The sequence below is a fragment of the Mauremys reevesii genome, linkage group 5 (assembly GCF_016161935.1).
Source record: "Mauremys reevesii isolate NIE-2019 linkage group 5, ASM1616193v1, whole genome shotgun sequence".
Lineage (NCBI taxonomy): Eukaryota > Metazoa > Chordata > Testudines > Geoemydidae > Mauremys > Mauremys reevesii.
Window position 1 is genome coordinate 107812294 of NC_052627.1, and position 72089 is coordinate 107884382.

Genomic DNA, 72089 nt, shown 5'->3' on the forward strand with positions numbered 1-72089 from the left:
CATATTTTAAGTAACCTAAAGACTTAACTTCTTCTCAGAGTCTGTGAATTTTCAAGTCAACATACAACTGAAACCTTGTATAAAATATTTGTCTTTAGTGATCCTGGGGTCAAGATAAATCATATGTCAATGTGAACCTGAACGAGGATTCAGACATTAAAACCTGGATCAGGACCTAAAGACAACTCAATCAGCTCCTCTAGGATCAGAGAGTGGAAACTGCCCTGGATTCGGATAACAATTCTCTTGTTTGCTTTGAAAATGAAGATGGTGATGCTCAGTAATAGCGCTGAAGATAGAAATCATCTGTTTATCCACAAAATAACTTGTTGGGACTTCATTTAAGTTCTAAGTCCTAAGCCTGTTGACTGGGAGTGCTAATAACAGTGTCAACTGTTTCAAGTTATAGACCAATTCTTGTTCACTTTACTCACTTAAGCAATGCAATGGAAATACAGATTTTGCCCACTACAGTAGTTTGTGCTTGTCATGATCAGCAGCTAAGTTTTCCATTGCCACCAAGACAACTACTGGACTATCCTAGTTAATTGTAGAGTCAACTAATATAGCAAGACACACTCTTGATCATGATAATGCCAGGGCATTTGTATTAGGTTTGGGGATTAGGCATGTCACAGTTCTGGTCATACTCCCCCTTCTGGACACTCAGACTGCTGTGAGGGGACCCAAATGCTGAATCCCACATGCCTTTAGCTTCCTGGGGCTGGGCAGAGTTTAGACACTGTCCCTGGCTTTGCGCCTCTAGCCACTCATTCCAGGTCCAGACATTGTGTCCGACACTGCTCTTGGCAGTGGGGACCCAGCAATGCACTTGCATAGTCCCTGCCACTAGTGCTGGCTCTCCCAAGGTTCACCAGCGGTTCTGGAACAATCCACAGAATCCCATCAAAAGGGTGATTCTTCTGGTTTATAGTTACTCTCTTCAAATTATAGCAAAAGCAAATAGGCACAGTCTTAGCAAAAGTTTCCTAACTCAATTAGGTAAACCACAAGAAGGTACAAACACCCTGAATGCAACACCCTTCACTCTAGCTCACCTGTCCCTTGGGAATCCTGGAGAGGGTGAGTCTACTTGTGCTCTGGTATGTTCCAGCAACAGCCCCCCTCAGCTTGAGCTAGTGAAAATGGCTGAAGACCCAGAGCAGATCACCACAACATAAAGTACTGACACAGAGAGGGCTATTGCTGAGTAGGAACAGTTAATCTGAAAGACAGTTTATAAACTGATAGCCACTTGGTTTATCTACTATATCACCAGATAATGTCTTCTTTTTAAAAAAAAATACAGATAAACAGCACAGGAAGAAAACTTCTGCCTTTGTTCACATGTGGAAATAACCAAGAGATCTGTAGGGAGAGTGGGAACGTGGGAGGGGCTGGGTATGTGGGAAAATGAGATTGAATGAGGAACCCAGGGAAGGGACTGGGATTAAGCACCAGACTGGGACTGGGAGCCAGTGGGAAGAGAGACAAATTGCACAAGGAGCTGGGAGAGGGGAACAAAAAGTTGGGGCTGGAAGGAATTGGAACTGATTGGGCAAAGAGACTGGGATTGGGTGTGTGGGGGAGACTTAGACAGGGGGCTGGACTTTGACAGCGAGCCCCAATGAACAGACTAGGCTGGGCCAAGAGACCAGGAATGGGATTAAACACCTGAGCAGTGGAGACTTGAACTAGTTAGGCAAGAATAAATTGGAAAAAATAGTCACATGCTATTTAGTTAAAACCTGTCATAATGCATACTCACAAAGGGGTCAAGTTAGGGTTGCACAGGGAACATGCGCCTGACGAAGTGGGTATTCACTCACGAAAGCTTATGCTCCAATACGTCTGTTAGTCTATAAGGTGCCACAGGACTCTATTGCTTTTTACAGATCCAGACTAACATGGCTACGCCTCTGATACAGGGAACCATAATTCAAGCATTTGCTAAATTTATGAGGGCTTGACTTTGCAATGTGAATAATGTTTCTTTAACACATTTTTGGGGTTAATAAATTGATCGATCTTTAGTCTTTCCATGTAAGGCAGGTTTTATAGACCTTGAATCCTTCTTGTAGTTATTTTCTGAATTCTTCCAACTTTTAACATCCTTTTTGAAGTTTAGACACTAGAACTGGACACAGTATTCCAAAAATGCTCTCACTAAATGCTGTATAGAGACATAATACTATCTTCCTACTCTGTTACCCTTTTCTATTTCAGAAAGGAGAAAATATCTAGAAACCAAAGTCTAACTTCTTAAATCTGTGGTTCACCATTTAAACACATATGTGCTGTGATACCTGGTTCATTTTTAACCTTCCCTTTTCACTCCCCGGTGATGGCTGGTGCTAGAAATATAAAACCAATTAACAAAACAAAATTCACCAGAATTAAACATCTCTGTTAAAAGAGGCACTTAATTGATAAAAACAACAAGGAGTCCGGTGGCTCCTTAAAGACTAACAGATTTATTTGGACATAAGCTTTTGTGAGTAAAAAACCCACTTCTTCAGATGCATGGAGTGAAAATTACAGATGCAGGCATTGTTATACTGACACATGAAGAGAAGGGAGTTACCTCACAAGTGGAGAACAGTGTTGACAGGGCCAATACAATTAGGGTGGATGTAGTTTACTCCCAATAATTGATGAAGAGGTGTCAATTCCAGGAGAGGAATAAGCGACAAAGAGTCCTGTGGCACCTAATAAACTAACAGAAGTATTGGAGCATAAGCTTTCGTGGGTGAATACCCACTTCGTTAGACACACACATCTGACGAAGTAGGTATTCACCCATGAAAGCTCATGCTCCAATACTTCTGTTAGTCTATAAGGTGCCACAGGACTCTTTGTTGCTTTTCACAGATCCAGACTAACACGGCTACCCCTCTGATACAGGAGAGGAATAGTTGCTTCTGCAATGAGCCAGCCATTCCCAGTCCCTATTCAAGCCCAAATTAATGGTGTTAAATTTGCAAATGAATTTTAGTTCTGCAGTTTCTCTTTGAAGTCAGTTTCTGGAGTTTTTTTGTTCAAGTATGGCTACTTTTAAATCTAAATTTAAATCTTAATTGATAGAATCCCTCAAAGAAAGAAGCCTTTTGTTAATCATGTACATTGCTTTCTGGAACACAGTAGATTGATTTTTTACTTAAAATCAAAAAAAGCGTTAAAAGAATTCTAAGAATGCAAGAGCTTCAGGGCATCAAAAATAAAAATGGGCTTGTTCAAAAACAGTGGAGTAATTTTTGCTTAAAAGTTGGGGAAAGGGTGAGAAAAAAAGACATTGCGTTGAAGTGCCAAAAACACAGCATCCTTCAGTGGAAACCTAAAAAGATTCCAATATGAGTTCTTTTTCCCATACCCCCTTAAAAAATAAAGAAAACCTATGTTACCAGATTTGCCCATTACTTTGGAGTATGCTCATTTATTAGGGTTACTCTTCTGGGGGAGGGGGTTCTGTAATTCTATCAATGTACTGCTTGTGTCACTTGTGTTCTCATACAGAGCTCTACTTCTCCCTTCTGCAAGTTCCCTCCCAATGGAGCTATCCTGCAGGCTGTAGGTTCCCCAGGGATGGGTTCTTCCAGCCCCAGAATCAGACAAACACATACACACACATTAAAAGAGCTCGTCTGAGAGAACTGGATTAATCAGCACTCCCAAGCTCACCCTTTATATGTCCCTGCACTCAGTAGGCTGGGTTGAGCAGCATTTCCAAGCTGTCACCCTCATAGGCCCTTGGATTCAGCAGGCTGCGTTGAACAGCACCTCCAAGCTGTCACCGTCATATGCCATGGGAACTGCACTGGAATAGAGTACGCCTCAGCAGGTTGGGTCAAGCAACACTTCCAAGCTGCCACCCTCATATGTCCCAGGTTCAGCATGTACCTATCCCCACTTTCATGTTACAATTGTTCTGGTAGTAACCCACTTTATGAGCAAACCCCACAGGATTTTTGGGGACTGCAGGGATTTTTAGCTTAGGTACAAGGAGCGTTGCTGCAGAACGAATGAGGAAGCCAAAAAACACCCACGGAGGGGGCGGGGGGAGAAGCAACCAGCTTAACCATTAAAGTTATTTCTTGCCAGGTAATAACCATAGGGGAGCCAAACAAACAACACAGTTATAATATTAAATCTATCTTAAATTTGATTATAATAGTCAGGTTTAGAAAACTATAACTGATCACACAAGTCAGGGTCAGAAGGCTATAGTGAGAGAGAGAGCTGGGTTCTCACCAGTCCATGAAGCTTGAATCAATTGGGGGTCCCAGGTGGTGGTGGTAGCTGAGGGTCTGGAGTGCTGGAGTCAGGCAGAGCCCCCAGCACAATCAATCAGGAGAAGATGAAGTCCCAGTGGAACTGATGCAGATTTTGGATCCAGGCATCAGAACACTTACTTGAGCATGGGTAGGGGTTTTTGTAGGGAAACAACAATGGTTCAAGAGATAACACTAGATCTGTTTGTGGTTAAACTGATGGTTCAAGGGAGTATACCACAGCTGTTTTGTTCAAGGTAGACAATAGGAACTGATCATTCCTGGCTATGGGTGGTGTTCCTTGGAGGGAGCTCACAGTGCAATTAGGGAGCTTCAGTATTTTGGATACCAATAAAGGATTTATTACTAGAATTGGTCTGATAATTACTGAGCTGGGTGTGTGCAGGCATGGGATCATTAACATCTGGATCAGAGATTCCCCATCATGCAGTGCTTTCCTGGTCCCAGAGTTCCATGAGGTTCTTTCCTTGGAATCACTGTTCTCCATTCTGTATGCTAATGGAGATGCCTCCCTGTCCCATATCCGATGCAAATGAGGCTAGGGGAGTTTCCTTAATCTGTCACCCTTGTCCGAAGGGATTGAGATGTGTCTTCCACTATCTTTTAATTTCTTTTTGTAAGTCTTTCTTCTGATCAGCTTTGGTTCAAGCAGAGGCTGAAGACGGGGGGGAGGTCTTTCATGAGTCAGACAGGCTGGATACTGCACCCTGGTTCCCCAAGAACACAATGCTGACAGGTAACACCTCTTTAGCCTCCTCCCACTTCTCTTCCTATGATGCTGTCTTTGACTGGCTCCCATCCTATGCTGCAACTGTCTTCAGAGGGTGTGCTGATGAGTTTCCACCCTCACACTAAACTTAATCTCTCCTCTTTCCCTAGGCTTCCCTCCAAGTGACATCTTTCCAGACTCCCCTAGTTCCCACAAATTCCTCCAGTGGTCTACTTCTTCTCCCAAAATCCTCCACCCAAATCCCAGGCTTTCCTCTACCAGAACTCCAGTCACTCTCCTCTTCCTTCCCCAAATTTGCTGCATTCTCTCCTCACCCCAGAACTACTTCTTGTCTCTTCTCCATGTTGTCTCTTTCTCCTCCTCCTACAAATCCTGCAATCTTCTCTCCTATTCCCCAAATTTCCCACATAGCTGTCCTTTCTTTGTGTCTGCACACGTGCCTTCCTTGTACCTGTGGCTATTCCCGTCCTTGAGGCTGTCTTCCTTATAGTTGAGCCTTCCCATACTTGTGCTCCACTTCTGCCCGGATAAGGAAAGAAAAAGCTGCTGTCCCTATCAGGGTTACTTCTCCATATCCCATACAGGCCCTTCTTCCTCTAAAGACCTTCAGCGCCTGCAGGGAACATCCCCAAACAAAGGGTATGTCCACAATGCACACTCCTGATGGTGGTATGTTAAAAATAGAAGTGTAGAGAATGAGGCACTGTTTAGGTGAGGGAGAGTAAACAGGACAGATCCTTAGGGTATATACCCTACACGCCTCTCTGCTGCCTGAGCCTTTGCCAACCACAGTGAAAGACTCTGGCAACAGGGAAAGGCTCCAGGTCCTATAGTTTAAAAAGTTCACCAATCCCGTATGATTTTACACTGTTCCAACTTCTCATCTCTTTTTTCCCCTTTATATTTACTAACTAACTTGATCATTTACTGCTGTGGGTGAAATATAGCTAGCTAAACCACAATTCTCCCAAATCATTCCCCTGGGGGGGAAAGATTAGCTTCTCTTCAGTAAAGTTACATTGCAATACCAGTCTTGGTTTCAAAGATTTCATAGGGCCTGATCTATTAAAGTCAAAGGGAGTCTTTCCATTGACTTCAATAGGCTTTAGATCAGGCCCCTAGTGAACAAAGATATGCTAGAGTAAATTAAATATGTATGATCTTCCATATTTGACAGTGCAGCAAGGCAGTGAATGAAATAAATAATTAAAATACTAGAAACAGCAAAGACTGTAGGAAAAGATACATTGTTATACTTTTGACTAGGTTGACTGAAATATTTCATTTAAAGCCTCTCTTGACTAAGAAATGACTTTTTTCCCCCAAATGAAAAAAAAATAGTTTTGTTTTTCACCTTATTGATTTATTCATTCTCTCTCTCTCCCCTTTCTCTTCACCCCATCACCACCACCACCACCACCCTTTACAGTGGCGATTTTTTTTTTTTAAAGAGGGGGACAAGTGGAGAAAAGGGGAAAACAGAATAAGGTGAAAGAAACAAATTGTAAAAACAAAAAATCATTTTTTCAACTTTAATTTTGATCATAAAATCATAAAAAATCATTTTTGCAAACAGTTTGCAATAATTTTACTTGCCATTTTCCAACTAATTTTACTTTTACTCTATATTTATGACTATCACAATATCAACACTACAAAAGATGCTAACAAGGCTAGATAGAAATAATAATATTCCTGAAAATTGAGGCCAATGTTGTTTTCCCAATGTGACTCTTTTACAGCACTCTGGTTTAGTCTGGGTCTTTATTTACTAAATGTAGTTTTATAATTCAAAGCAGTAAATCTCTCAATTTGTGGTGAGTCATCACCATTCAACCATCAGCATTTTCCACTAATCACCACCCATAAGTGTCCAGGATACCAAAGTTTTCCCTTTTAGGTAGTAGTGATTACTGTGTGCAAATATATAATACTGGTCACCACAACTGACAAGAATGTTCAACTGCATCTGTTTATTCAAACCAAACTTCAAGATGACTATATATAAGGGTAAACTAAGTGATAACATAATTAAACATTGTCTCTCTATATGTTAAGATCTGAGTCACTTGGAAAATTGGCCAAACCTGAAGCGGTTTGTCTTTTGGAATTGTTCTGAGCTTTTACTTATTATGGCCCTGATCCAAAGAGCGTTGAAATCAATAGAAAGATTCCTAGTTACTATACAGGCCTTTGGCTCAATCCCCGTATACCTGTTTGTGCTCAAAGACTAATGGTCAATTTGTAAATTTCTAAAATGGGATGAGATACTGTTAAAATATATACTAAATCTATAAAATAAAAGTTTGTATATAAGCATGTTTTGGTCATTTTTTCTTTTCAAAAACATGTTTTTTAAACACTACTTTAAAAGCCCCAAATAAATATTTTTGATAGTTTGACTGGATCAAAGTATTATCATTCATCTCTTGATGGACATAAAATCAGAGGAAAGAGAGGATGCAAAAAAACTGATTTAGTCAGTCCATTCCACTGTAGAATTATAACAAGTTCTTAAGTGATTTCTGTATTCTAGTTTTAAATTATTCAAAAGATGGAGTTAATATTCAGTCTAAAATTTCCTTTTCTAAATTATATTGTGACACTCTCATTCATTTGTTAAGAACGAATAGTGTCAAACCAGCCTAAGAGCTTTCTTTGACCGGGTAAGCCTTGTGGATGGGGGAGAAGTGGTAGATGTGGTTTATCTTGAATTTAGTAAAGCTTTTGATACTGTCTCACATGATCTTCTCATAGACAAACTAGGGAAATGCAACCTAGATGGAGCTACTATAAGGTGGGTGAAAAACTGGTTGGAAAACCATTCCAGAGAGTAGTTATCAGTGGTTCACAGTCATGCAGGAAGGGCATAACGAGTGGGGTCCCGCAGAAACCAATTCTGTGTCCAGTTATGTTCAATATCTTCATCAATGATTTAGATAATGGTATAGAGAATAAAGTTATAAACTTGTGGATGATACCAAGCTGGGAGGGGTTACAAGTTCTTTGGAGGATAGGATTAAAATTCAAAATGATCTGGACAAACTGGACAAATGGTGTGTAGTAAATAGGATAAAATTCAATAAAGACAAATGCAGAGTACTCCATTTAGGAAGAAACAATCAGTTGCACACATACAAAAATAGGAAATAACCCTGGGAAGGAGTACTACAGAAAGGGATCTGGGGGTCATAGTGGACAACAAGCTAAATATGAGTCAGTGTAACACTGTTGCAAAAAAAAAAAAAAAGTGAATGTCTTTCTTCGATGTATTAGCAGGCATTTTGTAGGCAGGACACAAGAAGTCATTCTTCCGGTATACGCCACACTGATTAGACCGTAACTGGAGTATTGTGTCCAAAGATGTGGACAAATTGAAGAAAGTCCAGAGAAGAGCAATAAAAATTAAACGTCTAAACCTATGAGGGACAATTGAAAAAATTTAGGTTTGTTTAGTCTGGAAAAGAGAAATCTGAGAGGGGACATGATAACAGTTTTCAAGTACATAAAAGGTTGTCACAAGGAGGAAGGAGAAGAATTGTTCTTGTTAACCTCTGAGGATAGGACAAGAAGCAATGGGTTTAAATTACAGCAAGGGAGGAAATCAGGAAAAACTTCTTGTCAGGATAGTTAAGCTCTGGAATAAATTGCCTAGGGAGGCTGTGAATCTCCATCATTGGAGATTTTTAAGAGCGGGTTAGACAAACAGCCGTCAGGGATGGGTGCAGGGGACTGGACTAGATGACCTCTTGAGGTCCCTTCCAGTCCTATGAGTCTATGTCCCATTGTAATGCTTTAATACATCCTCTACATCTTTGATGTTTACACCCTTCAAATATGTTTAAGTGATCATATTGCCCCTTTAAATTGCTTAGTTAGCAAAAATAACACAGTGAGGTGGATTTGAAGGATTGTCTCCCACTATGAAAGGGTCTGTAGTGTAATAAGTCATTAATAATGTAGTTAAGGACACTTTTTCAATGATTTTTAACCTGATGATGTTGTTTTAATCAAGGGCTGAACAAATTCAAGCAAAACAATGTCAAATTCAGGTTTTCTAATATTTCAATATTTACCTCTAGGGTAAATTAGCAGGATAAGTGGGATTGAGTCTGCTTTGCACCATTCCTGTAACATGGCCTCTGGTATGAACAATCATGTGTTTCTCTGAAGAGGGCTCTCCATTAGGCCAAAAGTTTTCAGTCATATTTATAACTTTTGTGGGCATTCGGAGGACCCCAAAACTAGTACAGGTCTTTGAAGGCCCCCAGAATTTCAAACCAGTGAGGAAAATCCTTCCTCTAAAGGTCAGGGGAAAATTTATGGCTTCTGTGGTAAAAATTCTCTGTCCCCTGCCTCTATCAATTGTATCTCCTAATTTGTTCCAGAACCTCCAGTGGAAGGATTATGAAGATGGGGCAAAAGCCATCTCAGCCTCCAGCATATCCAAGGTCTCCTTGCCTGATTATCAGAGAAGCAGTCGGGTAGGGAGTCTGGGTCAAAGACAAAGGACCCACTAAGTCCAATTTCCTCCTACGTCTGCCCAGGGAAGCTGATTAAGTATGTCATGGTGGGTACCACATGAATCCTCTTTGCGTCCAGTTCACCAAAGTGAAGAAATCAAAGAAGACTGCAAGATAAACCCTATTTACATGAGTTCTTTTGTGCCCAACATTGGCCTCATACATCACACCTGATGGACTTAAAGGGTGAAGACATAAGTTAGTTATGAAAATATGGCTGAATTCCCCATGATGTGATATAAATGTTGTGTTACTCTAGCTAAGCAGGACAAGGACATGGTCAGATTTGGGGGGAAAATGTTTAGGGGATTACATTCTCTTCTCATGCTTAATACATATGTGGCAGATTTGTTGATGGGAATCTCTCACTCAAGAAGTCCATCCACCAAGATCACTTACTTAAACATTAAATTTTCAGGTAATACATGCAGCTAAATCAGCACAATAAGCATGTTAGTCCTAGTTATTGTCAAAAAGTCATATCTGTATTTCCTTAGTAGTTGAAATGACTGCTTGCTAGGTAGCATTAAGCATTTTATGTGAAGTTACTGTATGTCTACACAAATGTGAACAATTCCTATTTTTGGAGCACAAATTCCTGGTTATATGTTTTGCATATTAATCTAGTCTGTCTTGGTGTCTGATTAACTCTTTAAACATCAATAATCCCTAGAGAAAGAAATGACATTTTTAGTCTACAAAGCAATTTCTGTTCATTTGCTATTATATTTCTACTCAAAAGTGATGTTAGACATTTAATACCAATGATAAATGTGTCTAAGGAAAGATCTGTAGCTCTTTTTTATTATATAAAATATATCCCTTTACTGACAAAGCAAATAAGCAAAACATGATCAAATATATACCTATGGCACCTTATCTTTTAAAAAAAAATTCTCTACAAATGACTGCAAAAATAACCTAATACAGTTCCATGCTTCTTGTTACACAAAGATTTCTGAATCAAATCTGCTTAGTTTACAACTAAAAATGTTTTTTCTAACTGTCAGAAGCACAAACTCAATATAGATTATACAAGTCAAATTGTGTTTTCGCTCACTCAATCTGCCTTCAGTTGTACCTTTGCAATCACTTTGTCTTTGGACTCTGCAGAATATGGCTATGCAATTGGAACTGATATAATAATACTTTCTTGAGTACATGAACCGGAATAGAGCCCAGCTCACCCTCTATCAGGCTGGGCTCTGCAGTGGCAAAAACAGTACCAAAACCTCATTTTATCACTGTCATAAACAGATACAACTGTGAAAATCTGCAGAGAGCAGACCTGTAGAGGAAGGACATTCAGTCTCCAAGCATATGCAAATGTACGGGGTTCAACAGTACCTTGCCAGAGAACTTTTGTGATGGTGTTGGTTGGTTTCCAGAAGGCCTTGCCTGTCAAACACAGTAACTCAACTTACAGAAAGAAATATACAGAATAGTACACCTTTCATTACCCTGCACCAACACTTTACTTCCTCAGCTCACTAATAAACATGAATCAGACTAAGAATAGTCAGCACTGATTGATGGCTCACTTTAAAGCACTAAGCTGCTAATCAGTCCATCATGGTACCAAAAGAATGAATGACAGGAATGTGTGAGAATCCTTCCAAGTGCCATACTCAGCCTAACACTATAAAAATATTTCTTTAGGTATTGATCCTGCAAGGTGCTGAGCTTTCCTGTCAGGTGCTGAGTTCTTGGAACTCCAATTGACTCTAATGGGAGTTAAGGGTGCTTAGCATTTTGCAGAGCTGAGACCCTAGTCAAATCCTGTTCCAAAAAGAATACAGCTTATGAGATAATGAGTGCATTGGATTGATTGTTTCTGATTCTTTTGTGGATTTAAAGATAAATGCTTTAAACTTGGAACTGGCACCATCTGGTTATCCTTGACAAAAATACTAGTTACTGTGTTTATTTAATATTGATCACAACATGTATTCACTCAGGGAAAATGTTGATGTTGTTCTTTTTTAATCCTAAACTAATAATGTATTATTAAAGAGGAATATAAAATAAACACTTGTTTTATAGGGAAGTTTTCATATTTCTAACTCCCAAGTAAAGATTTATATGCCTAGATGGTGTGGTTATCCATTATGGAGGAATTGTACAGAGACTATGGGTTTTGTTTCACTTAGGATTTCACTTTGGACTTGAAACATATACATGTTAATGACCAATGCTCTCCCCATTAAGCCACCCAGTCCTCTTGACAGTGTCAAACTTATACAATGGGGCTCATTTATTAACAAATTATGATTTGCTGCCATAAATACTGTTGGGTTCAGTGCAAAAATGTTTGTTTGATTACTGGATTTCAATTTAATAACCAAGTTATAAAAGCTATTATAGAACATGACCTACCAGGCCAGACCCACATAAATATTTAATCGGGAGTTAAGAGCAACTGCAGGGAAGCCTCAACATAATATGAGGCATTTGTCTCTTAAAGAGATAGTACCAGAATATACGTAAAATAGACGTTTTAAAATACATTCAAATTGCAGTTCTTCTAGGGAACATTATATTCTGTGTTTAAGGTTTTTTCAAGCATACATACACCAAACTTCTGTAAATAAATAAGAACCAGTAGGATCTGATCTTGATCATTTCTTTTTAATTTATGGTGGGGCAAATGCAAATATGTCAATTGTCAACCTAAATTTCTGTTATAGGTCAGTATAGAAAATTTGACATGATCCAAAGATACTGTACTGTCTCATGTTATTTAGAACCTGCTGTTTTAGCAATATAAATACCAAAGCTCCTTTGGGATATGGAGCTATAAAACAGGAACTATTTTTACATTGGCATAGATTACATAAAAAGAATATTCTAATGTTACTCGAACTAAATGAGAATTGAAAAATTATAAGAAAAGGAAAAAGGAAATGAAACCTCAATAAAACATGTAGAATGGACATACACAATGTTTGAAGTTGAAACAACCTCTGATTTTGTTTGGTCACATTTGTTTTCTGTTCTCTACAGAAGTCTTACCCCAACTTGAGACGCTCTAGGCAGTGAGAAATAGCTTTGGTCTTTCAACACCCCTTCTTTTTATTATGAAATTTGAGTTAGAGTCATTAGGTAGTATAAACAAGTTCTAAATCTCATTAATCTCTCAATCCCTTCTGCTCCCAGCGGTGCAAGCTCAAATATAGAAAAGGCACTTTGCACTTAGCCACCATTCACCCAGAAAGAAGAATGCTATCTAATGTTAAGAACAACATAAATTGAAACAATAAAAAGCATAACATTGCCTTTGCCCCACGGATTCTCAAAATTAGCATCAATAGAGCAGTGCTCCTATTCATTTTCTTTCTGATTCTGGGTGAAAAGAAATGTTCTTCTTTATTACTGAACACAGTATGGTAACTTTCCAATGTCCAGAGTTCAAGTTTTCTTGAGCTCAGGATATTTCACAATAATGTTTGTTTGGCTAAATATTGCAAATAGAGAAGAGCCAAACTGAAATTCAGTTCCAAGTCCCTTCATATTTCAGAGGAAGAGTTGCTGGCGGACATGACCAGATACGAATCCATCATTAAGATTGCATCCAAATTGGGACTTGTATTTCCGTGCCAGTTTGACTATGGCTGCAATCTTGTGAAAAGTATCAAGCTAACAAGAGTTCAGCCCACATTGGCAGATATCTCACAAGAGACTGTAATTTCAGGAGATTCCCACCCTATAGGGTCAGGAAACAGCAAGCAAGGTTTGCAACAGTCCAGCCAATACCCAGAGTCTGAATCGGAACCATTGCCTGCATCTATATTTGATCTAAACATCACCCCTCTGGGCTATCTCTGATTGCACTGGTACATATACAGCCCATGACTGTAGAGTGGCATCAAGAAGAACAACAAGCAAAACACAGAGGAAAAAGCATGAGCAGAAGTGAAAGTAAAATTAATTCTTTTTACCCATTTCCTGGACACCAGGATACAGGGCCGCCCGGGGGGGGGGAGAAGTGGGGCAATTTGCCCCAGGCCCCTAAGGGCCCCCATGAGAATATAGTATTCTATAGTATTGCAATTTTTTTTAATGGAAGGGGCCCCCAAAATTGCTTTGCCCTAGGCCCCCTGAATCCTCTGGGCAGCCCTGCCAGGATATAAACTTTTAAAATGCCTATCTCTGTATATCTATAAGTATATATCAGTATTTACTGGAGTAAGGAAAAGAATCTTTTTAAAAATATGTTACAGAACATGAAACATGCACAGACCATAGCATACTTGGGCTGAAATAGTTTTATACATGGGGCATTTATTTGTTTAGTTTGTGTTTATCTTTAAATAAAGTTACATTACAATAGCTCTACTTAAAAATCAAAAGGGTTCTCAAGTAGGAATTACAACTTGTGCTGTAATTTGACACCCATCTATCAAGTAACACCTGCAATAATCCTCACAGCAGCTACTCTCAAAGTAACGGCTCACTTACAGAATTATTTTCATAAAACACCCTATCATGAAGGATTTGTTAGAGATGCGCAAAAAGGATTAAACAATAGCTTGTTATTTTGTAGTCATGGTCATAGTGTGACTTAAATCAACAAATATGAAAAAAAATCAAACCCCAAAGTTTTAATTTTATCCTCAAAAATGGATCATAAGTCTGGGGATGTTTTTTACCCATATATCTGTCAAAGAATGTTAACACTCTCTCTTGCCATATATGTCAATCACTACACTATCAGTGTTTAAATAAGGTCTTGCTCCCTTGTAGCCCATCACCTCATTCTCTTTGACCTAGTGATATGTAAACAGAGGAAGGGTGAAAGGTTTGTTTTGCTTAGAAAAAACACCCAGGAAGAGTCAGGAATATTATGAGATCTAATTTGAACTTCTTTAGTCTGCAAAGTTGGGGTGGAAATCTGGCTAAAACAGGCTGTCTCAAGAGATTTCTGAGCCCAATTTGTTCCAAGAACACCCAGGAATTACTGAGCCATGCAGGCATTTGGAAGTGCTAGCCTAGCTTTAAAGTTACATTTCTGGAGACCTGGGTAAATTCAGAGGAACAAAACCTTTTGTTTTTTAGATCATTCATTGGTTGGTAATACTGGTCACAGGGAACCTTTGGTGGCTGTTGAGGGGCCTAAAGTGAAATGAATGTGTAGTCTCAGTCTACTTTCTGGTGGGCAGGTGTCAGTATTGCCAAAACTACCAGCAAGTACTAATTGCAGTCTCTGTAGAGAGGCTAGATAGCTGAATGAGTCTGAAGATTGAATACCACATCACAGCTGAGTTTTATTCCCCTTTCTGACAAGCTATTTGAAGAACTGACACACACCATTGTACCTATTTTAGGACTAGATAGAGCCCTCGAGCTTCAGTTCAGTTCCTTTCATGTGCACTATGTTGTATTTTTAATGTAAAGCACAGGTAGTGGTTGGGGCTGTTTATAAATCAGTCTGAACTGGTCCATCCCTTACTACTTGGATCCTCCTGAGTCAGCATCCTACATTGTGACATCACAATCACAAACAGGCTCTAGTATCACTTGCTCAGGATTAAAAATTTCATTATAGTAACAAGCAAAAGAAAAAATAGCTGAGCTGTGAGGAGATTGCTCAAACTGTTATCTTCAGTAATGTCAAAGGAAAATACTAACTATATTTTTTTATTTGCTTCTACATCTTCTCTTTTTAACTTTGCACTGGTGTGTGTCTGCCTTAATTCACCCCATTGTATCACAATTTGAAAGACCTGAAACCTGCAAGCTGACCTTTTGTCAGGAAACATATATATGTTGGAACAGCCTGAGCAAGCCATGCTTCCAAAGTAACCTAGTTTATCTCACTGAAGCTAGAAATTTCATATATAAATCCTAGACTTACTGTATTCATTAAGCATAAATGTTCTAACTAGCCAAATGGTAAGTATAAGCAACCCTATAGCTTTAGCTCAATTGAGTATCAGAGAAACACATTTTCAGGAAACCATTCCAATTCTGCTTCCTAAAAAATAGTGAAAAGAGAAGAGCAGCAGTATGTATGTATATATAGGATCCATAATCCTCTTCCAGGTGCATTTGACTTGAGGCCCAAGACTGCTACATACCATCCATGCCCAATTTAGGAAGCATCAGCTGTACCTTATTATCAGCCAAGCAGTGCAATTAAAGGGAGGGGGTTTCCCACCTAGCCCTAGCCTGGAATATTTAACCCTTTACTAGTATGTTCCCCAAGAAATATGTCACATGGATCATTGCTGTATATTTAGCCTCTGTCAGGAGAGCTTTTAGTGGGTTAACGTGTAGGATATTTTTGAAAGATCTTGTGAAAGATCTTTAGTTCTGAAGTAAGTTCTGACCTTTTCCTGTGTAAGCAAAACCACCTCATTCTTTAACATGGGCTTCTATACATACAGTATATGAATATTCTGCTGCACAATATTAAAATGTCAACAAAAAGATAATAAAAAAATAAGGCTTCCAGGCCTTTCTATCATGCTCTTCTGTTCCCACCTGATTTGTCTTATTGTTGAAACTTATGGCTTTCAATAGCACTTACCACAAGCAGCAGCAACAGACTAACTCTCACTTATAATAGGAGATATACCAATCTCCTAGAACTGGAAAGGACCTTGAAAGGTCATTGAGTCCAGCCTGCTGCCTTTACTAGCGGGGCCAAGTACTGATTTTTGCTCCAGATCCCTAAGTGGTCATTTCAAGGATTGAACTTGCAACCCTAGGTTTAGCAGACCAATACGCTAAACCACTGAGCTATCCCTCCCTGCCTTAATAGAAAATCTAAATCAGGGGTTGAGTAATGTCTGTTAATCATCTGTCCTTTCTAAAATAAAAAGTGAAAGTTACAAGCTGACAGGGTCCTGGGTAAGTGTTATTGAAAGTCACAGCTAGCAGTTTGCAGCTGGGGAAAAAAAGGATTTTCTTTCTATTCCTTTTCTGCCATTTGAATCAGGGCATTGCTATTCTTCAGTGTCTCTTCCTTCCCTCTGGCCCCAGAGCTCTCTAAGCAGCAGTGAAGAGCTCTATTGCAGAGAAGTTCACCCATATGACTTTATAAGAAAAAAAAAAGGATGTAGTATAGCAGATTGTCCTTAGAGAGGCGTGTTAAGTGAATGGGGGTCTATTCCACCTCTGCTACTTATTTGCTGTGTCACTTCACTACTTCATACCTCAATTTCCCTCTCTGTAGAATGAGGATAACAATTCTGTTGTAAAGTGCTTTGAGATCTATGGAAGAAAAAGCACTACATAAAAGTTAAATATTATTATCTCTTCATGTTATCATTATTTTACATTGTCTTGTACAATGTCTTTTATTTGAATATCTCAAAGCACTTCACAATCCTTAATTAATTCTCTAAATACCCATGTGAATTAAGTAAATATTATGGCACCAGTTTCACAAATAGGTCAAAGGAGTCACAGTGTGATTGAGTGATGTATCTATGTCAGTGGTTCCCAACTTCTTCCACCGCTTGTGTAGGGAAAGCCCCTGGCAGTCCGGGCCAGTTTGTGTACTTGCTGCGTCTGCAGGTTTGCCCAATCGCGGCTCCCAGTGGCCACAGTTCGCTGCTCCAGCCCAATGGGGGCTGCTGGAAGCAGCACGGGCCAAGGGACGTACTGGACGCCAATTCCAGCAGCTCCCATTGGCCTGGAGCAGCGAACCGCGGCCAGTGGAAGCCCCGATCAGCCAGACCTGCGGACGCCGCAGGTAAACAAACCGGCCGGGCCTGCCAGGGGCTTTCCCTGCACAAGCAGCGGAACATGTTTGGGTACCACTGATCCATGTTAATACAGTGAGCCAACGTCTGTGTCTGGAATAGACAGTAGGACTCGGGACAACAAAGAGATTTAGGCATTGTGACTCTTAGTATCACAATGCCTAATTTTTAAGCATCTAGAATATCACAGGAACACTGTGATCCATAAAGTCTGGGTTAGGCATCTGGGCTCCCTATTCAGTGCCTGGGGAAAGATACGCGCCTAAGAATAACAAAAGGCAGCACATTAGGTGGGGAGCTAGCCAATGGGAGATGCTGAGAGAGGGGTATGTCCTAAAAACTACCCTCTCATGGAGTTTGGCACCTATCTCTGCTTGGCAATCCAAAGATGGGAATCTGCCCTTTCTTGTGTGAAGGAGTGAGGCAGGCACCTAATGCCACACCAAACTGCTGGTGGAGGAGGAGGTGGTGCTGCACCTCCTACCTTTTCACTTTTAGCCCAGTGGCTAGAACACTCACAGGGGATGGGGAAGCTCAGCTTTAATTGCCCCCACTGCCTGGATTTAAACAGGGGTCTCCCAACATTCAAAAGATCATGTTAACCACGGAGCTATGGAATATTCTTGTGGGGGGGACTCCCTCAATCTGTCCTGTTGAAGCTGTTCCACTATGAATAAATTGGAAATGGGGAACTTGACGTTGGTTCACTAACCTAACTACCAGGCTATAGAATCAGCCTCTCTTCAGCTCTCTCTGGCCCAATGACAGCCTAAGTAGGTATCCAAAGTGGAACACCTTCAACAGGAGAGACTGAGGGAATCTCAGATTGGACTAACTCATAGCTCGGTTGTTAACACATCTCATGGGAGGCCGATGTTCAAAGTCTTTCTCCCCATGAGGGAGAACTGAAGCTGGGTCTTCCACCTCCCAGGTGAGTTCTCTAACCACTGGTCTAAAAGTTATAAAGTGAGCACCACCACCAGTGGCCACATTTTGAATGGGACCACCATGCCCTCCTCCTCTGGCAGCCTCTGAATATACCTACTGGATTGGGCCCTACAGATTATAGGATCATAGAATATCAGGGTTGGAAGGGACCTCAGGAGGTGATCTAGTCCAACCCCCTGCTCAAAGCAGGACCAATTCCCAACTAAATCATCCAGCCAGGGCTTTGTCAAGCCTGACCTTAAGAACCTCTAAGGAAGGAGATTCCACCACCTCCCTAGATAACCCATTCCAGTGCTTCACCACTTTCTGAGTGAAAAAGTTTTTCCTAATATCCAACCTAAACTTCCCCCACTGCAACTTGAGACCATTACTCCTTGTTCTGTCATCAAGTACCACTGAGAACAGTCTAGATCCATCCTCTTTGGAACCCCCTTTCAGGTAGTTGAAAGCAGCTATCAAATCCCCCCTCATTCTTCTCTTCTGCAGACTAAACAATCCCAGTTCCCTCAGCCTCTCCTCATAAGTCATGTGCTCCAGCCCCCTAATCATTTTTGTTGCCCTCCGCTGGACTCTTTCCAATTTTTCCACATCCTTCTTGTAGTGTACACAAGTACTCCAGATGAGGCCTCACAAATGTCGAATAGAGGGGAATGATCACATCCCTCGATCGGCTGGCAATGCCCCTACTTATACAGCCCAAAATGCCGTTAGCCTTCTTGGCAACAAGGGCAGTCGACTCATATCCAGCTTCTCGTCCACAGATGAGACACGTGCTCTTCTCCCATTCTTCCCAACTCATTCATCACTCTGGGGCTTAGGAGATATGCATCCAGATGCCCAGAGGCAGGCAGTAGTGTGCATACCCAGAGCCAGAAATTTAGGCACATAGGGAACTTTTACAGTGAAAATTTACACATTCAGTGAGTTTATGTGTCTACAGGGTTAGGTGGCAGCTGAATAAGGCTTTTGTGGATCACAGTGGTGCCTGAATCTGGGATTTAGGCACCTAATTCTGTGGTTTAGGTACCAAAGTAGCTTTGTGGATCTTGGCTCAGGAGTCTTGACTCTTCATCTCTTGCTTTACCTAGTAGAACAGCCAAACACCCAACCCATAGACTGGTTCCTGCCCTTGATGTATTCGTGTGATTTGTGTGGCATATTCAGCTTCTGCAGAATCTCAGCTTTCGTTTGAAAAGGACATTTCTACTCCTCGTGGCTGTGAAAGAAATCTGCCAAATGTAAACCAAGTGTAATCAATGCAATGATTCTGAGTCTGCAGACAGACTGAAACAATGACTCTGAGAGGTGTGAATTTTTCCACTGTTATTAATCTTATTGTGTTGCTAAAGCTAATGCCTAATGATGACACATGAGCATAAGAACTATTAATCGCTGGTCATTTTTAGTGGATGGAATGGGAAAGGGTTCTGGAATTGCTGAAGGAAATAAACTGCAGAATTAAGGAAGGAGAGATACAAAGACAGGGAAAGAGGGTGGGAAACAGAAAAAGGTGGAAGAGGAAAGAAGAGAAGCAAATCACAGCAACAGTGACATTCCTAAAGGAGAGCCCACTTTCCCACTGAGCGATTCTGAATTTTCAGTAAAGCATTAAACAAATAATCATTAGAGCTACTAACTAAAAGTTAGCTACTATATAACGGTTATATTCTGACCTCAATCTTTGTGCAAATTTCTCATTGAAATCAGTGAGGGAGCCCCTTTGGACTGAGGGTAGTATGGAATCTTAAATTTATACCCCACTGTGTGGACCATAATTTAAAATGGAATTTGTCCCTCCTCACAGATTGAGTTTGACACCCCTGATATAGCCATACTCCCTCCTGCTGATATCATGTCAAAATGTAGCATTGATTTTTGTTAACAATTGCTTACAGATCTTCAGTTACATGTTTTCAGTATCCTTCAATTTGATTGTAAAGTACAGACCTTTTAAAAGGAACCCTGCTGCCTCCTTAATAACCTTCTTCTTACAAGCTTGCAAGCATAATGTTACATTTGGTTCCTATCCCTCTGGATAGTACTGCCAAAATGATAATTTCTCTTTCTTAAGAGTCAGTGGCATGTCAATCTTTTGCCTTAGCTGGGCTCCTGTTTCATTTACATCACAGAACGAAGCAATATTTACACACAAGATATTATTACCCAAATTACAATTTACTTAATGGTCGAATTAACTAGTAACGTTATTAGCAACTCTTGTATCAACATATTTGTTGTGTCCTAGTGGAAATCCTCTAGAACTGATTAAAGTCTGTTGCTAAGGTTTAAGATGGTAATTTATTGACAAGAAGAATGTCACCTTTATTCCAACCCCATTCAAACTAAACAAAATATTTGGGGTCTGATTCGGGCAACTGTATTATGGAGGCCTGATGTGGTTTGCAAACATGTTATACTTTTCATGCCATGATGGAAATGGCATTAAACAAACTACCAAAAAAATGTGTGTGTGCTGGTTTTGATTTCTCTTCCCCCCCTACCCCCCCGGCCCCGCTTAGTTGCATCCCTACACAAAAATGCAGAGGTACCACTAGCAAATTTATCCATCAAAAAACTGACACAGAATGAGGTTGGTGCCATCTGGGTTTATCCAGCTAATGTGCATTATATTGTATTACTTAGCCCTGGTGGTCCATTGTTCCTAAAGGGCTCACGTAAATAATGTGTTGGTACATCACTTAATACACACCATCAGTAATGCAATAAAATGCAAATCACTTAGGAATGAAGCATGTAATAATGGCGCTGAGGAATATGGTCATAAACTCGTGTGGATCACAGTGTAGTGTATTTTGCATGTGATTTTTTTTATCATAATCCATCTGAGTGCACGTTCCGGTAGCCAACCTGATTTCCCACCAGCTATGTTTCTAAGTAATATCCAATATAACCATGCCCAAAAAGAAAACAGAAATGAAGACAGTTTTAAGCAGAGTAGAGACAGGTTACAAAAATTGTCAACCAAGCAATCTGTCTTTTCCCTAAAAAGTCATGTATTAAGCCTTCCCAGCTGACAAGGTTCTTTACTTATCCTGTAAAATATGCCTGTAATCAGGTAGGAGGTAAACATCACTGCAAATGATAGATTTCCTTTTGTGATCCTCCTCTTCCTCTATAAAAACAATCCCACTCTGCTCAAAACATTGATTTATTTAAAATGCAAAATATAGTGACCTTCCTTTGCCCTTCGTTTCTTAGCTACAGTCTCACCCTTCTCCAGTTTTCACTGCTAATCTCAGAGGAAAGCATAATATCTAAATAGCCAATGAGTCAGAGTTCTTTGTCTGGACTGAATACTGACCTTTCACACCAATTTCAAATGACTACTGTAGTGCTGGACCATGGTAAAGCAATCAGAGATTATGGTGCTCCTATTTAAGTCAATGGAAGTTGTTACAGCCACTTTAATGGGAAAACGATCAGACCCATTATGTCAGTACTCATCCCACTGAAACCATCAGATCCATCCAGCTGAAAATAGCAGATACCCCTAGAAGCACAATTCTGATCTCACTTATAACAACATAAATCTGACTATGTAACCCACTGACTTTGATGAAGTTGTTTCAGAGTAACACTGGTGGACCTGTGCAACATGGCCCAGTGTTGAGCTCACATCTTTGTTGTTCACTGGATTTGAAATCTCTGACAAGTAGCTTCCTCTGTATCTAATTTTTAAACCCAGAGAACACTCAGGGTGGCACTCAATGCAACAAGAAGCAATATTAGCTCTTGTGCCTCCAGTGCACAGAAGTACTGATAAAAGATGACAACAAGGAAGAAGGATTCCAAATGGTTTCACACTTCGCCTCTTTATTCCGGTGCTTTGGAAACAAGACTACAACTGTTTTTCCTCAGAGAATATTTAAAGCTCTCACTCAGCAAAATCATATGGACAAGCACAGACTGTCACTCCAGGGAGCAGTAACACTGAGTTACTTCTGAAATCTTTTGCCAGATAAAGAATTGTAGGCTAGTGTGCTGAGTTTTAGACCACGGGGCCCTCTGTGTGTCTGGTGTCTGCAGTTGACGGGTGTGAAGCATTTGACCCTTGCAGCTTGTAAATCTGGACAATGAAAAAATGGCAGTAGTCACCACCAACTGATAGTCTGAGTTAATTGTTCCTCTCCCACAATGACACCACTCGCAATAACTTAGCCTTCAAAGAATTTAACGGGGGCCTTAACTAATGCAGTACCCTCAGGCAGACTGTTCTCAGTAATGAGTCTAGCCAATACAAGAATCGGGTTTCATGATTTTTATTAGGCCCATTTATTATGCAGTGCACCAGAAAGGTGAGAAGAATCAAAGTGAAACATTTCTCCTCATGGGTATATCATAACTCACACAATAAAATGGCTGGCTATACTAAATAGTTTTGATGTATGACTATGGCAACCCACAAGAAGTGAGCTGGCATTTATGTTAATAATTAAATGAAAATCCTAAACATTCACTCTCCTGGGCCTCTCAGCGTGCCCTGTTTTTCTGGGTGCTGATCTCCGACTGCTCCTATTGACTTCACCTAGAGATTTGAGTGCCCAGCCCCTGTGGAAATTAGGCCCGAGCTGTACCTTGCTTAGACTACTGGGGAGAAGGACTTCTTGTGTTTTGTGCTTGGTACAGTGCTGAGCAAGTTGTTGTCTCTTAATAATAATTAATAGTATGACAATTAGATTGCTTCTTTATTTTTGCAACCCGCCTAAAGAAAATAAGTTGATAATATTTCACTTGAACACATTTGTATAAATCTGAGGCTGGCTGATATCTTACAAAGGAAATTAATGACACATTAATATCCCATCTTGCTTATTACATTGCATTCTAGGACACATTTATTTATTGATACTGAGTTTTTCATCTGCATTGCAACAAAACATGTACACAGTGTCAGGGAGACTTTACTCTATAATGCAGTTAACTGTAGTGGGCAGCTTTGGGCCCAAGGTGACCTTTGCACAGCACATTGTGACCCTGCACATATACAACCCACAGCATCACTTGTGAGACACAGCTGGACTGACGGTGGTGGTAGAGAAATAGGGGAGAGCTGGTTACAGGTGGGAAAAGGACCAGCCAGGGCCATCCATGCTTATAAAAAAGTACCCCAACATTTCAAGTTTTATTGGCTCTATCTCAGCAAATTTTTCCTGGAACAATTTTAGTCCTTTCTAAGAAGAAGTGTAAGTTGTTTACGTTACTATCATCTTTTTAAACAGTTGATAATCATAAGGATTGGTATGAAAGAGACAGGCAATGGAACAGAAGGCGGCAATATAATCAGCATGAAAACCACCCATCAAAATTGTTCCTTATTGTAGTCAAACTACTGGAACCTTTTCAGAGCAGTCACAATGCCAGTTGAACACATGGGAATGAGTATAGGGAACCAGAATAATGTGAGTCTTATCTTTGGTTGATGAGAGCAGAAGTGCTAGCCAGGACTGTGCAAACCACTTTCTGCACAGGTATTAGGGCAATTGCCTGTTGTTACAGGGTTGTGCCATTTGGCAGAAGTAACTTGGAAAACTCAGAAAATACTTGCCATGGCTGCAAAAGATGGTGCTCTCTGGCTTATTACTATAAGATTTAGTGCACTGTGAAAGGTGAAGAAGGAATTATAATGATTTTTCACTGTCTTTTGTCTTTCTACAAGTGACTGTGTTAAAGTTCTCTCTCTCGCTCTCTGTAAATACACGTGTTTGTATAGGAAGCATACACTGTATATATTTTCCAGGGAAAAGACTCTGAGTAGAGACTAAACACCTCAATTCTTTAAATATTGTAGCTTTCACCAAACCCATGCAAAATAGTCCCATGGGTCCCAGTTTGTGGTAAAACAAAAGTGATTTGGTTGCCTGTTTCAGAGACATTGTTTATTTCAAAGCACTTCCTCTTCAAGTAGCTATTTTCTCCAGTTAAATCGCAAGATGAGGAACCCTGCTGCTTCCCATTCCTGAAGGTCAAAGGGTTGTGTGGAGGAGAATTTACCATGGAAAAAACAATCTAGCTTTACCTGGGTGACAGCAATTATGCAGAACGACAAAAGGAGAAGTTAAGTTACAAGTTGAGGACGCTAATGCATTCTCCCCAGTGTCTGCCAGTCATTCAGCCATGAGGGAGCGGGGGGGGGGGGAGCTTAACTGCATTTTAACAGTTATCTCTCTATAATGCTGAGACATTTTAAAGCTATCAAACAAACGACTGTTGTCGTTCACTGAAACACTCATAGGCAGGATATACTCTATTCAGGCACCTGTCCTTAAGCTGTTATTGTTGGTCGGGGGGGGGGGTTGTTGGTTTTTTTCATACTCATTTGTACTTTGTACTTTTTCTGCATAAGAAATTTGGCTCTTTTCTGCCCTGTTTTTCCTGTGTCTTGTATCTGGGAATCTTTAAACACTTTACAAACATTAGTTAAATTAACCTCTCAACATCCCTGTAAGATATTTGTGATGATTTGGGAGATCTATGTACAGCTTATGAATTCTGTTTGACACTGGGGACTCTTTCTGTGTATCTGTTCAGACTGCAAACCCTATTTTGATCATGGGGCTTGTTTGCCTTCTTTGCTATCATTTACCTCAATATTTAGCTAAACACAACAGAAGGCATCAGGAGAAATTCTTGTACCTGGCAGAGATCTATCGGTAGAGGGTTGTTAAACTTTGATAATCATCCATTCAAATGGAACATCCTTGGACAAACAGATGGCTATTGCCCAGGGCAAACCAATTTTTCAAGTTTGAGTTTTGGGGTAGGGGGTGGCAACTAAGCTAGAGATGATTTGGTGGGGGGCTTAAATCAACTGATGAGACTGCTCAGGGAGTCACCCAACAAAGGAGACTGAAAGTTATATTAAAAAAAGAGTCTCTCCGCAGCCATTGTTGAGGAAGCTTGAGCAGGAGCGTTAAAGGTCTGACTGCAGAGTTTAGTGAGAAATACCATGATCTGGAGCAGCAACCATGTACAGGAGAGGAAGGATTCTGGGTTCTTTAGAGGAATCTGACCTAAACCTAAAGAGTGCTCAAAAATGGTGAGCCAACTGGGACAGGGAAATGCAGTTGGTGTTTATTATTTTGTTTGAATCTCTTGAGTTCTGTATATCTTTTGTGCTTCTGAAAGTAAAAAGAAATTGTTTTAGAATCCCTTTCTGCAAAGTCTGGGAATTATGGCTTCAGCTATTGCATGTCCCTGCAGAGTTCAACTGTAAATTAAAGGGCCCACAAGGTTGGAGATCTGGGAAAGGTTATGCTTAGGCTACTGAGGATTCTGGAGGGTCAGCACCAATCCTGGGAGCTAGGGCAGATGGGCTGTAAGATCCATTTCCATAAAGGGGTAACATACAGAGAGCCCCAGAAGTGTTCCAGAGAGGTCCAGGAAAGAGACACTGCTGTAACCTACTCAGACCAAGGGAAGCTTAAGGTCACAAAGGTCTAGCATGCTGGGACCCAAACAGAGCAGCCTGGTGAGTGTCCAGCTAAGGGACTTTTACTAAGGCTTTGACAATATTTAATTATCACCATCGGCTTTTTTCAAGATGGGTAAATCGAGGCACAGCAAGATTAAATGACTTGACCAAAGTAGCCCAGGAAATCTGCAGTTGAAAAGAGCTTGGAAATCGAATCTTCTGATGCATGGTCTTATCCATAACCAACAAAAAACAATCTTCCTCTGAAATGACAAAGGGATCTTTATTTGCATGGCATTTGTGCAGTTACATTATTCGTTTGCCACATAGCCCTTCAGACAATTACTTAGCCCTCCAACAAACAATTATTGACCAAACTACCAGCCAAAGACCACCGTGAGTACAGGAAGACAGCAGCACAGAATTTTCCGATCTTTGTGGCACACAAATATCAGTGTCTTTTTTTAATGCACTAATTTGATTAATTGTTTATATGGCCCTATTAAAAGGAATAATGTAAATGGAACTGAAACTCCCGGTTTGCAGCATTTGTTTTTGATGGTTAATCCTCCACAAAACCCTTGTATGCAGTTCTGCCATAAACATACCAGATTATGTTCATAGGTTTAAAAAATATCAATTCCTTTATTGACAAGTAAAAGGTTTGTCTTGTATCAAAAAGTGCAGTGAACTGTGCACTTGGATGTGTTAGTGATAACTTTTAGTGTCAGGAGAATTCCAGTGTGCTAATACTTCTGGAATTGGTTAATGTTATTGTTGTTTCCATGGTTATTTTTTTTTAATTAATTATCTGGAAATTTATTATGATAGAAAAAATAAACCTGTGTGCACTAATGATCCTATATTTTGTTTTCAAATTGACACAGTCTGGGAGATTAGATTTTATTTCAGATTCCGACTATTAAGGCATGTGTTTGATTTATGAAGCTGAGTTGTGATGCTGGAGGGTATGCGTGTGTTTGTTTTTCTTTTTTTCTTTTTTAAACTGAGGCTAACTTTGTTTTGTTGGAGATGCTGAACCAAATTCAGCCCACATGCATAACTACAGGATTGGGGCTTTATAACCCAGTTTGCATCCTTTCCTATTTTGTGGTCTCACTAGGGTGATCCAAAGCCTATGGAAATCTCTGACGGAAAGATGCTCCTTCAATGCCTTTGAGATTTGCATCAACCCCTGGAAAAGCAAAAGCTCTGCAATAGCATAACTATGTTATATAAAAATACATTGTAACATTTTACTTCTTGGTTAACAAAAGGATTATCTGTAATTTTTAGTATTTCTCATTATCTTTTTATCTTCCCCTTTTTTAAAAATAGTTACATTAGGGCTTTTTGAAGGTTAAAACCATTTTACTTTTCTATTATTTTTATTTTTCCTGGCAACCAATAATTATATTAAGTAGTCGAACAATGTATCATGTAGCTTTTCTTCTTGTCTCTAAAGTTCTGTGCTCTCTTAAGTGGTTACAGTTGGGGACTGAACATTCCTTGGATTCTCATTCTCAAGTAGGAGCTCTCCAAGTGATATTTGCACCTGTGACATTAATCATTAGGGAGAGCCTGACCACTAACATCAATAATCTGAAAGACAAGCAGAGAACACCTGAGATAAAGCCACATGCTAACCTTTCATTTAAAATTTATGTTCACCCTTTCCAGTGAAAGCCTCAGTGGAAAGCAAATTCTGTCTAAAAGAGCTGCTATTTCACCGTAGGACTATACAGTTTGCACTTAGCAATCCTGAAAAATGTTTATAAACAAATATAAAGGGTAGGTTCCTTAGCCCAGATCCTCAAAGGTATTTAGGTTCCTAACCGGCAGTGATATCAAGCCTAAATACTTTTGTGGATCTGGGTCCTTGAGCCCAATTGTGCAGGCTTAATACCCCACAAACTCATGTGATGGTGATATCCATGTGACTAACTGCATTTAGCATGCACCTTTAACTATCTCATCTGTGCTCTGACCACTAATCTACTCCTCACATTTCACCCTGTGACCAGCAATCTCCATGGAACAGATCCTTACCTGGTGTAAATGGAGTTACACCCATTGATTTAGTAAAGACTTAATAAAGTCAATGGAGTAACACCAAATTACACCAACTGACGATCTACACCAAATTTTAAAAATCAATGTGCCACACAAAAAAAACTCTCTCCTTTTTCTGCAATTTTCCTCCCAAATTATTCCAGTGCAACATGCAGGGTGGTTGACATTCACACTTGCACCAACCACATGCTTAAGATCTGATATCTCATGACTTCCAAGGACTAGAAACAAGATGGTTATATTTTTGGTAAAGGGATTTTCCCATTTGCACCTTTCTCAACTTTGTTTCTAGCACTGGGAGTTTCCAAGATATTGTAAGATTTGAGATTTGTTTGTTTGTAAAAGCAATTTTAGGTAATTTCAGAAATGTGTGTTAGTTATATTTGTTTTCTCTCTCCACTACACTCTATACATTGAGACTCATTGTAACTGTGTGAGAAAGAGATCAGAAGTCCAAATTCACCACTCAGTCTTAGAGCAGGAGGATGTTTTACAGCAAATATAATTACATAAATAGTTGTGTTTTTAACAAGCCAAGAATTCTAACTTCATTTTTGCTCCAGTGCATATTTATGCAATTATTATGGTTGTAATAAAGATATTCAAAACAATTTTAGTTATTTATTTGATGGGAAAAAATATCTTTGCAGGGATATTTGCTCTCCATGAAATAGCTAAACTCTGTAAATATTTAACTATAATTATGGTAAAGCACTATTCTTTCATGCCACAATATATAACAAAATACAATCCTACAAATGCCTTTCTTGAGATTTGTCACATGCTGGCTTTTGGTCTTATGGGAACAAATCTCTGCCACTTCTATTGATCTGTGCTTTAAATTATTCTCCCATGAGGCTTTCAGCTAAGAGCATCTTTTCCTTGGATCTCTTTGTATTTTTAATTGGCTTATGTTTGTTTAAACAAAATCACACCAGTGCCTTAGGCAGCAGCGGTTGACTCATTACATTCAAAACCAGACACACACTGTACTCGAGGAACTATGCTCTGTCCTCCACTGGACTCATCTCTTTGGGGATGAAATGCTGTCACCAGGGGAAAAAAAGCCACACAAAATTGCCTATGCACATGGTTGCTAGGGACATAAGTAGGATTTGCATAATGCTATTGCAGCCCCAAAGATGAAAGGAAGGCTAGATTATGCCATTTAGCTGCAAGCCCTCAGTAGTGGGTGGTGAGGAGCCATGCTGCCCCAGAAGCAAGTGCTGGAGAGACTGTGCATCAGGCAAGCACAGTGTCTTCCAGTGCTGTTCCTTGTGCATTCAGGGGGTACATGTTTTGCAGCAGCCACTACAATGGCACAGAATACTCCCCGCAGCATGTTAGTCCTGTTTCACCGGCTGAGGCAGGGGAAGTGTAGGGCCATGGATACCTTCCAGATCCCTTTTATGCACCTAGCTCCCCAGCAGGTGCAGAACCAAGCAGTCCCTGAACTCCCCAGAGCGCCGGGACTGTGATTGTAGGTTGCTCTTGAGCAGCTGTGAAAGGTAGGAGCAAAGTTTCTTCCTTGCCCTCTGTCCCAGCATGGCTGAGTAAGGACAGCATAGAATCTGGCCCCAAAATAAAATATACTGGGCATGGAGGGTGGCAATGAAAGGAGCATCCTACAATTCCATTTTATCTCTGGGTTTTTTGATTCCAGGTTATTTATCCCCTCTTATTTCAATGGTGTAAGGTGAGGCTCTGATGAACTGGAAATGAACAAGTATTTCCATTGTTACCCAGCTCCCTTAACTATTTGTTGACTGTGCCATCCACTGCAGCACTCTTATTCCCCTCCCCATGGAATAACCACAAGAGCAAAGAGATATGGCCAGAGGCCCTGGCCACAATTTAAATTCACCCTTCAATTTAAATTCATCTTGAAACCAGGAATTCAAACTGTTTACTTGCCATATGGCCACTCTGTCCCTACACTCACTCTCGGGCTGTACACATCTCCTCAGTGCAATGAGGGTTGATGGCCTCAGATGGCTCTTGCTCTTAGGCACTATCCTTGTGAAAGGAACTAGGCACTATAAACAGGGTGACCCCATACCTGTGCTTAGTATTAATGGTTATCTCTGTACACCGGTGCTCTTAATATCAACACCTAATGCTGACTCTTGAATCTACCCCCTCCATGCCTGGCTTGGAAATGTAATACCTACTCAACTGCAGGGACCCCACCAATTCAGTTGTAACAAATAATCCTCTAACCATTTTCACATCCAGTCTCCTGAAAGCAGAATACAACTTGACATAATTGTACCTGCCCATGAGGTGCCACTTACCAAAGAAAGTAGAGTGGGGATATAGTGTATGCAGGAGTGTGAAATCCCACCTCATCTTGATCAAGGAGAGAGTATTCCCTCCCAAACACAAATCTGGTGATTAGTGTCACATGAACCATAAAGCTGAGTACACAGCACAGGGCCAGATCCTCATCAGGTCTAAATCAGTATGGCTCCATCCATCCCAAAATGTAAAGTGCCAACCCTACCGGCCCATACATGAACTGATAGTGTCATTTGTGGTGTAGAATGATTCATTCTTAAGAATTATACCTGCTGAAAGTGATGAGATGTCAAGCTTGTACCATTATCTTGGGGCCCTTAAATCTCTGATCACTGGATTTAATCTCAAATTAGTTGTGCAACAGGTGAACTTGCATAAACTTTAACATTCTCAGTGGCCAGAGACAAACCACTAAAACAATGGTGGCAAGATGTGAAGACGAGTTCTACTGCTGACTGCCTCAGAGCTGGAATGTTCGCCACAAAGTGACCAGCCCTTGTAAAACTCCAGTGCTGCATAGCCAATCGGGTATTGCCTAGGTGGATTCCACACCTCTTGTGACATCCATACCCACCTAAACCCCATCTCTGCATGAGTCAGTGGAGAGGGGAGCAAAGTTGCAGAGTATATATGTCCAGTGGGGACACAGCTGGCCAATAGGGATGGAATCACCATTTCTGATGTCAACAGAATGATGCCAAGGTGATTTGAGGCTATTGTGCACAATGGATATAATTTAAAACAATTGATCAGGCTTATTTAATAAATCAAACTTTATGACTAGGCCTCCTAGGTGCTATGATAATACAAATAATTATAGTTACCTTAAAAGCAGCAAAGAATCCTGTGGCACCTTATAGACTAACATACGTAGTCTATAAGGTGCCACAGGATTCTTTGCTGCTTTTACAGATCCAGACTAACACGGCTACCCCTCTGATATAGTTACCTTGTAATTATCATTAATTTCACACTACAGTAATTAGTGTCTGTGTTTATGGTTATAGACAGGTGTTCAGTTCTGCACTTGGATATAATCATCAAACTCCCAGTAACATTTAAGCCCAAGAGCTGATTGTCTCAAGCCCCATCAGCAACTTGCATACATTCTGGTGAATTTTAGGTTATTTTCCTCACTTCTGTCCTGCACCAGGTTTCTCCTTTCCTTTTTGTCTCCCATGTTCATTCATATCCATCTTCCCTTCATCTTCACTTCACTAGAGGGAGGAGGATTCTACCTATCTGGTGGTAGGCCTATTGATGATCCTTCAGAGTAGGATCTTCCCAGAGTCATCAAGATGTACCTCAGTCTATTGCTAACTCCATTTCCCAGCTAGCTAATTGCACCAGGATCATACCGCTCAACCTCAGCTGAAATGGCCATTTCTCTAAGCTGCAGGTTGGTGGGACTGGAAGCTGCATCTTAGGGGGCAGTGGGTATGGGAAAATCACTACTGGGGTGCATGCACAAAAAGTACAGCAGTGCTTTAGTTCCGTCTTTTTGCCACGTGTTTACTATTTGCCTTGCAGTAGCATCAAGTTTGGGGCCTAATTGTTCTAGGCACTGTTCAAAGAATAACAAAAAGATAGTCCCTGCTTCAAGGAAAATACAATCTAAATAATCCTGGGACATTGGCCATAACCAAAATTCCCAGAAGTGATTTCCTAAACTTAGAATAGCTGTGGGTAAATTGGAACTTGAGCTGGTTGGGAATTTTCTGGTGAAACATTTTCATCTGCAAATAGAAATTCATCAAAGTCAAAATGTTTAGGCTCTGTTTCAGTTTCAGCAAACTTTCTGCCAGCTCACATGGCAGGCCGGTGAGGAGCCAAAACTTCCTGGTTCCATGACTCCAGAGCAGCCCCATCAGGCTGACTGCATCAGGGCTTCCAGGCTCCTCACTCCACAGCAGGGAGCCTGCAAGCCCTAGCTCTGGGCTTCAAGGCTCCCTGGTCTATAGTGTGGGATTCCCAAGGCTGCTCCCAACTTTTGGGGATTCCATTGACTCTGGGGAACTCCCTAGGCTGCCCCCCACTTCCAGAGGTCCAGTATGAGGAGTCCCTGGTAGCTGAGGCATCAAGCTGCTCTGTTTCATTTCAGAAAAATCAAATGGAAATGTTCTGAATTTTCTGAAAGAACAGTTTTTTTAGAATTTCCTTTCTGTGGGAAATTTCAAAATTTATAGTTTTCATTTCAAATCAGACATTTTAAAAAAAATTTCCCATGGAATGGAAATCCCAAGTTTCAACTAGTTCTAATTGAAAATAGACCGTTGATAGCCCTGCTGGGTAGAAAAACTAGAGGTGACAAAATTCTTGTGATATAAATTCACCACCAAGAAATGAAGCTACATGGAAAATGCAACCTGAATTTTAATTGGAGAAAAAAACTAAATTGCTTTGATAAGCTGTTATGCAAAATATTAAATTTTGAAATAAACCAATCAAATAAGCAATATCCTTGGAGACTTACATGTAGATATTTTTTCTTGTTCTATTCAAACCTAGTTGACATGAAAACATAAACCACCTTATATTTTCCTATTTGCTTATTCCAGATGCAAAGGTTAATTATGATTTTCCATTAAAAATATAGTTTAGTATGAGACCAATTTCAGCTCTGCTGCTTAAAGAGTAAAGAAAAAGTCAAAACCATACCCTTGTTCTGAATGGCTTTTTTTTTCATAAAGCTCAGCCCTTCTGTTCTTCTTTGTTAACAATCCTCAAATTTCATCTCCTAGAAAAAAATAATTCCAGCTGTTGTGCAGAGAAAGAGGTTGATAAAAATGTTAAGTTAGTGTCAGATGTCAAGACTCTGAAGTTCAAATTGAATTGAACTTTACCTTTTTAAATTAAGGACTAGGAAACTATTTTTCCCATGCTGCTGGCAAAATTCCCAGGATACAAAAACCACATGTGATATTTGAAAGGAATCAGTCCAGAGGGGATCATTGCTAGGTTCAATTTAGAGAAGGAAGTGACAAAAATGTATAATTCAGTGTCTGGTGTCAAGACTTTAAAGTTCAGACTGAATTCAACTGTACCTTTTAAACTGAGTAATGTCAACTCATGATATTTCCTCATGCTGTTTGCAGGATTTTCTGGGTGCAAAACAACCTGTAATAGTTGATACTAGACCCTCTATTCACAAGCACACACTTTGCCATTACAGCTACTGTACATCAGACCATCTGTTCCACTTTCACCCTACCAAATACACTCCTTTACCAGATTATTCACCCTGGACACAACAAAGGGGGCAGCCCCAAGCTCTCCCCCTTGGCCTTAGATTGATGCTACTACAATTTCATGGTCCCCGTGTCTCCAATGGAGGGAGAGGGCCTGGCCGGTCCCAGTCTCTCTGGTGGGAGGAGATGGAAGAAGAAGGGGTAGGTCCTGGCTGGTGCCAGTCTTTCCAGTTGAAAGGGAGGGGAACGTGTGGAGAGGTCCCGGCTGGTCTCTCTGGTGGGAGGGGAGGAGAGGGAAATGTGGAAGAGACCCTGGACCCAGTTCTCCAGTTCCCAGAACCTGGGGCAGCCATCTCCTCATGCTGCCTCCTCCACCTCTTCCATTTCCAGGCCTGCCCTCGAAGGATAGATGGTGGCTCAGCAAGGACATGTGACCATGCAAAGTGGGCAAGGGGAGCTACATATATACACATGCACCTCTCAGAACATCTTTTGTAGTTACCTCTGCTATTTGGCAGGTAACCTGGGCCCCCTTCTTAGCAATATTCTGGTTGTGCCCCTGTTATTCACATACCCCTCCCTAGTACTGGTACTTGTGGATCTTTGGTGTAGTAGTTTGTGTTGGAGGAAAAGTAGTTTGGTAAAGAGTTAGGTGCAGAAGAGTGGTTAAAATGGGCGATGAAATTCTGACAACCCTAAATGATTCACAATGAAGTTTTATGCATATCAATTTCCTAGGTTTTTTTAATGCTTAATTGAGGGTGGGGCAGGACAAGGTGCATATAGGGCAGGGTAGATTCATTAGAAGCACAGCTGCTGACAGAGAATATCTTACCTGTCAGTAGGTCGTCATGAACCCTTATTCTCTGTTGTAGGATAAAATCTGACAGAAAAGGGCTCCTGACAGAGAAGGTTTTTGTGCAAATCTAGCTCCCAGCACACAGTCAAGCTTGGGTGCACCTGACCCCAACCAGTTAGGCTTCTTTGTGCCCAGCCCCAATCCGTCAGGTTTCTGTGCACTTGGATTTTATCAGTTAGTTTTGTATTAACAGCATATAAACATTGGTTATAACATGAAAATGATCCTAAATCCAACTGAAAAAAAAAGTACCAGCAGCCCCAGATCACTTCAGAATTCACCTCTCTACCATGATTTGTGCAGGTAAATATTTTTAAGAGATGTCAGTCAGCAGTGACATCTAGAACTGACTGCAAGGACAAATTTCAACTAGAGCCATATTTCAAAGGCTTACTATTAAAAATTTATGAACGGAAACTAAACAAAAATGCAGAAAAAAATCATAGGACATAAAAATTAATACTGTGTGAAATTCCACACTGATTGGCCACCTACCTTCAGAGAAAAAAAAAAAGACTTTTTGGCCCATTTTTAAAAGCCATTGTAGAGTGCAACCCTAGCTATGGAGTCAGCATCTTCATAATAATGTACATAGAGGAAATAAAGATTATTTTTGTACTAAACTTTCTTTGGACCAATGTTTTTATTCTCCTTGGGATATGTAATTGATTTAAACAGCTAGAACCCACTGTGCTCATAATGTGTGTTCAATCTGTAAGTTCCTGACCGCAACATACTTTGTGTTAAGTAAATTTACCATTCTGGAAAAAGCATAGCATTAAGTTGGAAACCAAGGTAGCTGAGAAAAAACTGATAAAATTATATTCAAAAAAATCTGCTGTCAGGGGTTAGAAAGATCAGCTCGATGTGTGTAACAACAATTTAGGCTTTTAGCTTGAATGAAATTGTAGTTGATGTTCATCATCTAGCTTAACTTTTCCTAACACTTTGCTTTGAAGTGGTTTCAATTACCTTCTCCTAGTAAAAGCAGGTTTTAAGAGCCCTGTTGTTATGGCTGCTGTAAAAGAAAAGCAGATATCTGAACACTTAAAGATAATTTAACTGGAATATTTTGTGGTTTAGAATTATTCATTCTTAATAGAGAATTAAACCTGTAGAAAGTGGTAAAGGATGTCACGTGAATTCATGGATTCATATTCAAATCTTTTTCTCAGACACTCTAAAGCTCTGATCACTGGACTTTATTTGCTAAAATCACCAGTGGTACAAAGGGCTGGTGCAAACTCAAACCTGACATAGGGGCTGCATAGGGGGTTTAATGACTATGCAGCTTCAGAGATGTTCCTGTGCCTCACTGTGCATCTTGGGAAGGGGCTCTCCACTGATCTCACATAAACTGGTGCAGAATTATACATTGGGAATGGACATAAGTACATCAAAGGAAGAGGCTGCAGAGCTGTGTTTAGGTGAAACCAATGGGCCCAGTACTTCATGCAACTGAAACAGAGGGATAGAAGGTCTGTGCGCATTATTCCAGCCCAAAGGCTGGAATAACAGCAGTGAACAGGGGCATGGCAACCCTGCACCTTGGCTCTGGGTTATGAGCTCTTCCTGGATGGTGTCAATTTTATTTTGTAAGAAGTTGACAGGATCCTGGATGACACCTGGTGTAGAGCAGGGGGAAAACAGGATGAGCTGAGAAGAAGGGTTAAAGATGGAATTTAAGGTAGAGAAGAGTTAGGGGTAATTTGCTTCCTATGTGTTCATTTGAGAAGTAAAAATCTTTAGACAAGAAGAGAGCTGAGAGAGAGAAATATCTTCAAGTGGAAAGAAGTGAGCTTACTCCAGATGTGTTTGACAGCATGAGAATAGGAATGGAAGTAGCAAATCTGCTGAGAAGCCAAGGTTGGGGATTATTCTGGTGGAGAGTACTGAGTGACGGGAATGAAGGATTCAGAGCACGGGGTGGGAAGACTGAAAGTACAGACTCTGGCATCAAGTAAAGATGGGAAAGGCTGAAAGTACAGACTCTGGCAACAAACATAGGGGATAAAAACAAATGTAAAGATGGTCTGAATGAACTCTCCTCTGAAAGCTAGCTGGTGCGGGGGGAGAGATTTCAGGAGCAAACTGTATTTACATGAACACACTGCTCTGTCAAGACATCCAGTAGATAGAGCTGTGTTCTCAAAGTGATCAACTTTGGCTGGTGTTGAGTTACAAATCACTTTAGTACTGAATGCAGGGGTAGTGAAACATTGTTATCAATATTGGTGTCTTTACTGTATGAATAAAGGGGAGCAGAACTAGGCTTAATCTGTCCAAATGAGGTGGTCGCCTCAGCTGAAAATACCTTGTTAAGCCAGGGCCTCAAATGCCATAGCCATGTGAAATTAAGAGGGGTAGGGACTTTCCCTAAGAGTCCCTAGTCTGATTTAACCTGTTCTTCCTTGTTGTTCAAAGATAGAACTAAATAGGCTTCATTAGGAGCTTTTTTGTTATGTTAATGTGCTCAAATGAGAGCTGAAATCACTTGTGGGACAGCATTTCTGCCCACTCTGCAAAGAACTGAAAATCAGTAAGAGACTGACCTGCAGAGGTCACAGCAGAGAGGCGGGGAGCAGCAAATGGTGACTGACAGTTGGCCAGCAAATGAGTGGTTGGTGAGGTGGCAGGCAGAGAGGGACAAGTGGCAGGCAGGGCAGCCAGGCAGCATAAGTGCTCAGATAGCAGAGTGAGCAAGGTGCTATCTTCCCCAGGTGGGAAGTGAACTCACACAGATGCACATCTGAACCCTGGGTCCTTACTAACCACTCTGGACAATCACTGTGAGTGGGGTATGGAGAGGAAGCACGGGGGGGGGGCACAGAAAAAGAACTCTTGGTTGTAGAACTCAAGAACATGAGGCAGAAGACACTGCCCCATGCACTCTGCTCACCATTTTATGATTACGAATCCTGCTTGTGGCATTTTCCCTAATTAATGTTGGGTGACTTCCTTTCATTAAAAGTTTTTTTTCTACACTCAGACTCTGTGCTTGCAAGTAGGGAAGTGTTGCCTCTCACAGGTGCCCTGGGTGGTATGTAATTTTCCCAGGTTACTGGGTGGGGGCTCGAGCTGGTTCTGTGTTGTATTGTTGAAAAGGAACCCCTAGATATTGAATCCAGCCCTGGTTGCTGCTGGCTCCACCTGGCAGGAGGAAGGTTTAATAGCAAAGCCAACTTCTGTAGTGATCACAAGGAAAGAGTTATATGACTGGGGAGGAAGAGAGAATCAGAGATGCTGGGGGAGAGCGAGTGATGGTCATAGAGGATATAGAGATTGAGACAGTTTGGCTTAGATTTCCATCAGTAGAGATGTCTCATCAGCTTCACAAACTTTCCTGTGTAATGTCCTACATGAAGTGGATTTATTTTCATTATTGATCCATATCTCACTAATCTACCTTCTAAGATACTTATTGTTATAGCAGGTGTCACCGGGTGACACTGTTACACACAGTCATCCACATTCCTTTTTCTTAACATGCAAGCAAATGTTCAGTCTTGGGAAGACATGCTGCATTGTTACTAGTTTTTGCAATGCCAGGTTCTGTATTGAGGTTGTTGGAGAGCAGCAAGAGAATTTGTTCTCTGCCTTGGTGTCTGATAAGAATTAATTCTTGAGGCAGAGTTGTCCTCTGGGAACCAGGACCTGGAGTATGTGCAGTGATTCCTTAAAGAAGGGATTGTCTGTATGCTGTTTGACCTCATGTCTTCCAAACCTGTTGTATGTCTGTTAAATGTCTACATTACACTAAGGCTATTATCTGGACTTTGTCACTGATTTCTCCTCCACTGGGAAACCAACCTTCAAGGCTCCAGGCATTTGCTACTGCTCAGGAGAGGGACATTGCTGGTGTCAGAAAGGGATTCTGGTGTTGGAAGAAGGGTCAACATTCTATGTACCTATCACCATGATATCTGGACACTGAATGCAGAAGTTAAGAATTGACTACAGTGGATCACCACCACCACCACTCATTGGTTTAGAGACTTGAAATGTATAGGAGCTGGGTAGGATCTGTAAAAATAGTTCATGATCCCACTATTGGCCCTTTGCTATGGCTATGTTACACTATGAGCAAGAGGTGTGATCCCTGCTCATGTATACATACTCACGTGAGTTCTCATCAAGCTAATGCAAGTATAAAAAGCAATGTGAATGGTCGGGGCAGTGGCAGAATTTAGCTGGGGGACATACTGGGCACAACAAAGCAAAGAAAGAGCAACCTCCTAGCACGTTTTCTGTGTCCCACTGTGCATGTACACACACACACATGCACACACCAGTGGCCACATTATATATCTGAAAGGCAGAATGAGATCAGGAATGCTGTTCAGGCTATGAACCCCTACAGCCTTGAAAGAGGCATAACTGGGCTCTGAATTTCTATTCTAGTACACCTGAATGTACTTAATGAATTACTCTGTAAAACCATGTAGCTATGTATTTGTTTGAAGCTATTAGAAGGCATTCAGTCAACCTGTACCACGGGGAAGTTATTAAATAGATCTTTGTCATTATACCTGAAATAACATGTAATAAACAGTGGGCGCTGAGTTATAAATGCTTAAGGATAACATAAATGCTAAGAGTGTTATTTTATCTTTGCTAGCAGGTGTGTGTATAACCTAAAAAGAATAACGATTCTCCAGTGTTTGAAACTCCTTCTATAGCCCCAAAACAAACACACCAAGAATAATTTATAATACAAAAGATTGTATAGTTTGTGTGTATATCATTTATAATACTAAAGAGTGTATAGTTTGTGAAGCAAAGAAAAATCCATGGGAATATTACACCATACCTCAACAGATCTTCAGTGACTAAAATCTTAGCTAATAAAACTCAACATTTACCAAGTCATTCATTATTAGGATATTGTTATCATTTCTCTATCTCACTTGTGTGTAAAATGTATGTCTCTTGTGTTACTCCTTGACAATGATATTCATCAAATTTCATTTTCAGAGTGTTCATTATTATAATATGTGTTTGGGGATTTCTATGTTAAACTTAAACTTTTGAAATGTAATAGTTCATCAGTTATTATGAACAGTATATTGTAGAAACTCCAGCAAAAGGGCCTTGTCATAATCCCTCCTTTTCTATGATGTGTAAGTATCATTTTACACTTTTTAACATGATTTTTATATTCCACCTCATTTGAAAAATCTGCAAATATTCAGCAAAATTCAGCAGGCTTCAAAATAACCATAATCCCTATTTAAATGGGTATGTGGACCAATTTTAGGAGTGATCTGTTTATCTAGGTTCTTATGAGGCTCTCACCACCACAATATCTAATCTACTAAAGCAAAGGCTAAATTAACTTAATTCTCAGGTTTTTCTTTAAGAAAACTTCGTGCTTAAAAAACTGTTATTACTAACTTTTTGTTTTCTAGTTGTCTAGTGAAACTCTTTCATTATCAGCCATGAAGAAGTAATTGAAATATCATTGCTGCTCATTTTATTTTGGGGTACATTGAGTTTCCTCTCAGCCCTGAATAAGGGGCTGTACATAGCTGCATTGCCCCAAGAGGAGGTCCAGAGAAGAGTTGTTTTTTCAGAAGGGTGTCTGATTTTTCTGTAGCTTCTCTTGTGGTGGTCTAGCTGTGCACTACCTCTTACTCAGGACTGAGAGGAAACTCTTAATAGATCCCTCTGGGTCACAATTCCTCCAGAGCTCCTGTTTTGCTCCAGAGGAAAGTATGCTGCATCAGCTCATCATAGTGGCATCATACTCCCTCCCTCATGACCCACCTACTCCTCTCCATTCCTTCTCCTCCCTTCTGTGTGCCATTGCTTACGGATGGAGAGGAGTAGCAGCTATACAGAGATTGGAAATGGGGAAACAAACCTGATATCTGAGTGAAATCTGAGTGGCCATATAAAATCTGGATCCTTCATACTATTTGAGCAGCACTAAGAGGTCATTGTGAATCTGATCCAGTGTGTCTAGTGCTTAGAACATGAGATTTGGAAGTCAGCAGTCCTAGGTTCTGGTTTGTGCTATGCCTCTATCTTGGTGTGTGAATTCATAAAGCTCACTTAAGGCACCCAAAGCCCTATGGAGTCAATGGAAGCCTTTCCGTTGACTTTAATGAGCTTTGGATCAAGGTCATAATGTCGCTGCATCTTTATCAATTTGTAAAATAAGTATAACAAACACCTATGTTATCTCACCGAAAGTGCTCTGGTGTTTAAATCCTGTTCAAAAAACATCGAGAACTTTGTTTGACAGATGCCAAGTAGAAATGAATACAACTAGCACAGGCTACTTCTGTGCTTTGGTGAAGCAATACAGTTAGGAAAACCCTAGAATTTGTAATGATATGACCTTTAGGCCTGAACTTTTGACAGATGATTTCACTGAGCTCATGTGTCTTCCACCCCATAGATAATCCTGTCTGCATCTGTAAAAAAACAAAAATCCCTATCTTCCTAGCCCTAACGCAGACTGTCATAAACAGATAGTTAAGGGTTAATGCCTCATTACCTGCAAAGGGTTAAGAAGTTCACCTAGCCTAGCTGACACCTGATCAGAGGAACCAATGGAGGAACTAGATGTTTCAAAGGGAAGGAAGGAAGTTTCCTTTGTTTAGCCTCAGTTTCAGTTTTCAGCCGGAGTGGAAAAGATCAAGGAACCAGCCTCTTATCAGAGTTTTAGAAAGGAATAAATAGGTTTATGTTTATTTTCTTTTGTAACTTGTCTTTGTGCAATTAGGGGAATTATCAAATTGGGTATTCTTGTGTGTATTAAGGTTTTTGCCCAGGGGAACATCCTGTGTTTTAAATCTGTTGTCTGTGATATCAGCTTATATGCTGTCTCCCAGAGTTTTTTTTCTTTTACCTTTCTTTTCTTTAATTAAAAGACTTCTTTTTAAGAACCTGATTGATTTTTTTCCCTGTTTTTTAGATCCAAGGGAATTGGATCTGGACTCACCAGGGATTGGTGGGAGGGGAAAGGGAGGGGGAAGGAGTAATTCTTCCTTGTTTTTGAGATCCAAGGGAATTGGATCTGGACTCACCAGGGAATTGGTGGAGGAGTCTCTTAAGGCTACCCAGGGAGGGGAAGGTTTTTGGGGGGAAGAGAGTTTTCCAGATAACTCAGAAATCTGGATGGTGGCAGCGAGACCAGATCTAAGCTAGTAGTTAAGCTTAGAGGTGTTCATGCAGGTCCCCTCATCTGTACCCTAAAGTTCAGAGTGGGGGTGAAACCTATGACACAGACTATTTAAATATTCTTCATCAACGAATACACATTAAAACTAAGGAACTAGAATAAAACAAGTGAGCAATTTTTCATTGAAATATCCAAACAATCCATATAGTGTATTAGCCAGGCTAACAAATGATTTAGCGTTATCTCCGAAGATGAGCTGTAGAGCTTAATTTAGTAACAGTCATTTGTCTTCCACAACTTGAAAACTGGCAACACAAATAAAATGAACTCTTATGAAAACCAGATGGATTTTTGAATGAAAGTAGGGCCTATGTTAATGGCAGCATTGGATGGGCAATGGCATATAAAGAATAAAAACTCACACTGAAACTGTTTTGCCTACTATTATAAGTAACAACTTAGATTTTTTTAACTGAAAGAAATTAGAGTGGAAAATGTTTATCTTTTTTCAGTTTGTCTGCTTTGTACATTTCTCAGATGTATAGTTATCTTCCCTGTTTCCTCAGCTATAGTCTAATATAACATTTGTGCATACATGTAAATGTTCGCAGGACCAAGGTCTTAAAAGAATGTTTTTATTATCCTGATTTCCATTTTTAGGAACTTCTTATAGCAGCTGGTGGGTCAAATTCTCTGCTGGCTAACTCCACTGATTTCTGCAGAGTTACATCAGCATAAAATTTGGCCCCACATATTTGAAGAGATGTACAGATATTAACTATTTATTCCTCACAACATTCCTGTCAGATGGGTGTGGCAAGTAGCTATAGTTGTCCCTTCTGGCTTTAGAATCTCTGAAGTATTACTATATCCATTTTACAGATGGGAAAATGAAGGCATTTTACTTGAGGCTACATTTAAGATTTACAGGCATCATTACATCTGCTTTTTAATTTGATAGTGGCCATTTTATTTGTTCAGTCAAAATGGACCTTAGAGCTTTTATTAATTTGATTTATTTGTTAAACAAAAATTCATTTTTCTCTGTAGTCAGATCCCTTTTAATCTGAAATAGCTTCATTGCAGCTACAATAGTGATATTTGAGTTTATAGTAGACAACATATTAGGTTGAATCAATAAAATGTTTTATCCACCATTATGAGTTGCTCATCTCAGTTTACAATGAAGCATTCTATATGAGGTTATTAATACATATACTTTTAGAAGGAAAAAGTAGCAGTATACTATATATCCAGTATGAAATTTCTTTAAAGGACTAGAAAAGGTGGACTTTGTCACAAAGATTAAATGTTAATGTAACAATTAACACTTTCAAACATTACACTTAGTATAAGGTCAGAAAAAATTCAAACCAGGTGAAAAAAAACCAATCAAGATTAAAATTATGACAATGGCATGATCATGATGAAAGACTCTTGTTCACTGACAAATAGCTGTTACAGGAAAGGGTGAGCTTATTCTCATCAATGTACAAATTCATATTTATGCACAATTCACTCCAGCAAGCTGCCAAGAGGTGCTCACCACCTTTTGTGTTCAGAGTAACAGGACTTTCCCCCCAAAATATCCAAACTGTTGCCAACATTTAAGCAAACAGTTCCTGTAATGGGGCAGTTGTCCCACACCAGGAAGAGGAAAGGTTAAAGCAGGCCAGAGGGAGCTTGTGCAGAACCCTCCAATTAGAAGAGGGCTCACTAAGTGAGTCAATCAGGAGGTGGCTTGTTGCAGCAGCCAATCAGGGCCAGCAGGGGCCATATATAAAGGGCTGCTCAGCAGAGCAAAGGATAGTCTCTCCTTGGTCTGCTAGGGAGAAGGATTGGCTGCATAGGAGCACCAGGGCTAGGGCAGTGCTGGGTAGGGTAGCGGCATGGCGCAGAAGGAGCTTCTGGCTGAGGCCCTGGAGGAAGGGCAGATAAGGTGCTAGGGCTGCCCCCACTTGCCCTGAGGGAAGTGGACAACAAAGAGTATAGTTAGCCCCTGGAGCAAGGGACTAGACTGGTGACTGCAGCAGGCCATTGAGGCGAGTGGCTGGACTATAGACTGCCGGTTCCCCCAAAAGCGGGGGAGACAGTGGAATGGGGTGCAGCTGGAGGGCTGTACCCAGAAGAGAATGCTGCAGTCTGGCCAGTAGCACGGGTCCCAGAGTGGTAGAGACAGTGAAGTAGGAATAACGGCGAGTGAGACACCACCAGAGGAGGGTGCCCTGCAGAAGGACTTGAGCTAATTCCAGAATGACCAGCAGGAGCCACCACCACAGTGATGAGTCTTGCACCGTTACAGCTCCCACAAAAGAAATCCTGCCTGCCTTAATTTATGAAAATAGAAATATATGGTGGGTACACAAGATATAGTTCCTTATAGAGTGGAATGGTGAGGCACTGGAGACTCCATTTTAATTTTTACTTTTTAAACAAAAACATTTCCTAATAATCAAAACTTCTCCACTCCTTGACATGTTAATACTTATATTAACTTGCACTGTCTTGTAAAATTTTATATTTTTGTATATATAACTAGTATAATACCATGCTGATCATGTGTAATCTGAAGTTAAACAGCCACATAACGGGCAGTATCATCCCACTATGAAAAGCTCTTGAAAATACATGATGCTTGACTTAATCTGGTCCATTCTAAATGCTAACACTTGGGTTTGGAATGGACGAGTAAAGCATTTTTATGAGACCTAGACATAAGTCATCTATGGCAGATGATTTATCACTCTCCAGACAGGGGGTGAGCTCCATCACAGAACCCTTCCTTCAAAATGGAAGTGGAATTTTAACAAGAGGTTTCTGGATTCCTCTCCATTACAACACTGGAAGGATGCTGTTTTAAAACTATCCTGCCATATACAGGAATCACAAATAGATAACAAGAGAAGTCAGTTACATCACATCTGTCCTTGATGATAACTTGGTCCTACAACACTGGGCTAAAGAAACCAACCGGCAAATGCCAGTAAGTGACACACCCAATCTCCAAATGGACTCTCAGAAGCCAGTAGAGGGACACATAAGGAGATCAGGCAGATTGAACTTTCCATTTGTCACTCGCCAAAATTACTTCACTGAACAAGGATTCATGCTGAAAGCACCACAGGAACAGATTAATTACTAAGAACCTCTATTTTTTATTCCTACCTTGTCTGGCTCAGGAAGTGTTTCAGGCCCTGGTGGTACACCACATCCTTTCTATTATGCTAGTGCGATGACTAAAGAGCACATCTGGATTCAAAATTTCATTTTCACCTTTAACATTTTTGTATTAACACGCTGTCATATTTAATATACATTGGAAAAACACTGTCGTACTTGATTTTCTGGAAGAAGACAAAGCATGACATTATTGAGTCCATAAACAGCAGGGGGTATAATTCTTTGTAAAGCTATATAATACGTTCCACATACATTGCAGCTGTTGATAGATTTTATTACATTTGCAGTTAAGAGCCTTATTACATTTGCAGGCAAGATTTATTATATTTGGTTGTATTACTGCTACAGTGCAGGATATTTTCACACTTGTAGCTGGCTTATTTCATCTATGATCATTGAGTTTACATCATAAACTTGTTACAAGTGTAGGTTATGAATAATGTCACCTGTTGTTATGACACTTGCAGTCAATTTTCATTACAACTGTTCCTAACACTTCACAACATTTTGCATGTGCTGCATATTACATTTGTGGTTTGTTTAAGCCATAAAAGTATTCTGAAGTCAACTAGAACAGGACAATACAAAGAGCTGAAGGGAAGTTTCATAGAACTCAGAATTCTAAAAGATGGTTGAACAAATAAAAACTAGAGGGATGGATTCCAGCACTACACTCTCTCATACAGATTTTTTTTAACCACACTGGAAGGTTCTCAGTTGTAGAGAATTGATATGTAATTTATATGCACAGTGGTATTTTATTGTACCACTCTCATTCTCCAAATCTCTGCCTGTATGTGCCTGGGCTTACCTGGCCTTGGCAGCTCTCTATTGCACCCCGCCCTGGAATGGAAAAGTGAAGGTGGGTTTTCCAGACCTGCCTAGAGAGGCCTCATGGAAGCAGCCAATCAGAGCACAGCGGGCTCAGATAAAAGGAGCTGTTGGGGCTCAGCCGGTCAGTTTCTGGCTGGGACCAGAGGGACAAGGAAGGGTGCTCTGGCAAAAGAGCATGAGGGATAGCCAGAGTATGTTTCTAGCTTCATTTGCTTTAGCTAGCTTTGGAGGGAGAGAGAAGACCTAAGAACCTTAACCCTGAGGTAAGAGGGAAGCTAAAAGCCAGGTAGGAAGAGGCCCAGGGAAGAAGCAGTAATGAACTGAAATCAAGCAGGAAGTAGCTTCTGTTTGTAGGGTCCCTGGGTTGGGACCTGGTTGGCCTGGGTTCCTCTGCTGGCCATAGTGGCACAAACCCCAAGAAGTGGAATGAGCTTATTTGAGATCCTGAAAAAGGGCTGAATTTAAAAGGCCCAGAGCTGCTGCTGAACACTCTTTACTACCTCAAAAAGGGTTCACTTTGATTTTGTGACTTGGCTGGAGGGCCAAGCAGCGGACGACCCACCAAGGTTGGCCAGAAGCCTCTAGTGGGTGCCCAGGGAGATAAATGAACTGTAGTACCATACCCAGCCACTAAGAGGTGCTCAAGAGGTGTGCCCCCCATTATACCACCCCTGAAAGAAAATAGAACACCCAGCTTAGTTGGGGTTCTGAAATGTTTAGTAAAAGGTCCTCTTCTTCAGAGAGAGAAGAAAGGTCAGGCTAATAATTTGTTAAGTCTTCTTGTGTGGGACGATGATAGTCTACTACCTACCAAAGGGGATAGCCTAGAGGCCTGTTTGGGAGGGAGGGAGGGGTTAAGAGGACACTGGGTGGCTTGTGCCTTTTTCTCGATAGTCTTCCAAGGGAGGCTTTTCAAATCCCCAGTGCTAGCATCTTCTGGAGGTTGCTGAACTATCTAACTCCCACTATGGAGTAACAGGATCCAGAAATGCTCTGTTAGGTCCTACCTATTTAAACTTAAGTTGCTATAGGGCTATTCTGAAATCCTTGACTTCACCCTACATCACAACTTGCTCCCTCTCCACAGGACACAGTCTTTCATCTGAGTCATGAACTGTGCTTTATCATGTTCAGCCCAGACAGTGGTAGTTGGCCCAAATTGAACTTTTCCCCTTTAACTCAATTATTATTTATTTGTATGTGACCACCCCTCAACCCCCCCACACCACCCCGCTTTGTATCAGGGCTCCCATTGTTCTAGCTATACATACATGTAGTAAGAGACAGTCCCCACCTTGCAGGGCTTACAGTCTAATTTGAGACAAGCTGAACCAAGAGTGTGAGAAATAAAAGGAAGGAAGGAAAAGGGGAGGCCAATGTTATTGAACATATGATTACATTGTTTCATAGAGTAGCAGTTGCAGAGTGTTCATGTCCTGATGTTGTCAAAGCATCTTAATTAAAATGAATAAAATCATCTCGTCTCATTTGTGGTAAAACCCAGCTATCATTGGTTGGCTAATTGTTTGGGTTTCTTCTAGGCGTCGCGGTAAAGTAAGTCTTGAGTGATTTGGTAGTGGATCCATGTGGGTTTTAAATATGTATGTGAACCACTCTCCAAGTCAATTCAGCCCTCACATAAGTCCAATAGGTAAAACTTATTCATTCCTGAGTTAGTTACATATATATTTGCTCTTTGGGGATTGGCTCCTTATCTTCTTCCATTTCAAGTTTGTCCTCCTTTCCAAAACTTTGTCTGAGGATGCCAAGGACAGTTTCTCACCATCAAAATGGTTGTTATTACAAGCAACTTTCATGGGGACCATACGAGAGTCTCTTTACATCAATATAGGTTCCACCCTGCATAATATGTAATGGTAGCGGGAATACTCTGATTCTGTTTTCAGTGTATTGCCTCTTTAAATTAATGACATCTCTTTGCCTGTCTGCTGAAAAGAAGGTCTGGGAGACAATTCAATCTGACTGTTATAAAGTGGGTAACGCTCAGTGCTCTTGTTCTCAATCTCTACTGGAGACTTACATTTGTTCTTTCTTTGTTGTTTTCCATTGTCTGAAAAAAAAATCAACCAGACAAATGTGCAGCTCTCTGTGTGTGGGAAACATAATGCACTCAAGACCAAGGGAAGGCAATGACAATGGAGGCTGTCAGGGCTTTGCAAGCAGGTGCTCAGCAACTTGCCAGATCAGGCCCTTCATTAATTAATTTCACTTATCTAATTAGTGAGGTTTGCTGAAACAGCTATTGTTTCTCAGCTGTCTTACATGGACGGTTTAGGCTGGCTTGGGTTTATGTTTTCCAGTTATGTGTTCTTCAACAAGCGTAACACAGAATTTACATCTCAAAAGTTCAGAGCGTTGTGTTACAGAATAAATTAACCAACGACCTTTCACTGCCTGGAGTATGCATGTCCTGATGATGTGTCTGAAAAACCTTTTTGTGGCAGAAAAAGATAATAAATTCAAAAAGTTTGGGACTGGGAGTCTGGCTTTCTCTGTCCTTGGTTCAGAGAGGACTATTTTTCACCTCAAAAAAACAGTTCTAGTGGGTGATTACTCACTTTCCCCATCATATTTAAATGACATAATTGACAGCATTTGTTCAAAGGACTGAAGAAGCTGGGATGAAGAAAGACTTTTTTGCATGACTAGAGTTAGGTCTTTCCAGGTCAGGGCTAAGGTGGCGTGAAGGAAAGTCTGGCACCCAAATTGTGAATAAATAGTGTGTCTAGGCTTTGAATAAATAGATTTCATCTGCTACTTCCCAGTGTCTCATCTCTAAAAAGCTCTCTCTGAAACTGAAATATAGCCACATATTACCAGACAATAGGAAAAAGAAAAACAGGTGGGTTTATATGTGAGTTCAAGATGAATTCATCTTATAAGATCAATATCTAAACATCTTAAACTGCATCAGCATTCCTACTCCAATATGTTTTGAACCAAGATATATTAATTCTGGAGGCCTATTGCCCAGGTGAGGCTTTCCCACCTAGAATAACTTTCCAGCGACACAAATTTGGTGTTTTATATATAAAATCTGCTATTTTTCAGAAACCCACAGCTAGATTTACCTACTATTGATGTGAAATGCTGGGGCACTTTGCACAAGGAGGCAGCCCTATGAATTTTAATTTGTGCACATGCATAAGTCTTTACTTAATGAAGAAATTGTTTTTTTCTTTCTTTCCCCACTTCCCCCCAGGATTCTGCCACCTCCTTTCATTTCTAATTTAATTTAAAAGACACAATGACTGAAAGACTCTCAGGAGGATTTCTTAACTCTGTTTCTCAGACACTATGAAGACAATCACTCTCCAACTCAGAACAACAAAACCAAGATCACATAATTTACAGAATGACAAAGTGACAAACAAATTCTATTTGCTGGGTCTCCCCTGCCTTCTTCACACATAGCCTGAACAAAAACATCAAGCTTCTTTCTTCTTCTCTATCATATATGGAAGTCAGAGAGGTAGGTGCCTTTTTAAGTTACTTAAGTCTAAGATTAAGTTGCTAGTGATTCTTTCTAGACAGCAATCTACAAAGTAGAATTAGAATTTGCAGCTATATACAATTTTCTCCCACTTGAAACTCTCACCTTCCAGTAATTTCAGAAACAAGATTGTGTTATTCTTTTTCCTTTGCTGGCAATTCAAATACTATCTTTCCTTTCCCTGGCCTGGGACTGAATATTTACCAGCTTTTCTTAGTCCCATATCAAAGGATCCTGTGCTGCCTAAATTCTAGAGAGAGGCATTTTTTTTTCTTCAATGTGAAGTCCAATCACTCCATCTAGTTTAATTTCTCTTACCTTAGCGCCAGACTTCTCACCTCACAGATCATTAGATTTAAAGAAGGAATAATTTAGCTAATCATTATCATCTCTATCCAGTCTTAATGATCCATGGAAAGTCACTGAGCTCAGCTCCAGGGCAGGTTGACCTACTCAGCAGAAAGGTCAGCCATACTGCAGAAGTGATTTTCATTCTTTAAGTGGATCAGGGCTGTGATGATCTTTGGGGGAAGCAGGATTTTGGTATTCTCCTATGGCCCCTGAAGTTCACTTTATAATGAATGCTTAAAGAAGATCACAAAATGGTTCCCGTTATAAACCCCTGTTTTCAATAACTCATGGTTGTCCAAAAAGACTCTTTTAGGATTAACTTACCAAGTTCCTTTCCACTCAGTCACTTTCTTCTGGAAAATTTTAGCTAATTGCATTAAACTATTATTGGGTTACAAGATCATAGAAAAGGTACCCAGAGTGATGAACTGTAGATGGTGATACTCCTAGAGTTTTAGCTGTTACAAAATGGAAAATATCTGCCCCCTACCAGCCAATCACATAGGGCCTGACCATCTGAATAATGAAGCCAATGGATATAGCCCAGTGTAACAAAATATCACTTGCTGTGCTCAGGCAAACTGAGTTTTTAATCCAGCTAAATGTAAATGTGCACATCTAGGATCAAATAATGTAGTCCATGCTTACAAGATGGGGAACTCTATCCTGGGAAGCAGTGACTCTGAAAAAGATTTGGGGGGGGTGTCATAATGGATAATTAGTTGATCATTAGCTCCCAGTGCAGTGCTGTGACAAAGATGTTAATGTGATCTTTAGATGCATAAAGAGGGAAATCTCAACTAAGAGTAGAGAGGTTATTTTTCCGCTGTATTTGGCATTTGGGCAATCACTCCTGGAATGCTGTGTCCATGTCTGGTGCCCACAGTTCAAAAAGGATGTTGATAAATTCAGAAAAGAGCAATGGGAATGATTAAAGGATTAGAAAATGCCTTATAATGATGAGCTCAATCTAATTAGCTTAACAAAGAGATGATTAAGGGGTGATTTGATCATAGTCTATAAATATCTAGATGGGGGGAGAATATTTGGTAATAGTCTGTTTAATCTAACAAAGAGATGATTAAGGGGTGACTTGATCATAGTCTATAAATATCTAGATGGGGGGGAGAATATTTGGTAATAGTCTGTTTAATCTAACAAAATCCAATGACGGGATGCTGAAACTAGACATTCATATTAGAAATAAGGTATACATTTTTAACAGTGAGGGCAAATTAGCCATTGCAACAATGCATCAAGGACTGTGGTGGATCCTCCATTGCTGTCAATTTTTAAATCAAATTGGATATTTTGTTAAAAGATGTGCTCTACTTCAAAAGGAATTATTCTGGGGAAGTTCTATGGCTGTGCTAGACAGGAAGTCAGATTAGATGATCACAATACTCCCCTGTGGCCTTGTATTCTATGATTGACACTCGTACACTTACAACCTAAAAATATACTGCACATTTTTCTGCTCCTAAAATGTCCACCTGCTTTCCACATAGTGTAGCCAGAGTTGGCTATATTACGAAATGGAGAGTCTGCAGCAGTGTTCCATGTGAGACAACTTTTATCTAGGCTGAGCACCACATTTTTACAGATACTTTTTTCTGCAATCACTCCCTAATGGTTTTACCTGTAGTCTTTCTACTGTAGGTAGGAGTACTTGATTCTTGTTTCACTTTCTCCCAGTGATAGACTTTTTCATCTGTAGAGCAAGCAAGATGAATGAGAGAGTGTTTCACATTTTGGTCTGATAGAGATGCACATAAAAACAAGTTGTGAAACTTATCGAATGCCAAAAATTTGACAAGTATCTAAATGTGAGGCCCCCTTTGAGCTTGAGGCCCAGGCCAAATGGCCCTCCTGGCCCCCCCTCCGATGTCATCTTTGTGGATGAAGCTACTTAATCAAATTAATCTGGTAATTAAAGCACACAATGCTACACCTGATGTTGAGAGTGATAACATTGAAAGTCTTATCAATGACATTCAACAGATTCGTGAACAATGAGATGCGATCCTCACTGAGTCCAAATTAGTAGCACAGAATATTGGCATTTCATCTGAGTTCTCCACCAATCACAACTTACCTACTGAATCCGATGCCAAGCAGCATTATAGGGTCAATGTCTTCCTTTTCAATGCTATTCAATCAGGTCTTACACATCGATTTCAAGTAACTGTGACTAATTTGTACCCTTTTTAGATTTCTTTGGCAGTTCAACAGACTGAGTGGTGAAGATCTACTTTCTGCAGCTGAACAATTTCAGCAACAGTACAACAAAAAGAATCTCAAAAGATTTCAGTGATGAGGTCAATTTTCTCAAACGAATATATTCCACAAACTTTAAATTGGATCGCAAGCCAAAGGAATTGCTTCAAGAAATACTTGAACTTGCACTCTCTGGGGTGTTTCCAAATATCACAGTTGCATTGTGTATTTTTGTCAGCTTGCCTGCATCAATGGCTTCAGGTGAACACACCTTTACCATATTGAAGCAGGTAAAGAACTATCACCATTCAGCTATGAGACAAGAGCATTTGAATGGGCTCACCATGATTAATATCAACTGTGACATTGCACAAAAGCTAGATTTTTCCCTCAATAATTAGTGCATTTGCACAGAAAGGCTAGAAAAGCATTTGTTAAATAAAATATTCAAATTATGTCTAATTCTTTTTTTGGTGCTTTTATTATGTTTTCATGTGTCATCATTTTTTATTTTTATTATGGCTAGGAGCCTCAAAAGCTGAAAGTGGCCCAGACCTCTCTGGACCTTTGAGAGGGCCTGATGGTAACTTACATATTTAGAATAGAACCATCATACTTAGCAGTTTTTGTCCACTGGCCATAAGAGATCTCCTCTTTGGGAAAGATAATTGAGAATGTTGAGTCAAGGCAATTTTGGTGTCAGCCAAAGCCTTCAGGTTTCCTTGGTGTACTTCAGTTGTATCATGCAGATACTACATGTTGCTTGATTATTGCTTATTAGCAGCAGTTAAATATATTTTGATATCATTAAACATAAGGTTTTAACATGCTTGCATTTCCTGGCTCTGTAAATGGTAATGCTCTAAGTGGTCTGTCTTTTTCCTCTCCAGCAGATCACAAAAGATGATTCCATGCAATTGCTTGTTGATACAGAGGCTTCCATTTATTTTGTTACCCCACATATATGCAAATCTGTTGCGGGGGACAGGGAGATGATGTGGGCTGCAATCCATAAGAGTGATAATTCACTAGTGTTAAAATGATTAAGAATAGATATAAATTCCACCCACCATTACCTTTTGCTATTAATACTCTATACTTTCTATCAGTACTACTGACTTTATTTCTCAATAGTCACAATTGCTTTAAGGAATATTGCAGAAGGTTGTTACCTGATTGCTCTTTAACTGCCTGCATTAAAAAAAATGAACAATAAAAGGCTATCTTGAGATATACTATATAGAGAGGAAATTTTAGGCTGAAAGTAAGGTCATTTAAGGTACTCCTGTGTCTTAATAGTCTTTGATAAGCATGATTTACTAGCAGCACAACCTATATTCAAGCAGCTTCTGGAAAACTATATTTTTCAATCTTCACATATGTCATCCCTATATTCTGTATTACTTCACACCTTTAGAAATTTAAGGAAGTGTTTCAACACTTTAATGCATATGAAAAACAAAAATTTTATTGTTTCTGAAGGCAATATATGAGGCTGAGGTCACTCACTCAGCTGAGTGTTGCTGGAGTGCTATAGCACTTGCACCACAAATAACATGAGGGTACCCTTTCATCTAATCTTCTGGCTTTCAATTTTTTTAAAGCAACAATATGAATATTTAGTTCTATTTACTTTTTACTACCCTCCACTTTGCTGGATTGCATGAGGTTTTACAAACCTCATGCTAATACTGTACCATTAGGATTCCAGTCCAGCCACAAAGTCTGCATTTGTTTAAAATGTATTAAATAGTAACTCTAGCCTCCATGGAGCAAAGGACTCTGCAACTGACACCAGTTATGGAAAGGATACAGATATTTAGAAAATGCCAGTAATGAAAAACAAGATGGGATTCCATATCTACTATGTGGAAAATTATAGCAGCATGTAAAAACAAATATTGCTATGGGTATATAGAGTATCTACTGCTCTCTAGATAGCTTTACGAAATTAAGTTGGCAGAATTGCACAGATTATTGGGAGAAAGGAGGAAATGTTAATACATTAATAAGAATTAAGCCTACTTTCTTCCTCTAAGTATAGTTGTTGACTGGGTCAATATTGGACTGAAATAGTTCTCAGATTTCACCAAGAACTAAATCTGTCCTCATTTCCTATGTGCAAAGTTCTAGATCTGAACCAACAGGGATGTTGAAAGACAAAGTTTAAATGGGTGTTCCAGTCTGTCAGATTAAAAAGTCTTCTTTTGAAGAATAAGAATCAACTATTGAGCTCAGAATCAGAAGATATTGTATTTGACCCAGTAGTCCTAGGAAGAGGGGGGTTATTCTCCTACAACAACTTGTTCTTATCTGCACTGAACAGGCAGCTTAGAGAATATACTTTACAACTTTTTTTAGAAACACAAATTCAGAAGTTGTAACACTATTGCATATGTTACTACAACAGTTTAGCACTCATACAGCTTAGTCTTCTCAGAATTTTCAGAAAATGGATCACCATCAATTGCTGTAGTATGCTGAAAGTTGTTCTTCACTCACTAGAACCCACAGTTGGAATGAAGAGCATAAAGCTCTCATCCCTAAGGCAGTACTGTCATGTGATTTGATCAATAAAACATTATCTTATCACCATGTCATCCCTGTTATCTACCACCTTCATTGACTCCCTCTCCAGTTCAAAGACTTATTGAACTTTCTGTTGTGCTGTCCAAAACTTCATTTACTTTCTCTGCTCTGTGCTCTTGGCTCTGTTCCAGTTCGGGACAATGGGCAAGCTGAGCTTGTTGTAGCACCAGGAGAGAGAGGCAACAAGGTCTTTGTGCCTCCTGGACCATGGAGATGTAATCTGGAGCAGTCCTGGCCAGAGCTGATTGGAAAACAGAATTTCCATTCCACAAGAAACTCTGACATTTTGAAATTTGTTTGAATTCTTAATCAGACAAAGGTCAATGTTTAACTTTTCAAAAATTTCTGGCAAAATGAAAATTCTCAAATTTCAGTTTGGAAACATTGTATCATTTCGTTTTGATAATGTTTATATTAGTGATTCATTTAAAACATTTATAGAATACAAAAATCAAAACTAAATAAAATAAAGTTGAAACACTGTTTTTACCTTTTCAAAATGGAACGTTTCAACACTATTGAAAGTTTAAATGTCCTGACTTTCTCCTACCAAAAATGTCATTGCGTTTGCACATTTCCACAAAAATTTTGGATCAGCTCTAGTCTTGGCTCCACACACAGCAACAGACCTGGCTAGGTGCACTGAAGACGAAAGCTGTACCTCCTCAGAGCACTGCAGCTCCATTCTGCCTCTTTCTCTGAGCTGAGCCTATCAGCTCAGTCTAGCCCTAATAAACAGTGATTAGAGCTGTAATTTGGTATGTTGTTGCTATAACCATCCTATAATCAATCAGACCAATACCATTTTTAACCATTAGAGGTATAGGACTGGTTCCCTCAGCCAGTATAAAATAATGTAGCCCCATTGACTTCAATACAGCTACTTTGATTAACCCTAAGAGCCTAGCCTATATCATTTAAAACCACTGTACATTCCAATAAACCACTTTAAGCATAATAGAAGTGATTAGTTTCTCCTCAGAGTATATTGTCCTGGAACCAATTACATTTTTCTAGTATAAATGTAATTGTTCATTAAAAAATTCAGGACACTGTACCATGCATATTTCAAACCAGTGTATATTCAACCCAACCAAAGCCGTGCATCAGTAGTTGATTTCTTTAGCCATATATTGCCTTTCAGAGCCATGCATTACTGTGTTTTCATTTATAAAGTGTTGACCTATAGCACAAAAAGAAAAGGAATGGAATGGAGATGGAATACAGTGTTAGAACTGACAAATGTAAGTACTCTCATAGAATAATTTTATTTTCATTTTTAAGACGTGCCTATGACTCATTGTAGAAGCATGTGCTACAGAAAAACATTCACAAATCTTACTGAATGAGTCATTAACTCCTTCCCAGCCACTCACCCATTCTGAAGTCAATGTGATCAGCACCACCAAAAACAAGATGTGTGCACAGAGCTGAACTTCCATGTGTGATAAAAGGAGTCTCAGCTGCCTGCATGGTACTATCTTCTCTATCCTCTGAACCCTATAAAGCACAGTAGAGTAAAAACAAGTCAGAACCTTAGGGTATATACCCTACACAACTCTCTACATGCCCAAGCTATGCCTCCCTCGTCTACACTGCTCCTACCAGAGCCTTTCTCTCTAATGTGCAACTACACATACCCTATATACCACCACATGCGTAGAAAAGGTTTTAAGCACCTAAATCCCTGGTTTAAAACATCTAGATTACCCCTAGTTCCTACCTGAAAAGCTAAAAATCTCATTCTAGACTTGATGCAATTTATGAGAGCAAAATTTGGGAAGATAAAGGACCAATGAGAATAACAGGCTTGCTATATGCTTGTTCTGGTGCTTCCCATAGGTAAAAATATATATGTGCAAAATAATATTTAGACTGTTTATTAATGAAAGCAAGCAAATTTTGAAAACTCATGCTTCCAATAGGATTATTACAGTGAGTTTGTTCTGTCAATTTTATTTCAGCTCCAATGCTTGGTACAATTGCAATTTCTGACCAATGGCAATCTGAACCCTTTAATTATATTCTCTCCATTGCAAGTGCATTCCATTTGAAGATAAGTAAGATTTCACACCTTTAGGGGCTGGCATGCTACATTTTGCAACACTAGCAAACACGGTGGCTCTATTAACTAAATAAAAATATTTAAGATTAACTCAGGATGGCATGGAATAGCCTGTCATGTGATATGAGCAATGTCATCATTAACCTCTAAGGTCATGTTAGCCTATTACTGAAGTGCCAGAAAACACTCTGAGATTAGATTAGACAAACTATTACCTCATTATTGAATGAACAAATCTCAGCTGTATTTGAGTTACTTTTACATACATTATGTCCTTATCTATTTTATTTCTGATACAGCTATTTCTGCAGTTGGTATAAAATGTTTAAAAAAATATGAGATTGGCTTTTGCTGCTTGAACTAACAAACCTATTTTGTGCAGGACATACTATCAAAATTAAATGTTTGCATTGCATTGTACTGCAATGGAACGCAATGAAGAGAGTACAGTATGTTTATTGGATTTAACCTGGAATTAAATTACTGTCACAAAAAAATCATGCCATAAATTATAAACATTTTATTCCTTTTACTGCAGAGGTTGAAACCTTAAATTAAGTCCTCAAACAAGATAGGAATTTAGATATTACAGGGTAAATGTTCAGTGCAGCATGCTAGAAATTAGATGCCCAGATCCTAGTATCATTATAAGAAGTTCCCCTCCTAATTCCCAATAAATCATTTATATTAGGATATAAATGTTTAATACTAATAGAATTGCATCTAGCAGGGCAAACAGTTTTGATACATTTTCTGATTTATATACGGCTGCTATACTTAGGTTAGCATAATGCATACTGTTTGAGCATTCTTGTCTTGACAAGCTTCTATTCCTCAGAGTTATTAGCCACCTAAATAAAACCACCTGCTGATAACAAAGATAAGAGAATAGGAAATTCTTGTCAGGGCAACCACAAAGGAAATACATAGGTTCAGGTTACCATAATCCATAAATATCTCTCTGTATAGAGTAAAAGCCTGATCCTAAGTCCATTGAATTCAATGGGAATCTTTACACCAAGATCAATGGGCTTTGGATCGGGCCCTAACTAAGCCTAAGATGCCATTAGCAAAGGTAAACCCAGAAGAAAAGCCAACATCAAGTGTTTCCTGGTAAATTTAACATGATTTATGTGCTATGCAAATGAATGGATTTTTCAACGAATTGCAGGCTTTGCTACTGAAGCATTAGCGGTCACCAAAATAATCAGACATGTGGGGATAGCCTGAGGATAGGACTAGGATTTCCCCCGCCCCTTTTTTGCCTTCTCAAACATATAGGAGTTATCCTACTCACTCACACCAGTGGCCCATGTAGTCCAGTGTCCTCACACTGTCCCATATAGTCCAGTACCAAGGGCTTCAGGAGAAAGTAAGATAAATCCCATAATAGGCAATTATAGAATAACATGCCCATGGGGAAAGTTTTTTCCCTAACCCCTATCAGTTCAAAGTTAGCATATTCCCAGAAGCACAAGTACACAACTGCACCTTCCTGTGTTATCCATGGGGTTTTATTGGCTGCTTATTAAATTAAGGAAACAAATATTTTATAATCTTTTATCTCTTTTTTTTTTGACCTATTACTTCCTTCCCAATTTTCATACAGTTCCAGGAAAGCCCAAGTTCAGAAATCTGGTCTTTCTACCTCCCCTGTTAAGACTGCAGTGAAGTATTGCACTCTGTCTGCTAGTTCCTATAAGGCAGTTGCGGCTCACTCCCTATCTGGGGGAGACCACACCCCGTTGCTACAATGTTTCTGGAGTGACTCAGAAATTAGCCGACCCTTAATCACTCTGGCCTGCAGCCTGGCAGAGCAATATGGCAGTCTAGGGGGAATCAGCTCCCTGGCAGGACAGTCAGCAAAACTGTCGGGCATCTAGTTCGGGTGGGCGACAGACCAGTGCAGGCTTCTTGGCCTGCAGATGGGGAGGCTGCCACCCCCAAGGGTGTGGTGGCAGAGGGTAGGGGGATGCAGGCCCACTCACTCCACTTTGTCCCAGCCCAGGGTTCTAACAGTAGCAGAGTGGTCCACCACAGCAGGGAAATCCATCCACAACACGCTGGCTGGCTTACAGTTAATAACACAGCTGACCCCTATTTGGCTTCCCTGGGCGCCTTTCTACACTCCCAGTCAGGAGGTACTGGGGTTCCAGGGTTGTCATTCGTCTCACTGGGGTAAATGGCTAGTGGCGCCCCAACAGCTCCTTGGTGTTCCCAGTGTCTGGGAGCTCTGGCAGTCCCTCTGGGTCTCTGGCACTGTAGTGGCATCTGTTGGGTCTGGGCTCCTCTGGCAGCTCTCCTTCAAGTGAGCTGGAGGGCCTGCCTTTTATATTTCTGGTTCCTGTCCTGCCCTTCTGCTTTTGGTGTGGCAGCTGTGGGTTTCTTGGCTCTGACCACCAAGGGGCAGTTGTGGGTCTCTCCCTTCCATCAGGTTGGGACACCACGCCCCCTTGCTACAGTTTCCCTACAAGTTTGGAAATAGAACATCAGGTGCACAGTAAGATGGAGACCCAGCACTGAAGCAATAACAGAATACATCTCTGTTTTCCATTTTAATCAGGGCTTTGGAGCAGAGCCCAGAGCTGGAGCACGGAGCAGCTCTGGAGCAGTGAAGCTGCAGGTTTTTGCCTGGAGCTGGAGTGGAGCCAGAGCACAGCTCCAAAGCCCTGATTTTAATTTGAAAAAATTCAAAACAAAGTATATGGGTCTTATTTCGCAGTTATTCCATTCTTATGTTTGCCATGGGGATGGAAGAGGGAAGCAAAGGTGTCTTCACTCACCTTTGCCCTCACCATATTCAGGGCACAGGCCAGCCTGGCCTACAGTGTAAGTTAGAGCAGTCTCAAGGCTGCTTGAATGTATGTTCAGCTTCCTATGGCCCCTTATGTGTCCTGAGCAGGAAAGAATAGCTATAGTGCACTACACTCTGGCCACACCCCTCACACGCTCTTGACACACTCCTGATCTTCCCCCTATCAGAGTTGGACACATATAGACCCCTTACTCCAGTTCCAGTCACAGAGCCCCTATGCACAGTGGACATTCTCAGGAGCTGTTTTCTCACACTTACAGTCTCTTGATGCTGCCAGAGCAGCATAAAAGGAGCTTTACATGTCAGACCCAGACATTTTTTAATGTTCTTATTTGAGGCTAGTGCAATGTGTTTGTCTTTTACTTCCTGTATCATTTTGTTAGCACTCTGCAAATCACTCCTGCAGCCCGTGGGTCAAGAATACGCAGCTACAGTTCTGTAATAGCTAGTGATCTTATTTTACTTAATTTCTACTTACTGTAGTGTTCTCCTGTGTGTTTTCTTTTCCCCATGTGGGATCAATAGTTTATTACTAAATAATTGGCAGTCCTAAATGTAAGTTATTTTTTTTTAAATACTTAATTTGAAATTTTGTTTCCTAAACTTCCCCAGGGCTCTGATATTTCAAATGTTTCCTATAAGATAAAGGCACTCTGCTCTTTGGTTAGTGTGAGGTGTATCCTGCCACTTCCTGTAATGAATATTAGGTAAATGTACTCTTTGAAACATAGTCAGGCTTTGGTCATAGTTGTAACTTTTGACCCACCCATCTATCAGTGCTAAGGAAATTAAAACTCACACGGAGGTATCAGTTGTCGCAAAATCAGAGCAGGTATATGTAATTACACAATGCAGGATATAATGTACCATGTACTCTTTGCTTAGCTCAATTCCCAAACACTGCATAGAACCTGCAGCCTAGAAGGCATGGCCTTATTCCACTCAGTCTTTCAGTCCCAAAAGCAGGATGCAGACACAGAAATCAGACCCATTAGCTGCCCTAATAGTGCCATTGGAGAAGAGATAAGATGCTTTTGAACATGTCTGAAACCAAATCACATTAATTGATTTTTGGAAAGAATTTTACATAATTAAAACTTGTATTAGGCTGGATTTCTGAAAATATATCCTTGGCTACTAATCACAGATCATGATTCCCCAAATACAAAACTTCATTAAGGCATAATTAATGCTATAAATGCATGACAACTACTTCAGAAAATGTGTCATTAAAATTAGAGAGTAGCCAAAACTGAACACTCAAATACAGTGGTGCATGGAATGGTATAGCTAGATGGAATCATTCATTTATTCATTAAATCTGGCCTGGGTTGGAGCCTCAGATGGTGTAAAATTAAGGTGACCAGATGTCCTGATTTTATAGGGACAGTCCCGATTTTTGGGTCTTTCTTATATAGGCGCCTATTACCCCCCAGCCCTGTCCCGATTTTTCACATTTGCTGTCTGGTCACCCTATCTAAAATATAGAAGTTCGGGTAACGCAAAGGAAACAGACACTGGTCAAAACTGGCCAAGTGAGATTTTGACCAGTAGAGGAAATATCATAGATTGGCATAAAGCTGGCAGAGCCAACTCCTGCTCCAGCTGCCCCCACACCTTATTGTAGGGGTCTAAAGTGAGGGGAGAAAAGAAGGGGGCAGTTCTAGGAAGAAAATGTGAGCCTGTGACACGCAGCTCTTTTTCCAGGTTTGTTAGCAAGAAGAGGGAGAAAAGGCTCAGCTTATCTTTGTTTTGTAGTCACAACCACTATTCAGTATTCTTGGGAGCCACACTGCTCAAACCCCCATAGTACTCAAAGGCAGTGGGTGAAAAGAACTGAGTTTTTTAAAAATGAATGACAAAATTGTAAATTTTTCAGGATTCTGAATTAAAAAGGTCCAACAACATGAAAATTAAACCCGGGTTCAGTCATGTTAATGGCACAAATTGACTCAAATAGGGTCATATTGTCAAGTTCTTTACAAAATTAAAAGCTGTATTTTGACACTGAGAAAATGTAACCATACTACACTGCAGTATAAATAATCTACAGAATTAAATTCATGTACTATAGAGGATTTTGCCTTTAAAACATAAGCCACAATTAGTTCAAATATTAACCTCTCACTTGTAAAAACTATGGGGGGATATTGTCAAAACTCACATTGATTTGAGTGGGGCCATCAATTCATCTCAAAAGCCCCAATTCTGCACATGTGCTTTATTTGCAGGACTGGGGCATAAACTTCTCCACCCGTTTATCTTTAAACCGAGAGAAATTATTAACAATATCTATATCTGACTTCTCAGTCCCTGTCCTCAAAGGAAACCTGCACAACATCTTCAAAAGATGAGCCTGCGAACTTAACTCATAACTCTGGTCTTAACAGCAACACTGGTTTTATGGCTCATTGCAACAATTTGTAACGCACCCTACTGCCTGCTATCCCTCCATTACCCACTTCATTTAAAGTGATCTCCTACAGCATTTGTGAACCCCTTAAGCTTAACAATCTGTCCCAACTTGTATTTAGCTTACACACTCTGATTACCATGAGGAAAACCTCTGTGAAGCTGAAAACCTTGTCCCTTCCACCAACAGAAGTTGGTCCAATAAATGATATTACTTCACCTACCTTGTCTCTCTCATATCCTGGTACCAACATAGCTACAACAACACTGCAGAGAAATTATTGTCAACTTCATTATAGCTGTGTGTATATGTAGCAGTAATATGAAGTGGTTTTGTCTGAGTGTAATAGTAAACACTACTATCTTCATTTTTTGGACGTGGAAACTGAAGCACAGAGAGAAGAAATGACTTGCAGAACATCACACAGCAAGTCTGTGGCAGAGATAAAAAGAGAATCCAGCTTTCTTGTTCTTTAGGTGTCTGCTTTAACCATAGCCTAATCCATACTGACTGGAAGGTCTGGTCCCTTCAATGTACAGTAGGCATGTTTTGGTTGACATTTTATTTTAGTAAATATAAGAATATAAATAAGCAAAGGTTCAACCTGTCAAAATACAACATGACTTATAAATGTGGGCAAGAAACAACAAGAAGCACAATATGATGAGAAAGTGGCTTGAGTCAGAAAGCCACTGTGGTCCTGTCTGAATCTGAGCTTCAGGTGTGTTTGGATTCAGGGTTTTGATTCACCTTTGAAAGACAGGCTGAGTCTACACTGAGAAGCAAGAAAGAGTGACGATGTAGTAACAATAAGCCATTAGTGATGCGACCCTGTGCAGGCTCCTAACCTCTCACCTGCATTTGTACATAGTTATTCTTTGAAATCTTGTCCTGGCATTTCCGATTTACTCATTGCTATAAGGGCCTGGGTAAAAGACCAACGGCCTTGAAAGCCATTGAAACATACATGCTTAAAGTTAGCCATATGCAAAAAAGACAGGACAGCAGGGGTGAAAGTAACTTAAAGGATTTACCAGTACTCCTGAGTCCTGAGGTGGGTGCGGGGCCTCAACTGGAAGAGGCATGGCCTCTACCAGAAGAGGCAAGGCCTTTAAATCCCCGGGACTGTGGTAGCAGCAGCTGGGAGCTCCGGGCCCTTTAAATCACCCCCGGAGCTCCCAGCTGCAGAGGCAGCTGGGAGCCCCGGGGTGATTTAAAGAGCCTGGGGCTCCAGCTGCTGCTACCACAGTGGAGCCCCAGGCACTTTGAATCACCATCAGAGGGGGCTCCTGGCCTCTGGCGGAGCTTTAAAGGGCCTGGGGCTCTGCTGCAGTAGTGGCAGCTGGGAGCCCCTGGCCCTTTAAATCACCGCCAGAGCCCTGCCGCCGCTACCCCAGGGCTCCAGCAGTGGGGCTCGGGTGGCGATTTAAAGGGCCCCAGAGGGTAGCCACAATGGGAGACCCGAGCCCTTTAAATCACCACCCGAGCCGCGCTGCCGGAGCCCCAGGGTAGCAGCAGCAGCCGGTGGCTTTGGCGGTGATTTAAAGGGCCTGAGGCTCCGGCTGCTGCTACCACCCTGGGCCCTTTAAATCATCCCTGGAGCCCTGTTGCCGGAGCCCTAGGGAGGCGGCGGCAGGTCTCCGGTGTCTATTTTAAGGGCTAGGGCAGTAGCAGCTGCCACAGCCCCGGATCCTTTAAATAGCCACCAGAGCCCCACTGCATCTACCCTCCCCTCCTGCACCCCAGGCTCAGCTCTAGCCCCAGTGCTCCAGGGAGCCCCTAGCACCGCCACGTTCCTGGCTCCAGGTTTTCTCCCCCTGCCCCACCTCAGCTCCTCTCTGAACTCCCCACTTCAGGTTTCCCCAACCTCCTGTCCAGCCCGGCCTGGCCCCACGTCTCTGGTTTCAGCTGCTGCTCCAGGGACCCCAAGATGGAAACGCAGCGGCTGCCCATGGTGGAGATGGCCTGGGCTTGGCCCAACATCCAATGTGGCGGCACCGCTGCGGCACAGGCCACCTCATCTGCTAGCCACCTGCCCCAGCAGGAGCCAGAGGTGGGAGCCCCCAAACTGGCCAGGGCACCTGGGCACAGGTCCCATGGGCCCATGAATTAATCTGCTACTGAGTGTAATTTGTATACATGACTTATAAAACTCCCCCCATTACAATCTACATGATATCTCTCAGTCTTAGATTTCAATTCTGTATTTCTGAATCACCTTCAAGATATTTATTAAAATGTTTAGCCAAACAGCTCCTTATTAACTATACATATTAGAATGAATAAATTCATAAGTAAATTCAGCAAATATCACTGGTAATTTATGAGTTCTCAGCTGGGTCCCTAACCAACTGAACATGATTACATCAAACCAGGAACGTTGTTTAAGTCATTTTGTCCATTTTTTTACTCCTTTTGGGAGATCTACTTCCACATACAGAGAGAACAGACATATTCTAAGAGTTGCATGTTTGGGACAGCGCTATTTTTATAGTCCCTAAAATAAATGACAGAGCTATTTTCATAAATGCTTTAACTGAAGATGCAATCAAAAAATAGAGAAACTGAGACTAATTCTCATCTCATCTACACCAACCTAACACTGGTGTAACTCTACTGATCTCATTAGAAGTGTTCCTGATGTACATCTGTACAGCTGAAAGCAGAATCAGGTCCAGAGAATGTGATGATAGTTGGTGACAGAATCTTTCCCTTAGAATTTGCATATGCAATTTTTTATTGCCCACCCTAATGTTATGGTACCAACACTGTTATTTATTTGATTTGTATATTACAATCATATACTACACAACAATAATTTTTCTTAACACTTTTAATCATGTACAGTTTCTTTGCTCGAGCCGTCTGGTCCAACAAGAGTTGTTGCCATAATCAAGTGCAAGCATTTCTTGCACTATCTGTATCCTGGCATTTCAGTGCCAACTTAATAGCAGTTTTTAAGGATAACTAATACTACTTTCAATCATTTCCCAGTCCCTCCCCAATATCTGTTTGCAACCCTATGCTAAAGAAGATTAACAGCACGATGGATTCTAGTAAAGATGTAGTGATCATCCAACAATCTATATTTCAGGTCACTGCAAAGGCCATGGAGAAGAAGCATTACTGACATTTGCTGAATGATCTGAGGCTGAGTGTGTCTCACTCTAGATTAGAATTTATTGCACTTCATCTGTCAATAGAAGTGACAAATTACTACAGCTGCGGAGGCTCACTTCTCTCCCAACAAACTATATAAAAGAGGCCATTGTAGGTTCATCCATCTTTATTTCAACATCTCAAACTTACTATAATTGTAATTAATTTTGTAGCTTTGAGAATAAAATTTAAAAAATTGATTTCAGTCTAAAGAAAAATGGATTTCATTTTATGGCCTTCACTGGGTCTCTTTTGGACTGACCTCAGTATAAAAAGAGGCAATGCCATTTCAGCCCTTTAATACACTATCTGCTCCTTATTTTAGTAGAGAGTCATCAAAATACTGACTTTACACAAGCCCATAGCAGATTTGAGTTTGCATACAAGCAGCTCCTGAGATGTATCTATAATGATGAAGAAAGATCATAATTTGTTCTCTAATGAGAGGGGTTTTTTAATACTTCTATAAAAATTAATTGAGATAGATCTGCATGGAGCTATCATGTCAGCTATGGGTGATCTGGATTTTGATGAAGGACAAATACCATACAGACATCAGTGGCAGCTCATTCCCCTCACCAAGACAAGAGGATAAATGGATTACAAAATCCTCAACGTGCCTACCATGAAAAGAAAACATCTGCAGATTTTTGGATCTGATCCTAAGAGATGCTGTGAGCTTCCAGTAAAGTGCGGGTCACCTCTAATTTCTATTGACTGCCACAGGAGTTAAGGGCACTCAGCACTTCCCTGGAGGCACCTTAAGAGTTGTAGAATTTGGATCTTCGGTCTAAAAATAAGGAATATAATTCTATATAGGACCATACTTTCATAAAATATCAACAGATTCACAGACAGAAAGCTGACCTTGAGTTTAAACAATATTTATCATTTGCCTCACACTTGAAATAAATAACTTACCTAAAGACCATACACAAAATACTCACTTTCCAACAGTCTACAAAGTTCCTTAGTCTTAAATAACATGTATCTCCTCTTTAGACATCTGTAAAAATTATTGCTGCATGTTTGTTAATTATTTTATGAGTTATATTGCCCTGTCTAGTGCCAATGCCAAAATACCTAAGAAGGTAATGTAATTGTGAATTCTCTGTCCCAATGTATCATTTAGGAAGATGGCTTAAGCCTTTCTCTTCTTAACACCCCCTCTCTAAGCATTTACTTAAGGGAATATACATAATTTCATTTTGCTGATGTTTGAAATCCAAAGGCTGTCAGGTTAGGATTGAAGAAGGGAACCAACATTTGGGGGTCTACATTTTCAGAATTACCTGTGAGCAATTGTGATCATTTGTTTCTATAGCTGGCCAGAAAAGTGCCTGCCTGGAAATGTGTTATGATTACACATAATGTTGTGGTAACTCAACATCGATTTATGCACATACAATTATAACAATTTGACACTGGATGTTTACCCAACCATCTCCAAATCAATTGTGTCTGCACAGCTGCATTGAAATCGCACTTGCTTAGCCTTTCTTGTCAGCTTTCTTTAATTCCTACTTGCTCTCATGGCAGAAATATGATGTCAATAGCCTTTCTCACAGGCATTTCCACTTCCATTTTGGCATGAACTAGGAAGTGTAGCATTGCACTACAATTAACTGTATATTAAATAAATTATCCAGAATATTTTTAACCTCAAAATCAGCTACACTGAATTTTGGTTCAAGTTTCTTGCAAAAGTTTTGAGCTGGTTCTCACTTTATCCAAACTAGTTTGTAAATTCTTATTTTTCATGTCAATAAAAGGACTTTGGCACCTCCTTAAGCCAAAGGTAAACTCCAGCGCCATTACCTAGAAAACCTTTCCAAATATGAGAGTCTATTTTTATTGTAATATGTAACAACTGGACAACTGCTATAAAAATAATAACTATCAAACATACCAAGGGCCCAACTCATTGTTGTCCTGCAACCTGTGTAGTCATTTACATGTCTCACCAGTGTTAATTGGGTGTAACACACTGTCATTCTGATTTGCCAACTGTTTACACCCACATTGCATGGGTTTAAATGTACAGGGCAATAGCCAATTAATCCCAAATCGATTCCATGCAATTCTGAACATCCACAAGGCTCATTGAAACTAATGGGAGCTGAGAGCATTCTGCATCTTGCAGGATCTTAATGCAAAAACATTCTACTTGATGAAGCAAAGCCAGACCTCTACACCAGGATGTCAAGGCTGGTTTGTCTGAGCCCAAGTCTGCTTTTTTTCTCTTTGTGTAAACACTTTCTTCAAGTAGAAAATGAAATAACCATTGATACAAAGCATCTGAAAATGACATTTTGTGAGGAAATCTGTGATACATTAGCTATGTTTTCTTTTTCTTCATAAATTATAAGGCCAGAAGGGACCATTCTGATCATCTAGGTCTCACCTCCTGTTTAAAACAGTCCCTGAATTAATTCCTAGTTATCTTTTAGAAAAACTTTCCAATCGTGATTTTAAAATTTCCAGTGAGAATTTTTAAGAATCCACTGTGTCCCTGGGGAAATGTTAATTTCCCTCACTACTAAAAATGTGCACCTTATTTCTAGTCTGAATTTTTTCTAGTTTCAACTTCTTGCCACTGGATCTTGTTATATCTTTGTTAGATTGAAGAGTCCTCTTCTCTTAAATTTCTCTTCCTCATTTAGGTACTTATAAACTATGATTAAATCACCTCTTACCCTTCTCTTCGTCAAACTAAACAGAATGTGTTCCTTAAGTATTTTGCTTTAAGGCATGTTTTCCAATCATTTAATCATTCTCATGGCTCTTCTCTGAACCCTCTCCAATTTATCAACATCCTTCTTGAATCGTGGACACGAGAACTGGCTGCACTATTCCAATAGCAGTCACAAATACAGAAGTAATATAACCTCCCTACTCCTACTCAAAATTCCCCTGTTTCTAGAGTGAAGGATCACATATTACCTTTTGGCCACAATGTTGCACCGAGAGCTCACATTCATCTGATTATCTGACCCCTAAGTCCTTTTCAGAGTCACTACTTCCCAAGATAGAGGCTCCCATCCTATAATTATGGCCTATAGTCTTTGTTCCTATAGTCTTTGTTCCTAGATATATGACTTTACAGTTGACCATATTAAAATGAATAGTTTGCTTGTGCATAGTTTATGATGCAATCCAGCTCACTCTGTATCAATGACAGGGGCATCTCCAGGCTCCAGCACACCAAGCATGTGCTTGGGGCGGCACGCCGCGGGGGGGCGCTCTGCGAGAGGTCCACCGGAGCCGCGGGACCGGCGACCAGCAGAGCGCCCCCTGCCGCGTGCCGCCCTGCTTGGGGCGGTGAAATGGCTAGAGCCGCCCCAATCAATGATCCATCCTGTTTGTTATTTACCACTTCCCTGTTCTTTGTGGCATCTGCAAACTTTATGAGTAATGATTTTATGCTTTCTTTCAGGTCATTGATGAAAAATATTAAATACCATAGGGCCAAGAACTGATCCCTGATGTACCAACTAGAAACAAACCTGTTTAATAATGATTCCCCATTTACAATTACCCTGTCAGTTAACCAGTTTTTAATCCATGCCATGTTAATTTTGTAACATTCTAACTGATCTATGTTGAGCAACTTGGCATCTTAAAAATAAATTTAGGGCAAAGTTGTGCCTTCAGTTACTCCCATGCAATCACATTATTAATGAGGGCAGAATTTCTCTTTTTCCTTAGTTATTCTTTTCTTACCATTCATTATTGATGATGTGTTCATTCCCTCAATAATGTCTTGCAACCTACAACGTAATTTATAAACAGCTTTTTAAATTTTATTAGTCATGAAAGAGCAACCAGATAAAGTCATTAAAAAGAGATTACAGATTAATGAAAGGTTAACCATGTATTTTTAATATATACTTTAATATAAACTTTCACTAAGGAATGACATTATATGTATATAATGTCATTCCTTAGGGAAAGTTTCTAAAAGATTAACATAAAACAATGATTATTGATTCAGTGACAGGATTCATAGTTTGTGAGCATCAAAATATTTCCAGTGGCATATTTAACTTTCCATTCCCCAAACCTCCAGGTCCTGATTTTATTATGGGAAGACAATTTTAATATTTTCATATATATAAATCAATTCCAGTGTTGTAAAAATAAAGCACTTTAGCTTAAAACAAAAGGACAGAGTTCCTGCCTAAGATTTGCTTCATAAATTCAGTGAAGAAACAGACTGTACTAGTTCATGGAAAGCAAGAGTTCTCTCCTGATAAACAAATACTCTGGAAGGCACCACATTATCACAAAATGCATTATTTATGCTAGTTCTGGAAACAAGGAGGGGGTAAGCAATCCTCTTCAAATCTTGGGGGTGCTGATCAAATAAAAATTTCCCAGCCGTTTAACAAAATTGGCTCCTTAAACTCTAACGGCTTTCTTCAGGGGAAAATATGCTCTACAGCTGCAAAAAGTCAATTTTAGGTTCTCCTTAATCAGGATTTAAGTTTCCTGGGGGATTGCCTGAGCTTCATCCCGTTCAGCTTGCTGTGGGAGACACCCATGGATCTGAGGGGGGGAAATAGACTTCTGAGGTCAGTGCAATCTTGGTGCTAAACAGCATGGTCAGGCGCTGAAGCTAAGTCCATGACCTTCCATGGCACAAGGGCTTTAAAACTCAAAACAGGAGGCGGGGGAGGGTTGGATTCCAAAGAAATTATGTCCAACTATTCCTCTTTTCCGCCCCTTCTCCTCTCTCTTTGGCAAGCATCCATGTTAGGTACACATGTGAAACTTGCTTTTCATTTGGAATATGAAGATTTATAACCTTGCAAACTGATGCCAATTTCAAACCTGTTGGGATTTGCTTTTCATTCTGCTGAGCATACAATTAAGGGTAACATTCACACCATCCACATGGGCCCTGATACAAAGCCCAGTGAAGTCAATGGGCAACTTTCCATAGACATCGCTGGGCTTTGGATCACACTCATAAAACCTGAGTAATGAGGCTTTATGCGGGTCAAGTGCATGGGCTTGAAGAGCAGACACAGTCCCTCTATGTCAATGGGCTTCTGGGTTTCATTGTCTTTCCACTGTCTTACCCCTCTGTAGCAGAGAAGATATGGAAGGTCCCCTGCAAAGCTATTCTACCCATATCTCTCCTTTGCAAAGCCCCTCTGCAGTGCATAAATAATACTGAGGATCTTACCTTAGGCTCGATTTGAAAATGAGTTTAAAGAAAGAATAGGCCAGGGTCCTATTTTGATCACACAAAGTTCAGTTTCTCTTTCAGAGAGAATTTTATTTATTTGGTGACAGTCCTTGAAATTATATGCATGCAATCAGACGCTGGCATCGACATGGAACCACTATTGACTTCAATGACGCACCTTCGTGGAGTCAACTGCAGGATCAGGGCCTTGGAGGGTCAGACATTTGGGGCTGAGAACTTAGCTTCTTACTTGTCTGTAAAGAATCATGTATTTCACTGGCACTTTATTAAGAATAATAAAAAATAGTTTGCTCCTCCCTCTGCTGTGTCCTTATTCAAGTGTTTGCATGCACGGTACTTGTGAGGACACAGTGATGGCCAGGATTGCATGTATGAATTTATTTTAAATAGGTAGGTAGGTAGGTAGAAAGAAAGCAATGCTAGTAATTTAGAAAAGCAAAGTAAGTACCTAAAATATTTGCCCCAGCACAGAATGAATTCCCTGCACACCTATCTTGTGAAAAAGTCTCACCTGATAACCCAAGAGAAGGGTTCTATTGCTTTATATAGAAGTGCCATTAATACACCAAAAACTAGTGCCACACTGGTTTTCTATATATTGGTTAGTCACCTGCCCCTTTGAGAGGCATTATGTAACAGCCAAAGATTTTCATGCCCTTCTCTTTAAATACAAGGTCACTGCACACCCATTAACAGATGCGTTTAAACCAGATGGATGTGCAAAACAAATATTAAGGTGCCTGTGTTTATTATATCTATAAAGGGAGGAAAACATCAGTGGGAAAGTAGGTACTAAAATCCAGATTTAGGCACCCAAATAGAAGAGCCCTAATTTTTAAATGTGCTGAGCACTTGTAGTTCTTTCTGTTGACTTCAATGGGATTCTGCCTTTCACAACATTTGACATCAGCGGGAGCTGTGGGTGCCCAGCACATTTGAAAATCAGCCCACATTTATTTAGGTGCCTAGCTCTGGGTTTAAATGCTTAGCACTAAGCACCCAGGTTAGGAAATATCAAGATCAACTTTACTGTCCCTGTGTACTTCATTTTACCCATATAGATAAGGTGGATAATACTTAATCTGTCCAATAGGGGTGTTATGAGACTTAATTCGGGATTCCGGTAGCATAATGACATACACCATGAAAGCCTAAGTTTTTTTATATATATACATATATTACACACACACACACACACAGGGAGATTCTTGGATAGGTAGTGTGATAGAAATGGAAATTATCATTTCATGCAAATGACAAAGTCCTTATCCTACATATTAAGGACTGTTTCTAAAGCCGTTTTTATTTCTCTAAAGTTTCTCATGAAGTTTGTGTCCTCTGTTCAACCCGGTCAGGAGAATGTAATGGAGTAAGGAAACAATGATTACATGAAACTAATGTGGAGATAAATTTAGCAGAGCTGCTTCATCTATTCAAGCTGCTCATCTGCTTTGAAGGACATAAAATGTAGTTAAAGTTTCATCATTTTGTGGTCACTCGGTTATGACAAATCCTGCACTGGCTTATGTGATGTTAAAGCTTCCAAGTAGTCAGAATGTGACATGATGTGAACAACCTAAGACACAGATGAGATATAAAGAGATATTATATTTGGGTGGCACATTTTTATTCACTGTCAGTTATTTACTTAATGTATTTCCCACCTCTCCCGCTTCCAAACCAAAAATTTCTCTCTGGGCTGAGATTGGGCATCTACAGATTTACTCACACAAGAAAATTTTAGAGAAAGCATGTCCATCTCCACCAGAACTGTAGTGTTTATTACTGGAAATGCTGTAATCTATATAATACAGTTCCAGGATTGTCACTGCTTGTATTTCACCCTAAAGCCTAAAATGTCTGAGTCACTGTGGAGCAATGGCAAACATCTACAAGCATTGCTGAATGCTCTTTTTAAAATATCCTGAGTTTCAATCATCACTTGGATTTGTGGTCTGTTTACAGTACAGTTTTTAAGTTTTCAACCATTTTCAGCTTTTTACACTTTACAGATTACACCAGTACAACAACTCAGGCTCTCACCTAGTAGTTAATATGATACATGTGAGACATTAACCTGTATGTAGACAGCCAATGCTATCTATTGCTGAACTAGCATCTACAAATGCTATGTCATACTTCTTTATAAGGAATGTCAGAAGGATCCCAGCAATAAGATCTCTTTACATAAAATTATAAAAATGAAGTTATAGAATTTTAACACATAGTATTTCATCAAAATAATTTATCACCAGTGATGTTATCTTTTAATAATTGTTGTATAGAACCTGCACAGAAAACCATAAGTTGTGGTGATGTTGCTCTTTTCCTCCTTTCCATCATGCCATGTGCTACCAATACTTGTTTTATCATAAATGATTATCTAGTAAGTGGAAGTCCCTTCCAGACGTACATTTCTATGATTAATCGGAGGTGGTAAGCATATATGGCATCAGCAGGAAAGTGAGTATTTAAAACAGAGAAGATTCCAACTCAAAGTTCCAATTCATATCAAGATCTAGATCAGTACTTTCCCCAACATAAGAGGTGTTTAGAATG

The 72089-nt window shown here is 40.2% G+C and overlaps 1 long non-coding RNA gene across 1 annotated transcript; it reads right to left on the reverse strand.

Moving 5' to 3' along the window:
- Window positions 1-27096: 27096 nt before the first annotated feature.
- Window positions 27097-55349, reverse strand: LOC120407084. Its single transcript, XR_005599782.1, has 3 exons — window positions 55240-55349; window positions 32661-32739; window positions 27097-27233 (listed from the first exon to the last, which is right to left on the reverse strand). It is a non-coding gene; the product is annotated as an uncharacterized LOC120407084 (long non-coding RNA).
- Window positions 55350-72089: the final 16740 nt, after the last annotated feature.